Genomic DNA, 71,177 nt, shown 5'->3' with positions numbered 1-71,177 from the left:
CTTTGCAGCAGCATATTTTCGAAAATTTTGAAAGGGTGACATAAAAGAGAAATGGGACGATAGCTCCTCGGATCGTTGATATCTTTTCCGGGCTTTGGGATAGCCACAACACATCTTTAAAGTGAAATATCTCGACAACTGTTCGACGAATGTCTTAAATTTTTTTTTTTAAATTGGTCTAAATTTTCTGGACAACATAAACAAAAAATTCAAAATCGCATGCTTAGATTTCGAGATAAACTACAAAACGTGATTTTTAACCGGTTTAGAACCGGTTTTTCAAAAAACTAATAGCACAGAAATCGTCGTACGCGCGAGTAGATATATTTAAAAAAAAATTATGAAGATATCTCTTTCCAAACCAGAGATATTGCGTACTACGGACGGCCGGACGACAGTCGGACCAGAAATTGCCGGCTTATGATTTTCAGCATCAGGGATGTTCAAAACATATCGACGGTTCCATTCCATACTATTCTATCTCAGAATGACAACATTTCAGGAGAGCCATTTGAAGTTGGCGATTTCCTATGCTACCCGTGTAATTTTTTTTCGAAAAAATTAAATATCTCGTTACCCGAACACCGGATGACCACCAAATTTTCACCAGTTGTAGATCTCGGTCCCAGGAACAACATATCTCTCGGAGTAATATAATTCTAAGTCGACTTAGAATAGTATGGAATGGAGCCGTCGATATATCCTGTGAATTTCAGCTCGATTTGAGCACTTTGGGAAAATCCGAGGATTACAATAGGTGTGATTAGAAGGAATCACAGCTAATCAACAAAAAAGGTTCATCAGTAGCTGTAATAAAATTTTGCCTTACCGAAAGCATTGATCTTCTTCTTGGCTAGTTCGTTTATCAGTTCCTTGTTCTGCGCTGGATAGAGGAACGATATGAGCGTCGATTCAGGCTTCAGAAGTGGAACTTCCTCATTTGTAGGTTGACGGACTTTGAGCAAAATATCGGCATTGTAAATGCCTTTCGAGTCAACAATCTTAGCTCCTGCTTGAATGTAGTCTTCATCGCGGAATTTTGCTTCAAATCCCGCTCCAGACTCCACATTAACATTGAAGCCCTTCTTTATGAGAGTAGCTGCTACAGCTGGGGTCATGGCGACACTGACAATGGAAATCCAACAAATTAGAAATCTACCTGCCCTGAAAAGAAATATTTTTTTGGATATCTCACCGTCTCTCATTGTTCCATCGTTCCTTGGGACAACCAATTGTGAGATTTTTGTACGCAATCCCCTTGATAGCTTCCACAGGTTTCCCATCCTTTTGCAGGAGCTTCACAGACCCCGAGAACAGTCGCAGGGGATGAATTGGACGTGGGATGCGTAAAATGTGCTCACCACTCAAAGTGCACAGTCGAAGGACACCGAGAGTCATTTTTATTCTTTAATTTTGGGAAAAAAAATATAATCGCTGAAGCACAAAAAAAGCGTCTCTCACGACAAAGTCGAGAATCTGCAAGAGAGAGAGAAGGAATGAGAAGTTAGGAGAATTTAGTTCTATTGCTCAAATCAATGGGTGACCCATTTTCCGTCACACACACTGCACTTGATAAGGCATCATTCCCCCCTTCCAGAGAATCATCTTCTGGGTCACCGAGTGATGTCAATTCATCTTTTTCGCACTCAGCGGAGATAGGAAGTGTGAGATCCATTGAAATTTTATCAAATTTAGCAACAGCAAATTACCCACAGGAAAAGTGACCAGACTGATTGTGATAGGAAGGATTATTGCCCCAAAACAGTAAATCTTTGAAATGATTTTATGAACATGATTTATAGCCTCTACTTACACAGATGCCGATACAACCAATTGATGTTCTTGACCTCGATACGCCTCAGTTCCTTTTCATTAATTTTAAGGATCCGCCGCTGAATCACTGAATGATTTTATACACCTGAGGAATTTATTAACGCTCTTATTGGCTAAAATATTGCAAATTAATGATATATTACAGGACGAACTCAAAAAAGTACAGTATATCTGTTATTTAATATTACAGGATGTAATGTAAATAATGTAAGATGTGTAATATTACGGATGTTCATGCCTTCGAATAATGTGAATTTTCTTTTGGTTTTCCTAAAAGACTTATACATTTCCATTAAATATTAGTTAGCTTATTATCAATTATTGATAATAATTAATGTATGGACACTCAATGGGTCAAGTGGTAGAGCACTCGCTCTATGATGCAAGTGTCCCGGGTTCGAATCTTCTTTAGGCCACTAGGAATTTTTTGGCGTTAAAGGTGTTCGAATTGCATCCAGTGAGCTTTCACTACACTTGATTCCACGGGCATGGGACTGACAACCTCATCCCGTGAAAGAAAAAAAATAATAATGCATGTCTAGAAATCCCCTTGCGGGAAGGCTTTGTTCCTTCATGGAATGTTTTGCCAGCATTATTATTATTAATGTAAGTCTGTTAGGAAAAGTGAAAGAAATTCACATTGCTCGAAGGCATGAACATTCGAAGGGAGAGTACTTTCCCCTACAACTCTACAAGTTTACTTTGGATGGAACATCGTCAAAATTTTTCCCTTTTCCTATTTTTTTTATTTTCACTATAAAAAAAAGACAAAAATTAGGAAAAGGATTAAAAAGTTCAGATAAATTGAATTTCTATCTGTCTCACCCAAAGTGAAAGTGTGTCTAGAATTGTGCTCCTGTGATATCAAACGAGAAATATATTTCCTCATTTAAGGAAATTTACATCATTGACCCTTATTACGAGTAAGTTATTATTGATATAATTTTGTATATTAATAATGCATAGTCGAAAAAGTATAAAAATATTAACAACTTGGTTTTCTAAGATTGTTCCAAAAGAGTTGCAAAAGAACAAATTAACACGATTAAAATAAAATTATTTCAATCTTTTCAAACCAAAGATATAAACATTCTACGGCTAGAAAAATATGACTAAACTTTCTCAATATATAGATTATTTTATGGATCAGTGGTTTATTACTCTGAGGTCTCGGGTTCAAAGCTGGAACAGTTGCAGAAAAACATTTCTGATGCCACATTAACTTGGAATTCGTCCAGTGGATGAATGAATAGAAATGCTAATGGTGCGCATTAATAAAAAAGTGAACAGCTTAAACCTAGAGGGTGGTACGAGAACGAGTTTGAGAATGTAAGTTATTTTTCAGTGTATACGTAAATTCACTATCACTAATCCAAACATACACCGAGATGGGCTACTGTAACATAATAGTAGCAGTGGAAGCATACAGAAAAACTGGGGTATGGAGTGACTACCGGTATCTCGGAGGATAAGATAAAGTAAGTGTGAGAAAAAATAATGGGCCCAATTGTGGCCTGGATTCATCGGTAATCCGAAACGGAGAACTTAGGCATTGTAAAATCTTATCTGTATTCTCAAAATATGATTCTTTTACAATTCGATATCTCCAGAAATTGTGATATAACTTCTAGTTTTTTTCAGGGTAATTCATTAAGCATGTTTTGTTTTGATATTCTATAAAAACTGATTTTAAACCATTTTTCAAAAAAAAATGTAATTGTGAAAATTGACAAAATTTTGGTTGGTAATTTTTATTCTCATTATTTTAGAGTGGTTGATTTGATTTTTCCTTGGCAGATTTAGTATGTTTTTCAATTTTTGTACTCACGTGAGAAACTCCCGAATAGCAGAATTTGCCCCCTGGGGGCATATACTGCTATTCGGGAGTTTCTCACGTGAGTACCAAAATCGAGAAATACACTAAGTTTACTATGGAAAAATCACTAGGGAAAGCGCATTTCTCGTGTTTCAAACTTACGTGAGAAACTCCCGAACAGCAAAATTTTCTTCCTGTTATAGGTGAGAATTCGGACCAAAGAATCACATTAAATATTATAAATATGAAAGACTCATAACTGAAAACTTATTTTATAAGGACAAAATTCGCAATATATTAAGGAATACCTGCGAAAAGGTACAGTTTTGGTCAAGTAGAAACATATCTAGTAAAATGTGTTTTGTTAGAGATATAAATTTGATTTTGAGATTCTAAGATTAAGAAATGGCTGTGAATGTCATTACTGTTTTCATTCAACTGAAGCAAGTAATACATGACTCCCTTGTATCAATACGGCACTTTCATCTTTCTCAATGTTTTCCGAATAAGCTTTTTAAAGAAAATCCCAAAGCAGGGCTTTTGAATTAATTCGAAATTAATTTAAAAAAGTTTGTTGACATTTATCACGTTTCGTTATGAAGCAAATAATCATAAATTTGCTATTTTTTATAGTTATGTTGTAATTTTTCATTTTTTAAGGGTTTTTCATAGAATTTACATTAAATTAATAATACATTATTAATTGTTGGATTCTAATGCCCGAATGCAATTCATTAGCTTGGTTTAAAAACATTACAATATCTGTTGCTGACAAAACTTAAAGCCAAAATTTTGATTGTAAGTTCTTACTGGCATTTTTTTCATTTTAATAGAATTCAGAATTTTGTATTGAACAAATTTGCTTAGGTTTCTAAAAAGTCTCGTTTCTGAAGTGATTTTAATGTGGGATACGAATTGTTAATGATGAAATTTTAATTAACTCATGTTTAATGAATTTTCCAAACCTAAATGAAATGACTGTGTTAATGATTTAAAATGGCTGTTGATTGGGATCCAACAAATAGGGGTCTAAAATTTCTTTAAAAAAAATAACTCAACTTAATCTTTTTTTATGTGAATTGCTAGGAAAAATTCGAAATTGCAATTATAAATTTATGCAAAATTTTTAGATTACACAGGTCTCTCCGATATCCGGCTGACAGCTGTCAAACACTGACGGTTGATTAATTCAAACTTTTTTTTTTAAACTAAATATGCAGCTTGTTTAGCATGAATTAAAATGTTATTTTCACTTTATCAAAGCCTTTGACATTAATTGCGGTACAAAATGAAATATAAGTGTACCACAAAGAAAATTCTGTTGTTTTTCAATAGAAAATAAATTCACACAGCGCAAAATTAAAAAAAAGCGTTGATCAGATTCAAAAAACCGAAATTCCATTTGTGGTCCCCCCGTAAGTCGGATATCCGGGGAGAGCTGTGTACTATTAAAACTGTTCCAATTCCGGTTTAAATAATGAAATTGGATAAGGAAAAATGTCAAAATTGCAACTATCTTAACGGCGTTATCAAACTTGCACATTAAAATTTTAATGAGATTCACATTAATCGTCGCTTGTGAGCGTCCAAATATATTATTTGTGTCTTTGAGTCACTTTTTTGGGATTTGTCTATTTATTGATAAAGAAGTGGACTTGGCCTGCAAAAATAAGTTTAAATTTACCTAAAGCATGAATATTTTTCACATTAAAAAATTAAAGAGAAAATCGCATTAATTTTTAGCATTAATGCTATAAATCAATTTATATCAAATTTTGCGGGCCAAGTCTACCTTTTTATCAACAAATAGATCAAATTTTGAATATAAAATGATTCAAACACACAAATTACACATTTGTACTCTCACAAGCGACAATTAATGTGAATTACATTAAAATTTTAATGTGCAAGTGTGATAACGCCGTAAAGTTGTCCTGTATACATGAGTCTAGTCACTTTATGCCGGCTTCCCACGATTCCTCTCTCGTACCTCTTAAAACTCTCATGAGATACCCCAGAACCTTCCCCACTTTTACGAGCTTTTATCACTCTCTCCACTCTCACCGGTGGGAGTGGGGCTCACCAAGAGAGGCGCCAGAAGGGACAGCGCTTGCGTTCCAAGTCAATTCAGAGCTATTCGTGCTGAATAAGCCACCGAATGCTCCTCTCTGGCGAGTGTTTGAGATCAAAAAGACGAGATTTTTGTACTAAAATGGAAACATACGAAAGCACAAAAAAGATGAGCCCTTTCGTTGGACTTCTGTTCCTTTTCTGTTCGCCAAAAAAATCTAGTTAGTGCGCTTTAATGGCTTCTCTGGATGGCTTGGCTGGGAAAGAATTTTACGGAACCCGCAGCGGAAGTTTCTCACTCTTTTTCATTCGCCACACATGCGACAGCGTGGCTTTGTCTGACAATTTTGGCTTGTTTTTTCCGCGAAAATACAGAAAAAATATAAAATTAATAAAATCACCTCGATGGCTATTGAAGATTTGGGCAGCTGGATCACGATAAAATTATGAAATGCCACTTCACACACGAAATAACATGGAAACAAACTGCCGTCGAGCAACCTCTTCGAGTCTCCACTCACGACTGAAGAGCTGGTAGAGGAGAACTACTCAACGACTCTCTTGGTGGGGTAACTGCAGTGTTTATCCTCTCTTGAGCTCTCTTGCTTTTCCACAAACACATCCACAACCGCGTCATATGATACAAAGTCTCTCCTCTCTCTCCAGAGGACGACCTCCTTCGGTTCGGCAAATTTGTTGTCTGCTGCTCAGCTGACAGAGACAAGACTACTTCTTTCCCCCTTTTTTTTCAAGAAAAGATCTTCTAGTTTTGCCTTGAGAACCCCAGAGGGGATTCCTTTTGTGAGAAGCAGAAGAAATTTACCTGAAAGGCTTCTTGCAAAATCCTTGACCTGAGATTCCAAAATTTCTCAGTTCAGAAGAGGTACATGGTTTCTTTCTTTTTTTACCACCTGCCATACAGCCCTACACTTTAAGAAAACGTCTATCTTGGCATACCAAAAAAATCTGAAATCCAGAGGAGTATTCAAAATTAAAAGTTGCTGAAGATTATCAGAATTTTTATAAAATCTTAGATTTGCTATGTACAGTTCTAAGGGGGTAAAATGTCTGCTAATCACATTTCACTATGGCTGCCGATCAGCCGATCATGGAGACTGATCGGCGCCGATCAGAGTAATTCATCGTCATCAACCAGCCAATCTTCCACTCGCGGCTCACTTGCTAAGCCCTAAGCATAATTGAGACACTCAGAGCAAAACTGGACCGTTTTAATAGGGAAATGCATACAAAGGAGACCACTCTTGCTCTGAGCGTCTCAATTTTTCACCCCCAGTATAAAGAAACTAGTAATTTGTTACAAGAACAAGAATGATGATTGGTTTAAATTAAGATGATTGCATGACAATTTTTATCAAAATCGAGAATTAACGTTTTAATGGTTCCTCGACAGTATACCATAAACTTAAGCTCATAATTTTCGGATATCTAATACTGAGCTTGTGCTAGCTTTACCCAAATTTTTTTTTTAAAGTCGTTTCTTAATTTTTTGTAGTCTAAATGATTAGCTTTTTTATAAGTCATGTAGGGGAACCTAGTGCTTCCTCCGTGCTTAGTGCTTCTTCCGTTCCGAAAAAAGTAATACGTTTGCTAGTACATTTTGTATGAAAACATGTACGGTTTTTTTCGGAACAGACAGAGTATATGTTTATTTAATTTGTTCACATACAAAATTAGATTGAGCTAAATTTAATTTGGTATGATGTTAAAAAGGAGTAGAAGAGCGCAAATAGTGGTATAAACATTTGCAAATTTTTTAGAAGGTAAATATATATGTAAATTTTACTTTTTCATTGATCAACTTCTCAATTTTACGATATTACTATCTTTAAACATAAAATCTTTAAATCTGCTTTTAACGGTTGATTCATATTCTCTGATAAAACCTTTTTAATTTAAAATATAAAGTTTTTTTTAATCTTAACGCTAAAATGTAAAACACTGAATACCTGAAGTGTATATCTCATATCGTTTGGCTTCTAGACCTGTCGCAGATAAACTATCAGATAATAATCGTGACATAGAAAAAATTCAAATCTCAAAAGTATAAATTTTAGCCAAAAACTGATTCCTTGGCAGATTATGAATCGAATTATCATTTCCATGAGAGGGAAATCCTTTAAATAATTTTTTCTATTGATTTTCTTTTGTCTTTTTGTCTTCTTTGAATACATCTGAAGAAAAAAAATCATCATTAAAGTTATAAAAGAAATAATTATGTAATATTTATTTTCTCTTTAGAGATATTATACTTAGCCAAATTAGGGAATTACAGTAGACTCTCACTCAATCGGCTCTTTTTCAATCGGGCGTCAAATTTTGGTGACAATTTTCACGCTTAATTATGAAGCTAATTCGCTCAAATTCGCTGTAGTTCTTCCTATTTTATCGTGATTCTTTATAATTCAGCGCTTTTTGTGGAATTTACAAAGGCTTTGACGCTCAATTCTATCGATAAACTGGATGACATTTCGCCCCATATTCCCGATTGAGAGAGAGTCTACTGTAAAAGAACTATAACTTAAAAATTAAATTCAAATTAATTTTAGTCTAAATTTAATGGTTCCTTCTCTTAATTCAGTTTTAAGTATAATCCCATAATGCTTGGGGATTTTCCAATTCTCAGAAAATCAATATATGAGCAATTCCAAAAAATGATCTTATAATCACATGGTAAAACTCTGGAAAATATCGTTCTAAAATTGTACATATTTCATCCGTTTTGTGTTTCGTTATCACTGAGTAATACTTATAGTTATAAATTTCTACAGATTTAGCAAAGATTTGCACATGGATTAAAAATTAAATACTAACAACGTGGAGATGTTCATTCACGTTTTTTTGCACAGCATATCTCGCAAAAAATATTTATTTAAGGCTTTGTTTTTAGTAAAATAAATATTTTCCAGCGATATTTCAGTGGTAAATCCTATTCTTGGACAAATTTATGTTTTTTTCCAACATAATTTTAGGTGATGTGTCTTATCAGTGTCAAGGGTTCTATCAGAATAACAAATTATATGAATGCTTCTGGTTGAGTGAATAAAATTGTTAAATGTTTTGATATAAGGATGTGCCAATAGGCATTGAAAACGTATTTTGTTGGAGGGGCCTATATATTGATGCCATCTGATGCTTATCAATATCTTATCAGTTACGTAATTCATTTGATTAAACAAATTTGTACTTGAACTGACACTCAGTCTTACAATTGAAGTCATTTTGGGTCTCCTATTGCGGCTTATCTAGATTTTGACTCAAGTGGTTGAGGGTTATCTATAATTTCATCCATTTTTCGAGGGGTTAGCTGTATATATTGGAAAAATTTGAGCTAAACCCCATCGAAAGAGTCACATGAATTCCACACTTTTCTCATCAATTCGCGTTATCAGAGTAAATTCCCTCGTTTTGTTCACCTGATCAATCACTCTAATGTGGGCAAAAATTGAATAAATTTACTTTATTTCTTCTCTTATCATATCTCCATCAGGCAGTTTTTGGAGCCAATTCTCTGATTTATTGACACAAAAAATGATTTATACGAAGTGGATTCTCCACACAGTTCGAATTTTAAAATGTACAAAGAGGCGATCGAGGCAAGTATTGTGCTTGGTGAACAAAAAAATACCAATGGCAATTTATTTTTGTCAGAAATTCACGTCTTTTTGCCCCAAAAGACACGAAAAAGAATTTACGAAAAACCTGCCAGAGTTGAGAGATGAAGATTTTTTTGTCAGTCTGCTTACTTCTGTGTTTGATATTCAATACCATTTTGGTAGAATGATTCAAAAATTTCAACCTTCTTATATTTTAAAAGAATAAAACCAATAAAACGCTCAGAAAACTATTTTCGAAGAGAATTTTTAAGATGTACGATAGTACGATAGGTTATGTTGGTTATGTTCAATTAATTATATATTATTATTTTAGAACACAACCTAGAGAGTATAATTTGTAAATAAAAAAAAATTATTGAATCAACTGTAAGGCTAAGTAATCTCAGAACCTATAAATAAAAGGTTATGCATATAACTTAAAACACGCTAAAACATAACCTGAAAGTAATAGGTTATGTTTAATTGCGTGTACGATTAATTTATAATATAACCTGAAACATAACTCGTAAAAAAAAGTTATATTCAATTAAATGTAAGCATGCTTTAGTACATACCCTTAAACATAAACTCTCACTAAAAGGGTTTATTGTTCAATTGAATTTGAGATTAATTTCGGACTTAACCTGGAAACAAAACATCATGTTCAATTGACTCTAAAAATGCTTTATAAACATAATCTTAAACATAACAGTTTTTATGTTCAGTTGAGTGTGAGAATGATTTTAGGACAAATCTTCGAACATAACCTTTACACTGCTTTATTAAATTTTTTAAATTTTATTCTAAATTTAATTTTGTTATGGTCAACTTGCTGTTAAAAAAAGATGCATTGTTTTTAGAATTTTTTCTTCTCGAGTTTTTAAATTTATCATTTTTGGATCCATACATCCTAACCTCTAAAGATGTTTTTAAGAACAAAAAATTATGGCGAAGTAAGCACAAAAAGCATGGAAATTTTTAATTAAGCAAAAACTTGCAAAGCACGACAAAATCTTAACAAAGTTAATAACTTTTTCTGAGAAATTCAATGCAGAATTTTTGGGTTTGTTCCCCAAAATAGACGGTCATAAAACTTCTTATCAATGGTAATTTTCGATATGTTTTTCAAGTGTTAATTTCTTACAATGTCTCCATGAATCTGCAGTGCTATCACAAGGTTTTAATGATCGTTGGCATAAAGAGAAAAAAAACTGTAGCGGTATGTGAATGAAGAATATGCTAAAAAAGAAGAAGTTCTTGCCATGTTAATTGCTGATAGTAAATATTTACAAGACTGACGTTGTTTTACCAACAAACATTATGCAATACGATGGGGGAGGTAAAGTTTATATATTTGTGGTTTAGAAGAACTAAATGATGTGCGTGCAAAAAAAATTGACGCAAGGACGCAGTTTTCACAAAAGTGCCAGAATTATTTTTTGTGACCCTTGGTCTCTCTCTTGGGCTGTCCGCCCGCGAAATTTCATGGATCAGTGCGGAAGATTGTATAAATATTTTCAGAAGGCGAAATTTTCTAAATAAATTACCAGATACACGCTAATCGGGTGTTCAACATCCAAAAAAAAAGCGTAACTCCGCGATTCGTCAGCTATAGTTTTCCATGGAGTTATCAGTTTTACATAAAGAATAGCTCTCTGGAGAGTCTCTATATTTAAGCTTTTTTTCCTATTCACAGAAACTGCGTCAGGTTCTGAGTTATATAATAAAAAAATTCTCCGTTGATAAATAGATTATTTAATGTTTTTCTTTCTCTTCCACTTATATAATCGACATTTTAGCGTGCTGACGAATGAGGACAAAAAAGTTCTCGCGGGAAAATTTTTGCAAAAGACAGCAAAATCACATTTTTGTTTTGCGATCATCTTGGTTACTCGTGGGATTTGTGCTTCTCAAGGTAACCACCAGACAAATTGTTTTTCACCTAAACAGGACGATGAACTTAATAAAGTGGTTTTCGGTGCCTGAAATGAATATCATTATTCTCCAAATTTAAATTTTAATCACATTCATCGGAAAGAGAATAAACTCTTCAGCCAGAAAAATTGAGAATGGGGATGATTTTCTTGGAAATGCGTAGATGCGTAGCTACTTTTCCCATTGATGAAATTGATAAAGGGATTGGAGCGTCAATTTTCACTTTCATTGTGCGCAAAATCCTAAATTTCTCATATATTTTTTTTTCGTTTGGGGGGAAGAATCTGAAAGTGGACTCTACCCAAGCAAGGTATTGTGTTGTAAATATTTCATAGAGAAGGGAATTTTGGTGGATTTTTTGGGGGATTGGTACGGCTTCCCAAACCACATGATTTTCGCGCCATAGAGTGGCTTTTTCGAGGATTTGAGTATTGGTGAGAGAGCACGAGACTCAAATTGATGTATAGTAGCTCGATGAGCTCAAGAGGTAGCCTTTTAGCAAAACTTTGTACCCAAAAACTTAAGAGATTAGAAATACGAGCCTTCAAATGATTTTTTAAGACTCCAAATTATTGATGAAATTTTTTCAGGAAAGTTAACATTTTGATTGGAAGAGTCCTCAAATATTTCCCAATGATTAGCCCTTTCTGAACAGATTGCCGGCTGTTCGTTTTAGCTTTCCTTCTGTCTCTCATTTATTGACTCTCTCGCAGTGTCAAAGTGTGCGTTGAGAGAGTCAAATGTTCCCAGGCAGGGGAATCAATCTTTTTGGCCACTTCTCAGCAGTCTCTTTCCGACCGGCGAAGTGACTGTGTTCTGTGTGTGATAATTTTGTGGTGTTTCACGATCTGTCAAGCATCTCACGGCGGGATTTCCGTTAATATTGCATTTATTACCGCTCAACCACTTGTTCTTTTTGCATTTTCAATAAGCGTGCGTGCAAATTTTATAGCAATGGCACGAGCTCTAACGAAATTCACCAAGTTCCTCAATCCCAACGTGGCCGCTCTTCCCTGTGGAGTCACTTCGGCGTCTTCGAGGCGGAACTGTGAGTATTTTTTCGTCAAAGTGTCAATTTTTTCAATTCTGAGGGTTCTTTTTGGCGCCTTCTGCGTTCTGCCCAAAATACTCAATACATTTGATAGGATTTTAGGACCCTTTTGGCGCCAAAATGGGAAATTCTTTGGTTTTTTGCATTCTCAGGAAGCAAAGCCATATACATTTGCGGTGTTTATCGTCGTAACGCCCTTCAACGGCAATCCAGACACAATCACGTTTTTTGCACTAAATCACTCGTCCATTATCTCATTGAGCTATTTTTGCTGTACCCTCTTTGGCCCAAACTAGTGAAATACATTTCTTATCAGTTGCATTGCCACAACATACCACAGCGCAAATTCCCATTTAATATAAAATCCTAATGCAAATGTCGCAACATTTGAATTGTATCCTTGAACTCATTTGATAGAAGCCTAACAAGTGCATTAGCAGCTGGTGGCGGGAAAAAATAACTTCCAACATCTCCAAACATGCCTTCTCCCTCCGCGTTGAGAATGATAAATTGCCTTTTGTATGCGAAATGGAGAGATGCATTAATATGAGAGGTTGATCTGTCCTTCAGTTGCACATTTGGATGTCAAGATCGTGGTTCTTGTACCCATTTCGTGACGCAGATTCTCCGAGAGAGAATGCACTTTTGGAGGGAACCTGTTCTGTTCGCAAAAGACGAATTGTGCAAAAGAAATTGGACGAAAATGAAGAAAAAAAACTTGTTTCAGCCCAAAATTGCCCTTAAAATTTGCCCAAAGGCATCTTTTAGAATGTAACTCACGAATCAATTCACGTGATGGTCGTTTCTTTGCCGTTATGGATCAACAAAAGGGTTGTTAACCTCAACTTGGAAATCACGCTGCACTCAAATGCCCTCACCCAGATGATTCTCACAAAACCTTCAGTCGGAGCCCTATATTGCCCCTCCTTCTTCCGTGTGTGGAAAAGCGTCTTTGTTCTTGCACTGCAAGCATATTTTTTCCGTCAAGCATAGCGTCCCTTTGAGAGAGAAAAAGACTCTGCCGAAGTATTCAAGTTGTACTAAAACTGGGTAGCTAAGCTGATATCTTTTTCGTATTTTAATTAAGACGCCCACATTGTATCAGCTTTCATTATGATCATCACAAAATTTCTGCGATGATGCTGTCTAGAAATGCTTCAGAGATATTAGAGCTGAAAATCTTAGATAAATAAATCCTTGAAGAGCAAAACCCTTGTCTTAATTGCACGTATTTAGTTTTGCATTAACGTATTAAGACCACTTAAGATTAATCTGACTTAAATGAGATGTAAGATTTTAAGACTTTGTAAATTGTTTCTTTTTTATAATCCGAAGATTTGGTATACTATTTCAAATATGTCTATTAATGCAAATTCTCGTTTAAAAATCTTGGAACTGTGATTCAATTTTTATTTATTTTTTTGACGAAAAATAAAGGGGAAAGCGCGTGTACCTTCGGACGACTCAAGCTTCGATAATTCCATTTTTTCTCTATGTTCATTTTGGATTTCACCTATAGCTCTTTTCTGAAAATTTGAGGCATTGGACTATCTATTAAAATATAATATTATAATGGGGCAAATTCATTTACAAAGTGATATAATTTGGAATTAGTGCAAGTTGGACAATTCGCTGGTACAAGGAAGCACAAGGAACCAAATTATAAAATTAAAGCAATAAAAATATACAAATAAAAATGAGGTACTAAATTTATCAAGATAAAAATCCTTGTCAAAATTGTATCATTGCCCAACTTGTACCACTTTACCCTACATTGAAAAAATGATTTATGCGAAGCATAAGTCGTCCGAAGTAAGCAAAGCCTTCCCCTATTTATGTGTTTCTCTTTTATTATTGCTAATAGAATGAATCGTTGTAAGTTTGGAATTTCGAATGCAATTTATTTTTGAAAAAAAAAGAAAAAGACTTTAAAAATTAAAATATTGTGTCCCTGAATCATGAAATCGTTCAAATTTGGAGAATTTTGTAGTATAAAACTGAGAATTTTGAGGTTTGTTTCTATCGAAGTTTTATTGACATATTAAAGGGTATGTTATGGCCTCTACACACCAGAGAAATTTATGTCAATATTGAGGAGTTTTTCCTACACAAGTACAGGGATTTTGCTTCAATATGGACATGAATTTCTCTAGTGTATAGAGGCCATTAGGGCCTCTATACTCTAAATTAAAGAAATTTATGTCCATATTGAAGCAAATCCCTAAGCTTCTGGTCTCTACCTACACACTAGAGCAGTTTATGTTCATATTGAAGCAAACTCCCTGTACTTGTGTAGGAAAAACTCTTGAATATGGACATAATTTTCTCTAGTATGTAGAGGCCATTAGTCCTAACCTCACCACATTTATTAATAAATTTCTTATCTACTCATTAATAATTTTTTCTTCAGAATTCTTCTGCTTATGTGTTCAATCTTGGAACAACCTTATTAGTTTACAGTATGACGCAGACTGTTTTGTTATCTTAAGAAATGAATTTTTTTAGAATGGAATTTGATCAGTATTTCGTAAAATTTCACGACATTAAGCAATCGTATTTCGTCAGAAAAATAGAGAAAAAAATATTGATTTAAATCAATATATCAATCACGTCAATCATTTTAAAATCTGCCTATAAAAACATCGACGACATACAATTGATTTTTCGATAAAAATTCATTGAACGATTTTCACCGATTCATTTTGTAACTAATTCAGGTTTGTTAGCCATTCCAAAAAATCAAAATTCAGGAGAGATATTATGAACGTGAAAAACGTGTTTTATATTCGGTATCGGATAATGCAAGAGAAGCCCTATAGAAAAACTCGATTTATAAATGCCAACCATCAGGGATTGCCTCAGAGCGCTAAATATGTCTTCTAAGGTCTCAAATAAATCCAGTCTGATCCTCGAAATTTGACTGTAAAGAATTTGGCAATACAGTGCCCGCTTCGTTATCCGGATGATTGGGAGACAATATGGCAGATGTTCGTTTCGTTATCCGGATGGATTTTTTGAATTTGTTCAACGTCTCGAAAATATAATACAATGTTTTTTTGTAGAATTAGATTAAGACTTTTAAAGAAGCTTAAAAAAGACATAATTAGAGAATTCTATGCTATTATACTTCATTTACTAAACAAAAACATCACAGGATAATTCATTTTTATTGGTGAACACACATGCATACATGACTTCAAAATTATTTTAAATGTAACCGTCGATAACTCGTCCGGATTGCGACGATCCGGATTAGAGAGCGGGAGCTGTAGGTAATTTATGCAAATAAATTCCCATAAAACCGTTAGTGTGTGCCAATTTTACATAAATCTTTACTGCCAAATTTTACAGGCTATATACTCTCGAGGATCAGCCTAATGTCCTGGAGACACCTACGGCTTAAGCCGAGTGACGGCTTAACGCAATTATAATCGAAATTATAATTAGGCTATATTCCCATCAGTTTCACATTAAGTCATCTCTCGGCTTAAACCGTTAGTCTGTCTAGGGCGGAAGTCTATTTGGTCCCAGACAGATTTTAGCCTAAAGTCCTCTGCACATTGGGAGCAATTTTCACCTAAAGTAGCATTTTTGACAGAATTCTGACGTTTCCACCTACAGCGCACTGCAGGGGCAATTTCATTCAAAAAGCAATTTTTGATGAAAAGTGCTCTTAATGTGTGGAGGCCTTAATATTTACTATTTGTACGACAATGTAATATTTACACATGATCTTAATCATTAATCTATGAGAAATTTTTGATGTTCCAACTCTGATAAACACACAATAAAAGTAGTAGGATTTCCTTTTAATTTTTTCGTCCTCCAATTCAAATTTTATGTGGCTTCAGCACTCTTCCATAGTTTTTTTTCGTCTGTGTCTCGAAAATTAATTCTCTAATTGTTCTCTCACGTAAAACACTGTCCCCTCAACCACCAGTGGGTTTGTCTGTTAAAAAGCCGCTTTGAATATATTTTGCTTATTTATTCAACTGGATTTTTATCACAACTCTAAAAATGTAAAGTGAGGAGGAATTAAACGACAGATAGAAGTTTTTTGAGACCTCTTTGAGAGTGTTATTTAATTCCTTGAAAATTGTTAATATTTTTTGATGTTGGTGATGTGCAATTGAGATGCTGTGAAAATTAGAGCATACGATATTTTCACGATCAAATGATCTCAATTTGTATTTTGTTGGGATTTTTGGGCTCTTTCCCTAGAATTATTTTTAAGTGTGTATGTCATGTGAATGTGAGAATGAGGAAATTGGGGGAAAAACCTCGCAGAACAAAAAATTAAGTTTCAGTTTAAAATTAAATTTTTCGTTCTTTTGCTGGATTATTTTACATTATATAATGTTTGTGTTTCGAAGGTCATCTGCAAAAATGTAGTGCTGGCAAATTAGTTTCTTTTTTATCAATTGCTTGTATAGCTGGCTTTTATAATTACGTGCTGTGAGCTGATAGACGAGGGAAATTGCCTCTGAAATTCTGTGGGCAAAAGACTCTGAGGTGCGAGGCAAACACCACGCGAATACGTCACGATCACCTAATAAACGATCTAGTTGTAAAAGCATGTGATCCGATTTTAAACGTGGCATCGTCTACGATCTTGAATAAATTTTCATGATTGATTTCTCATTTTTCTAATGAAAAATCTTTAGAAGAGATTTTTTTTTAGTTTGCGACAAAGATAAAGGTTTTTTTTTGGAAAATTTTAATGAATTCTCTGGAAATTTCCCATATACTTGAAATGCGGAAAAATAACATATTTTTTACTTTAGGGAAGAGAGCGACAAATACTTTCTTACCAACTGATAAATGTTGCGCGAGACATCTAGAAAAAAACGCGTCATGATCAATTATCATGACCCCGCGTGAGTGGAGTGTCGTAAATTTGGAATTGTAGCAATTTTATCAACAAATGTATTCGCGCAATTGACAAATTGATAGGGGACCTTCATTGAAGATATATACCACATATAGTACTTCACTCAGCGGAAATTCTTACGCGTCTTTTAATGAGATTGTTTGAGCATCATCAGAAAAAAGAGATCTTTATTGCTTGCAATAAAAGAGCAAAAAACTTGGTATTTAATTCCACTAGAGACATGCTTAATAGTCTTATTAAATTATTTTGCATAAATATATTTGTGGATTTCTACACTGCAGAACACTGTGATCTTTGATGGACGTGCAATTTATTTTACTATTAAATTAAGAATTCAAGTTCACAGTTTTCATCTCTGTGAGAATTACTATTTAAATTTATGTTCCATTGAATTCTCATTCAAAGCGTCACATTATTCATTTGATTCACTGAGCGAAATTTTATAAAACTTAAGATTTTTTACTGGATTCAAGTAAAGCAAACCTCAAAGTAAGCTTTAAGGACATCTATTTTCATAAGAATAATAAATCTTTAATTAATCCTTTTAGGATTATAACCCATATGTGATCTTTTTTTCACACTAGAAGGACAGATAATACCGATAATACAATGAATATTACTATCAATAAAAACTCTCTGAATTTCTATTTAAATCTTGAAAAGAGTTTATAGAAAGATAACATAGTGCACTTTATATTCGTTAGATTTCAGTTTGTTTTTAAGATTATATTGTTCGTATAAGAATTACCTGAAAATGACCTGATATAAGAAATTTAGACTATCTACTAGAAATATCGGAGATTAAATTTTCATATTTTAAAATAAGAACCTTAAAGATTAATATAGAATAGGTGATCATTTCGACAAGAAAAAAATATTAATGGGCTGAAAAGGCTGAAAGAACACACCATCAAAAGTGCATGTTAACGGTCACTGAATTTCATTTACATTATTATTATTTTAATTAAACATCGCTTATTTATATAGTGCACCTATCTAAGACAAGAATTTGTCACCCAGAATTAAAATCAGGAAAGAGAATGAAGGAAAATTTTATAAAAAATGAAGTCAATGTCGAACGTTCCGCTCGCAACTTTGTGCACAAACTTGCGCAACTAATTGAGAAAGGGGCGTTAAAATATATTTCGACTTCAGTCAGACTAATTTTTCCATATTATTGAAGAACTAAAGTAACTAAAAGAATCCTTAACCACGTTCAAGAACAGTTTAACTCATCAGCTATAATAGGAAATATTTTGTTTTTTGACGTCAGATGAATATACTCTGGGAAATCTTGTCTTGAGTTTTCAAAAAAGGCTCCCGAAAATCAGGTCCCAACGGTTGAACATTTCAGAAAATGTTGCTTTTGTATGTTTAAGATGTTTAAGACGTTTGTTTAAGAACTTAAATAAAAATTTTAAAAAATGTGTTATGTTGAATAAAAACAAAGAAGGTGTTTTTCAATCTTTTTGATCCGCGTAACCCCTTAATTAACATTTACTCAGTTCACTCTGGCCTCCAGTTCGCCTTTTCTGACTTTAAACACTTTTTTTCTATCAACAAAAATTTGATTAGAAGTCTTCTAGATTTTCTGAGAACTCGAGAAAAAATGCATTTTATCACAATTTATCCGGGTTACCCTTTGACGTTCTTTTTCTTGTTTAGGGGGAAGTGGAGCACCTTTGAATGTAGGGCAGCTTTGAAATTGGCATTTGCCTCCCATTTTTAAATAAAATTGAGCGTTATCATAATTTTGCTCCACAAACAGATTGAGAAGCTAAATTACATAATGATATGGCTCAATTCCACTTAAAAAATAAGAGAAAAAATCCCAATTTCAATTCAAAGTGTGCCCCACTTCCCCATACATACTTTGGGAACCTTATATACCATAACTTTTGGAACGGAACGGCTTAGATTTATTTTCCAAATTGTAGAACTCTAAAGTAAATATTTGTGTAAAAAAGAAATATTTAAATCTAAAACGGGCTTCAGACTAGAGGTTTAGCCCAGTTTCTATATAACGAGCTATTTTATTTGTTTTTTCAGAATCTAGTGGATCATTCATCCCTAATGTCCAATTCTAAGGCAAAATTTTCTAAAAAACTTGATAGGAATTTAGATACGCCATATGACTAAGCTGGGCTCAAGACTTACGCCTTAGACAGACTAATATGGGCTTCAGGCCTAAGGCCGGCTTCAGATCTGAGACTTAGCCATATGGCTTAACTGCTCTAATTTCTTATCAATCAAAATTTTTTAGAAAAAAAATCATTTTAGGATTGAATTATTAAAGATAAATAACCTATTAGGTTTTCAAAAAGCAATAAAATTTCTCGCTATTTAGGATTTCGAGACCCTCGGGAACTAGGCTAAACCTCTAGTCTGAAGACAGTTTAAGGCTTAGCCAAATGGCTTAACTGCTCTAATTTCTTATCAATCACGATTATTTTGGAAAAATTTAACCTAGGATTGGATTATTAAAGATAAATGATTTATTAGGTTCTCAAAAAGCAATAAAATTTCTCGTAATTTAAGATTTTAAGACTTTCAGGAACTGGGTTAAACCTCTAGTCTGAAGATTGCTTAACGGTTCAAGCCGAGAGATGGCTTGATGTGAAACTGATGGGAATATACCCTAATAATTATTTTGATGATAATTATCTTAAGTCGTTTCTCGTCTTAAGCCGTAGATGTCTCCAGGACATTAGGCTGATCCTCGAGAATATTTTAGCCTGTAACATTTAGCAGTAAAGATTTATCCCCAACTGTCATACATTTGAGGGCTTTATGGGATCATCGATAAGAGATCCTTTTCCTTTGCATAAATTTCCTTTGCCTTTATTGTCAAGGAGTAGCCTGAGTCTATCAAGGCTTTGACCTGACCTGGGGTATCAAGCTCATACACACAGAAAAATGGAAAATTCTTAAACACAAACACCCAGGAATTTAATTTCAAATCCCATCCAATGAATGCCAATGCCCTAATCCTAAATCCTTGATCATTTAGTGCAAATCTCAAGACATTTTTCATTTTTCAGCTAATGTTGAACTTAAGTTCCCGATCTCTTAACTTGAAAGAGCTAGGGATTCTAGCCCATTTCTTTCGCTCAGAGCTTCTAAACTTAAACGCTTCGGGGATTCACGTCCAATTTAAGTTCCCGGAGTCTTATAATATTCTTAAATTTAGAGTCAAAATTTTTCTGTGTGTAAAAGTTTTGTATAATCGACTTGTTCTTCAAGGGTTAAGAGATTAGGCAAACAAGAAAAGATGTGTACTTTGTATTATTGGATACCTTGAATATTGTACCAACTAATTTAGTTAATTAATATTTGCATATTATAAAAATCATTAAAGAATATTATGCATAATTTCCATTTTTGGATATTTCCTAACTTCCCTAGGAGTAACGAAATAAATGAGCTCTAAAATCTCGTAGATTCTACCATATGTTTTCTTCGTGCTAAATCTGACCTATAACGCCCACATTTGTGAAAATCATGGAGAAACCTTGGAAAAATGTCTTACTTCGAACACGACTCTCTACTAATGATAAGAATACATTTTTTGACAAAATTGTGATGTAATTTGCAATTCAAAATCGAGTTAAAAATTCTTAGACTGAGATTTATAAGTTTTTTTAGTTGAAAGACATATTTTCTTAATTTTAAGGTCAATGTCAATGTTAATCTATATTTTCTAGAAATGTCTGATGTTTTCCTATTTTAGGAAATCCATAATCCAAATCATAATCCAAGAAAATTCATGAAATAAGTTTAAGATTGGTAACCGATTATTTTATCGCTGAAATTTAGCACAAATCAGAAAAAAATAGGTTTCATCCAAGAAGAAATTTTTAGGGCCTTGTATTTTTAACATCTTGGTTCTCCTTTTCTCTGAGTGATTGAATATAAATTTAATTCGATTTTATTAATTCATCTATTAGCCTCAAACGCTGTGCGTTTTGCAAAATAAATCAAGACTCATAATAAAATATTGAATAAATCAAGTGCAATTAGTCTATAAACCTTTTAATTAGCAATTCTTGTTTTAAAGTCTTTAAATCAACTTTTATGACATTGAAAATACATTTCTTTTTTAATAAAATTAAACATGATGAAAACTTTATAATCTTCTTTAAGTTCAGTTTGGGATAGTTTCAATTTTCCATCTGGTTCTTACTTATCTAATGGCAATGCCCCAAATAAATTTCAAAAATGCAAAATTCATTGAGAAACTCAGATCAGATGCTCTACCCAGAATCTTGAACCACTCTCACTCCAAGTCTTCTCGCGGAAAAATATAACTTCTCTGACGTCAAACGATACGGCAAACTCTCCTGCGAGATTTATCAACAGCGTGTCCAGAAGTAAATTTAGAATTCTTTTTATTTTTTTGGTTGAAATGAGGAACAAGTTTCTCGCATATACGCACATTTTTTTGGATTGGCAGAAGAGACAAATACAAATGAAAAGATTAAACATTTTCACGGTCGTTTCTGTTAGGAAATTGGTACATGCTTAAAATGCGTGTGGAAATAAAAATTAACCCTTCGTTACTGTCTTATCACACTTGCACATTAAAATTTTAATATAATTCACGTTAATTGTCGCTGGTGGTGAGAGTCCAAATGTGTAATTTGTGTCTTTGAGTCACTTAATATTTGGGGTTTTATTTATTGATAAAGAAATGGACTTGGCCTGCAAAAATAAGTTTAAATTTACCTAAAGCATAACTATTTTTCACATTAAAAAATTAAAGAGAAAATCGCATTAATTTTTCGCATTAATGCTATAAATCAATTTTTATCAACAAATAGATCAAATTTTGAATATAAAATGATTCAAACACACAAATTACACATTTGGACTATCACCAGCGACAATTAATGTGAATCATATTAAAATTTTAATGTGCAAGTGTGATAACACAGTTAGAAGTGTTAGCTGAGATTCTTTACAATCTCAGCTTTTGTGGTCACAGGTGAAATCCGACCTCGTCAGATCGGGCCCAAATTTTGGATATACACGTTTTGACAGTCATAGATCACGAAAATCATGTGCGCCAAAAATCGATTTTCATGGACGTCCCGTCTGTCCGTCCGTCCGTCCGTCGTATAACCACTTCTGGAGAGAGATATCGACAAGCGGTTTTCGGCAAAGGTTAAATGTCGATGGGCGGCTAGAAGTGGGTGATGTCAGATCCATCCCCCACCCCCCTTCCGCCATTTTGAATACCCCCATTTTTTTGTTTTTTTTTTCAATTACTCAGCCCCTGGCATCGATCGATCTCAAATTTTAGTATGATGTAGTTGGGCCTAAGAGCTTTCGATCAATACCAAACTTAACCCACTCCGACCCCCCTGACCCGAGCTAGAGGGGGTCAAAAATTCAATTTTTAAATGATCATATTTCCGGTTCTAATTATCGGAAATCGAACAATTTTGATGTTTTGGAAAGCTCTCGTTGAGTACTACAACCCTTATGACATCTCAATTTCATCAGATTAAATCGAAAGTTCGATTAACCCATTCCTTACCTTGGTCTTATACATCATACGCAAATTGAGTGATTTTAGATGATTTATTACAAGGCAATTGATATTCGAGTTTATGTCGGGAATGGATTTTTAGTTACTTTAGTCCTTCAATTACTTGGAAAAAATAGCCTGACAGAGATGGGAATACATTTTGTTGTTCTTTTTTCTCTTCACGTGAAGTCATGCAAAAATTTTGCTCAAAATGGCGGACGGAAAATGCGACATCCCGTCGAATTTGTTAAAATTGACCTTCATCCTCTTTCCTGATTTGAATTCTGGTTGCCAATTTGTTTTCTTGGATAGTTACTCTAACTAAAGTAATAGAGTTTGTAATGAATTAATGCACAGAATTTAAATTCAGTGACCGTTAAGACGTGTGTTTGAGGGCGAATCCCCGCGCCCCCATAATAGATAAAAAAAAATTTCTTTTCAAAAAATTCATCTATATTAATCTTTAGGAAACTAATCCCAAAATATGAACATTCTATCTCAAGTATTTCTGGTACATTGATTGAATGGGTTAATCGAAAAATCGATTTTCGATTAATCGATCACGAATATTTTGAAAACTAGACGATGCTTTTTCTTTAAATTTTAATATGTTGTAGCTGAGGTCGAGAGCTTTCCAATGGTGGGTCGCACTCTTCCCTCGATGTTCCCTGACCCGAGCTATAACCAAAAATGTCATGACCGGACTGCATTTTTGGTGTTTCTGAAGCGATTATGACAAAATTTTAGTTTATTTTATATCTGAGAGCACGATCTTTCTAATAATGGGTCTCATCCGTCTCTACCCCAACCCACTGTACCCCGACCCTTACTATATCCATATGGACCGGACTCTATCACTTATGTTTATTAACCGATTTCAATGAACTTTTTTTTGTTGATCTTCCCCACTCAGACTATTTAAAATAGTAAATGACCAGTGATAAGCCCAGATAAGCTTATGGTAGCTGAGATTCTTTACAGGTGACCTCGAAATGCGTGCAACTCGGGGTGCTTTCAATTCGGAATGCGTGAAAATTCGATTGTGAGTTGAATTTTGGGGGTAATCCGGCACACCTTTTAGATCAGGAAAATTTCATGAAGTCGAAATTCGAATCCTTTTCTTTCTAACATGTTTTCCATATGACTATCTCATTCTTTCGCACAGCAAATTCGATTGAGCTAAATTGAATTTGGAGTGATGTTTAAAAGAAGAAGAAGAGTACAATAGAATGAGATAATCATATGCAAAACATGTGAGAAAGAAAGGGATGCGAATTTCAACTTCATGAAATTTTCCTGGTCTAAAAGGTGTGCCGAAGCCATAAAGAATCGCGTCGAGCCAATTTCATCCATTTCGACTGCCGAGAACAGTTTACTCGACGCGATTCTTTATGGCTCCGGCACACCTTTTAGATCAGGAAAATTTCATAAAGTCGAAATTCGAAACCCATTCTTTCTCACGTGTTTTACATATGACTATCTCATTTTTTCGCATACCAAATTCGATTGAGCTAAATTGAATTTGAAGTGATGTTTAAGAGAAGAAGAAGAGTGCGAGAGAATGAGATAGACATTATGCAAAACATGTGAGGAAGAAAGGGATCCGAAATTCGACTTCATAAAATTTTCTTGATCTAAAAGGTGTGCCCGAGCCATTACCCCCAAAATTCAACTCACAATCGAATTTTCACGCATTCCGAGTTGCAAGCACCCCGAGTTGCACGCATTTCGAGGTCACCTGTAAAGAATCTCAGCTACCATAAGCTTATCTGGGCTTATCACTGGTTTTTTTTCTGATATGTACTGATGTTCTTTACCTTCAAAAACAGATGCTTCCGGTGCGAGAATTCAGGCCTCGAAGCCTGTTGTGGAGATGGATGGTGATGAAATGACAAGGATCATTTGGCACTTCATCAAGGAGAAGCTGATCTTTCCGTATGTGAAGATTGAATGCTTGTACTATGATCTGGGACTGCCCTATCGTGATCAGACCAATGATCAGGTCACCATTGATGCTGCCAATGCCATTCTCAAGCACAATGTTGGCATCAAATGCGCCACAATCACGCCAGATGAGCAGAGAGTTGAGGAATTCAAGCTGAAGAAGATGTGGCTGAGTCCCAATGGAACTATCAGGAATATCCTTGGTGGAACTGTGTTCCGTGAGCCTATTCTCTGCAAGAACATTCCACGATTGGTACCGGGCTGGACCCAACCCATCGTCATTGGTCGTCATGCCCATGGTGACCAATACAAGGCTAAGGATCTCGTGATCACAGAACCTGGACGTCTGGAACTGGTCTTCACCTCAGCCAGTGGCAAAGTGACCACTGAGGAAGTGTTCAATTTCAAGGCTGGCGGAGTAGCCTTGGGAATGTACAATACTGATGAGAGTATTCGCTCTTTCGCACACTCATCCTTCCAGGTGGCTCTGCAGAAGAAGTGGCCCCTGTACATGAGCACAAAGAACACCATCCTCAAGCGCTACGATGGACGCTTCAAGGACATCTTCCAAGAGATCTTTGACAAGTAAGGACACTCTTGATCTGATTTATTTACCCTCAACTAATTACTTTGCTTTTCCCAGGGAATACAAGAAACAGTTCGATGATGCCAAAATCTGGTATGAACATCGTCTCATCGATGACATGGTAGCTCAGGGACTCAAGTCTTCAGGAGGCTTTGTTTGGGCATGCAAGAACTACGACGGTGATGTTCAGTCTGATGTTGTGGCTCAGGGATATGGATCACTGGGCATGATGACTTCCGTGCTCATGTGTCCAGATGGAAAGGTAAAAGAGAGTCCTTGGAGAGAACTAAAAATATGTGTTTTTGTATTAAATCATCTGAATATTTGATTTCCTTTTCAGACAATTGAATCTGAGGCTGCTCATGGAACAGTAACACGTCACTATCGCCAGCACCAGAAGGGACAGCCCACATCCACCAATCCCGTGGCTTCAATCTTCGCCTGGACACGTGGACTTGAGCACCGTGCCAAATTGGATGGTACCCCAGACCTGGCTAAGTTTGCTCAGTCCCTTGAGCAGGCCTGTGTGGATTGCATTGAGTCTGGCAAGATGACCAAAGATTTGGCTGGATGTATTCACGGTCTGCCCAATGTCAAGGAAGGCATGTACTTAAACACCGAGGACTTCCTCGCTGCCATCGCCGAGCAGCTCGAGAGGACACTGAAAAAATAGCTCATATTCACCCGCTGTAATTGAATTTTACACTAAAATTCACCTCGAGATTAATGTAAATTTATTGAAAATACATTTTTAATTTCATCTCCACGTTTTGGTGTTCGTTGGGTTATTTGAATTTTGAGCGCAATATCGGGATATATCGTTGGAATATCGATAAAATATCGAGTGGGGAATTGGGAATTTGAGGTTATGTTGGTAAGTGGTGAATTTAGATTCAAGCAGCATGGCCAAATCTAAGGAAAACAAATTGAAAAAGGTAAAAATAGAGGAAGAGAAGGTTAAGAAAGTGAAAAAAGTTAAGAAATCTGATCCAGAGGAATCAGTAGAAACAGAAGAGCAGGAAGTAGTGAAAGAATTCTTAGCAGATACCGAAGAATTCGTGTCTGAAGAGTCTGAGGATGACGAGCCACAGAAGAAAGGTTAGAGTTGTTTACATTGCATTTTCTCCTGAAATCTTTGATACAAATGGACAATTTTTACCAGATACTCCAGCATATGATCCCGCTGAGGCCAGTAGGACAGTCTTTGTGGGCAATATTCCTGTAAATACTAAGAAGAGTCACTTGAAAACATTCTTCGGGACTTTTGGCACAGTCAAAACTGTCAGGTTGAGAACTTTTCATGGGCAGAAAATTCAGAATTGCCGACAAATAAAAAATCATCCCTGTGTCACAGCCTACTTGGTGTTCGATACGGATGAAGCGGCTATTGGGGCACAGGAGGCCAGTGGGAAGGTCTTCCGGAATGCTCATATCAGGGTGATGATGGCTGATGGCAAGAAAAAGTACTTCGATGGGAAGAGAACGGTTTTTGTGGGGAACCTAACTTATGCCGTGACTGATGACGATCTCTACGAGGTGTTCCAATCGTGTGGGGAGATTAAGTATGTCAGGACACTGAGGAATCCCTTGGGATGCAAGGGAACAGCCTATGTGTGCTTTAAGAATCCGGAATCTGTAGGCTTGGCACTTGAGCTCAATCAGACCATGATGAATGATCGACCAATTCGTGTGGAGAGGTACAAAGCGAAGCTTAAAGTGAAAAATGAGGTTCCGGAAAAGGGAAGGCCCGGGAAGAAATTCCCCAAGAAAAAAGGAGGAAAACCCGAAGGATTCCGGGCGAAGAAAGACGTGAAGCGTTTGCAGGATGGAAAGAAGCCCTTTACAAAGAAACTAAAGACAGAAGAAAAATCTAAGAAGCCTCAGACAAAAGCTCCGGCAGCGAAGAATAAAGCCAAGGTAAGTTTTTCTGAGCCCAAATGAATTTGTATTTTTCTAACTAATTCATCTTCCAGAAAAACAAGAAACATCGCAGCTCGGTGAACATGAAGCTGGCCAAAAAGCTCAATCCACAATTTAAGAAAAAATCCCAATTGAATAAAGAATAAATAAAATCTAGGTTGCCTGTAGTTGTTTGCGAATTTTTGTTTGCACTTCCAGTGGGAATTCTTTGAGTCTCTTCCGGACGCATTCTGTGCAGAATGTGGCTGTATAGAAGAAACTGCATTCACTTCCGCGACAGACGACTCTCTTACAGTCGCAGCAGTCTGCACCTAGAATCAGGAAGCGCTCCGCAGATTTGCCACGAGAATCCAGAACGGGCGGTGAGAAGGGATCTACCATGACGTAGGAATCCTCGGTAAGTTGAATCTTTCGAGCAAAGGGAGGATTTTTCCCAACATAGTCGCATTTCTCGGACATTGAACAAACGGAGCAGGTAAAGGGTATTCGTGGCTTCTCTTCCGGTCGTTTCCTTTCCTTCGCAGCCTTGTCTACATTCTCCTCTTCCATGAATCCACTGCAAAAAGACAAACGAACAACTGATAATCAGAAAACAGCCCTTTAATTTACAAAAACAAAATCTCTAACAATTTTTCTTCTACTGAGAGGGTTTCTCTTTTGGCACTTCCTGTGGCCACCAGGAAGGCTTCTTTGTGGTCACTTCTTTCCCTCTGATAAGAATTTTCTTAGCAGACAATGCAGGATCAATCCGAAGGAGAGCCAGAGCATTTTTTCCCGCGACTCCTCGGAGTTTTCCAAGATTTTTCCCTTCATCACTTTCCACTGTTACATCCGGTTTATCTGGAATTTCTCCTCCTGTGCTCACTGGCATCAGTCTCTTTCTCACTACACCAGTGTGATAAGTCCTAGCTGTGAATTCCTGACCCAAATAGCATCCCTTATGAACACTCAATCCATGAAGATAATCACAATTTGCCTCCAGAGGAAAACATTTAGTCGGTGGAAGGTCAATAATCCCCTCTCCGACACCCAAACCATACCTATGACTTCTATAAGTATCCTCCACGACACTACATTGCCCCAGAGACTGACAAATTTGACCAGAATCAAGAGATTTAGAAGCAAGGATTCTACATCCTAAATCTCGAAGTCGAGGATCTTGGCAAATAATCACTTCCCCCGGACTTTTCTCCATACCAATCTCTCCGGTTGGTCCATTTGCCTTGAAAACAACCCAAACATTCATTTCTGAATCCAGAGAATCAATGGAAATCTTCTTCCGGACACGAAATATCAGCAAGTGCTTCCGCAGTTCAGGCAAAATATCCCTATCACATTCTACCAGGAAAGTTTCGGGGGTTGAGCGATAGATAAGGGTGTCGTAGAGGATTCTACCAGCCTTGTTGAGTACCATTGCAAACATCCCTGGACCTCCATGGTCTAAATGTCGAATATCATTCGTGATGAGTCCCTGCAGAAAGGTACTGCTCTCGGTTCCGGAGACGCGAATTACAGCTCTGTTTTTTAGATTTTCCAGTAGGAAATTGGTACTATGGGTGCCAGAGAAGTATCTCCGCGTGATTCTGGTAAATTTAACCAGAGACATTGGATGTAAATACCGTAAAATTACCTTTTCTGGGAGCCCCACACAAAATTACAGGAAATCAAAACAAAGGTGATTGTCAACCATTTTCACAACAGATGGCACTTTATCGTATAACAATTTCTATCCCAGCAAACCTGTAATTAAGTACTTTACATGAAAAGGATAGTGATTTCTAAGTTATTACTAAAAGCTTTATAGTATACATACGCTCAGTCCCGACATTAAGTATTCTGCAAGTTTGCCTACCATTGGGAGTTAATTTATGAAATAATTTTTGAAATACGTCTGAATATATACTACTTTGCGACGCCGGTAAATTTGAAAACGATTTTTGCTACTTTTTACAAATACAGTAGAGTCTCTCAAATCTGAATCTCTCAAATTCGAACGCCGTTTGGATTCAAAATGTCAATTGTGAGGTTATGTTAAAAAGTTCGTATTCTAGGTGAATGAAAATCATATTTTTGTGCTTCTTCCTGAATGTTTACATACATTATGGTCGTGTAAAATGAAAAGGACGTATGTTACCACTAAAACTTTTGAGAAAGTACGAGAATTTGATTCAAAATACAATTTAATCTCACACAAATTTCGTTAGTTTTGAAAAAATCGTTCGAATTTGGGAGGTGAGAAATGTCAAAAATACCCCCCGAGCGTTCGAATTTAGAAGACTCTACTGTAAAACTTTAATTACTTTTATTAACCCATTCACTCAATGTACCAGAAATACTTGAGATAGAATGTTCATATTGTTGTGGATGGGACTTCCGGGAAGGCAGCTGATCGCGGAAAAGGGGCTCGACGATGAATTCTGGAGGGAATCTGTCCCCTTTGACAGATGAACCAATGACAACACAACCTTTTGTTTACTCCTGGGTTTTATTAAATTTCCACTAGGGGCGCTATCAGCGCAAATGTACAAAGTCGGTAATGCAGGCAAAATACAAGGTTATGTCTTCAAGAGGCAAATGTCAAGAGTTGTTTTGGTTTTGTGGTGATGTGGTAGTGATCGTGACGGCGGACTTTCCTGGACTTTCAGAGGGTTTTGGTGAGTATTTCCTTTTCCGCCTGCTTCACCCAGGCCTGATCTCCTTTGTCTAACAACAGCTGGAGGGTATACAGCGGTGACAAAGCCAACAGCTGGAGCAAGAAGATCCTCCTTGGCGTAGAGGACAGGGTGGTTAGGCAACTCTCTCAAGGGCCCCCGTGGGGGTGGGTTTATCCCAGCACAGCCAATGCCTTCTGTCTCAAGGCCAGAGGCTTCTACGAGCTGCTTCCGGTGATGGTGTCGCGGCTTAGCTCGTGTCAACAGCCTACTTGGGGCCGAGGTTACTCCCGGACGAAATGAGGGTGGCCAAAATGCAGGTGAACACCAGTATAGGGTGTCTTGGGTGCAACACAACCTCTACGTGGCAACAGACTTCACGGAGATGCTGCCCCAGACCAGAGGGTTCACCAGGGCACGTAATCCCTCACGCAACGTCTGCAGGGAGATCAGGCTTCTGGCTTTTCCAGACTACACTCTCAGGGAGTCCGGATCTTTCACCGCACGGGGTCGCCCGAGAAAAGGGAAATCACTGCTGGAGTTCGATCCTCGAGCACCGCAAAACCCACAAGGGAAGGAAAGGTAAGTAGAGTGTGTGAGAGGGAGGGAAATTTTAGCGCACTAGGAGCTATTTAGAACGCTGGTGTCATCAGCGATTCTAGATGCTCTCATCCAGTGCAAAAGTAAGGGTTATAGTGCCACCGGAAGCTATTTAGTGCGCTAGACTCAGCCCGCGCTTCTAAATGCTTCTGACCAGGGCAATACAGAGGGGCTCTCAAGTGCTACCGGGAGCTATTTAGAGCGCTAGATTAACCCGCGCCTCTGAATGCTCTATCCAGCAACAGTAGAGGTGACAGGAATGGCCACTGAGAGCTATAAGGAGCGTGGCTTTTATGCTACGCTGCGGTATGCTACCTGATCAGTGGAAGAGTGGGAAGGAGACGACTTACTTATTTCTCTCTCGCTCTCTCTCTTTAGGTCACACATACACTAAATTCACCAGTCTTGGCCTTTAGAGTGTGACAATGGAATTGATTACATTGTCAAAACCAACAACTAGGTCATTGCCCGATATTTCTGGTGTACGCCTGAAGTATACGGGGATTTTACAAAAAGGCATTTTTCGCCCCTAAAACACTCATAGGGTGCCGAATCCCACCCCAAAAGGATTCGACACAACAATATTTTGGGTAAGTTTCTTACAGATTAATAGATGAACTTTCTGAAATTTTTTTAATCTATTATGGGGTCGCGGGGAGCCGCTGTCAAACACACGCCTTAACAGTCATTGAATTTAAATTCATTACAATACATATAAGCACAAATGTACCAATTTTCATGTGACTTTACTACAAAATTCAAGATTTTTCTTTACTTTTCAAATCAACAAATTCTCATTGATCTGATTTGTTTCACTTTTATTTAAAAAAAATCGGGATCGTCCCTATTTGAATTTCGCTCAAAAATCACCTAAAAATTTGATATTTGGCTGGCGTTCACGCACGAATGCAATTGCGCGTGGGTCACTACCATAAAAAGTCTTGTTGGATAGGCCTATATTATACAAAAAAAATATTAGGTCGATCCGACTTACAGACCACCCACACCACACACTTATAAGTCCGTCCCTATTTGAATTTCGCTCACTGTAGAATCGTCATTACATTGATAGGATTTCAGGAGAGATCCTTGAGGTTGAGAAGTTTGTAAGTTTTGCAGTAAAATTATTCTAAGCATTTAATTGAACCTAATAATTTTCTATGAGCTTTGTGTAGATCAAATACTACAATACCCAACAACTTAATGCAAGAAATATTTGGTCGGTAAGCAGTTAAATTTATAAAAAAGAAAAAGTTATAGTTATAAAAAAAGATCTTTTAATTAATTTCATTAGCATGAAAAAAAAAGTTACAAAGAAAGCGAAAAACTCTGTTTATCCAATGCCAACACTTAAATAATAATTTAATTGCGTTTAAAGTTCCAAATTCTTCCCATACACAGCTGGAATTCAATTTTCCAATAGTGTATTGGAATTGGTGGAATTGTGCAAAAAATCGTTGTTGTTTGAAGAATTTAAATGTACAAAAATAATTTGTAGGTCTACTTCTCTACTTCACTTTACAAAGGTTAGGGGAAATGAAAGATAAAACAAAAAAAAATTGAAAGTAACGAAATTCCGACTTTATCTCTACCTGAAACGTGAGTTTGAATTAAACTAGGACAAAAAAGGGTTTAAATCAGGAGATCTGTAAGCTTCATAAAATTCAATGTTTTCCTGAGCGCATTTTCACTTTCTCCGAGTAACTCTGATTTTGAGAGCCCACTAATTCCGCAGGTTTGACGGAAATACTTCAAGAACGGAAGAACTAGAACGGAGGCAACAGTTTTTTGGGTTCCAGAGTGATCGCACAAAGGAGGAGCTGTTCTGTTGATGAGGTGAATATGAGAAAAGTATCAATGGCCAATTCGTAGGCGAGTCAATTTGATATTCTCGGATCTCTGATATTCTCGGATTTCTCGGAAGGGGAGGTTTTTTCTGGGAGAACCTCCGAGATTTTTCAGTTTATTACTAGAGATGTGATCCCATTTAATTTGTTCTACCCCAATAGGTACATCCTTAGTCCAGTTATTTAAATATTTCAGTAGTACTTTATGAAACTGAAAATCATTCTTGGAACATGCATTTTTTACAAAAGTGAAGGCAGTTTTGCTCCCTATTAAAACCCACGGGACCCAGATCAGTCTAATTTTGTTCGGATATTTCGCAATTATTAGGCTCCTAGTTTCTAAATTGAAACAGTTATTTTGGGATAAGGAGAAAATTGCTTGAAGAGCATTTAAACTTTGAAATTATAGCTGCTTTTGGAAAAACAAGTCCAGTTTTGATTGCTTCCAGGGTGGCTTCTCCTTCAATTGTAGAAATTGAGGATACGTTAGGAAGCTTTTTCTCAATTATGGCTTCACAAGGTGGGATCCATATTCTGCAACCCATTCTGTCTCTTATCTGTCCCCCAAAAACATATATGAAAATCCAATCTTCAAGGGAGCTGAGAGAAGAGTATTATTAAGGCGATTTACGATGGCAGATGAGGCCCTTCTCCTGTTGTGACGGGTTAGACCCTCCACAGAAGTGTCGATTTTTTCTGTAGACCTAACATCCCAAAAAGGATAAGGATTGGCAAATGTTACAGAGTGGGGGAAGTGTTGTTTTTCCACTGCTACAGATTGACTGAATCCGTCCAAGATCAAAGTCTATTTCCCGGGTTGACTCCGATTCTTAACATAGAGCAATTAGGGTTATCTTTAACTCTATTTCAAAATTTGACTACCAGGATTTCCCTTCTGACTGAGAGTGAAAGAACCCCGGCCTCGTCGAGAACACCTATAGTTGGAGAAGTCCTAAGGCTCCAGTGGAAGTTCTAACACCTGCGTTGTGGATTGGGTCTAGTTTATTTAGAGAAGACTTAGATGCCGCGCCGTAAGCAACAACTCCGTACTCGAACTTTCAACAGATCAACGCGTGGTGAATTTTTAAGATTTGGGAACGATCTGAACCCCAATTTGTATTAGATAGAGTAGATTATATTTAACCGGTTTTGGCAACTTTTCTTAATTTCAACAATGTGCTGATCAAAGCTAAGATTTTTTATCAAAAACGACTCTAATAATTTATGGTGAGAAATGTTAAGCGTAAAACTGGGGGCACCACAACTCATTTTTTCTACAAAAATGTATACTTTTGGTCTTGGAAGTACGGAAAGAGAAACAGAATTCCAGAGCCCAGTGTTCAAGTTCCCTTATAGCCATTTGAAGTTTTTCTTCCAAGTCACTTGCAAACGAAATTTGATACAGTCTTACTTTTAATTAACCAAAAAGACACAGCTATATATTATATCAAAATATCTACAAAAAAATATTCTTTATAGGGTAAAATGAGGTAATTTGGAACCATTTAGAATTTGAAACATTTGAGATTTTCTCACTGTTTCAGAGATGCAAAAGGAAGAAAAGCTGTTCCTTTTCTTCTTAATCGTATTTTTCTTCTATTTCGCGGTCTTTGGTTTTTCTTTGCTCATCTGAAACAATGAGGAAATCTCAAATGTTCCAAATTATAAATGGTTCCAAATTACCTCATTTTACTCTATTGGTAATATCGGTGATATTTTTATACATTACGCCTAAGTCTTAGGTGCTGAATAAAATAGTGATATGGTAAGAATTACATTCTTCATGTGACCAGATATTACGTAAGCATAACGTGAGTAATGTATTCACCACTGGGTTGTGGGGAGATGTGACAGCGGATTTGACAGTCTGTGTGAAATTTTTGTCTGTGCATAGACTTTTTTAATGGCTAATTTAAATTTAGTGAATTTCTGGAGATATTTGAGCGGTGTGTAGTGCGTGTTTGGGTCAATTGTGCACAATGCCTCGTGGTCCTGCATGCAAGGAAGCCTAGTGGGAATGTCCCGAGGTGCTAAGAAGGCGTAAATAGTGCGAGAGAAGAAAAACAGGGAGAGAGATTTTTCTAAGTGTTGCGTGTGTGTCAACTTGTGCGAATCCCTTCTCCCCATATTTCTTTTTCTTCTTTCTCCCGTGGAAAAAGTCCATTTTTTCCACAAGAAAAACTTGTGAGATATTCCTTGGGTGTTTTCTGGGGTGGAAAATCTTGATGTATTGGTGTGGTGAAGTGGGGAGCATTGTGTCGAAATGGCTGTGCAATTGGATCAGAATGGGAAGGATGATCTAAAGACTCAATTTGTCACACGGGAAGGCACATACCGTTTGATGCTTGGAGAGTACTCCCGGCCAAATCGTGTGGGATACACCAGCAATCAGAGTTCACCGCAGGTCCGGGTGTCCATTGTGGCATTGCCCACACACCTGGCTCTGCCACAATCTACTCCGACGCCCCAGCCAACCGCCCAGGCCACCAATTTAGCTACCACCAATGGACAGGAGGCGTCCGGGTATGCACTAGCTGCCGCCGGCGGTGACCGGATATGCTATAACTTTGGGAAGGAACTCTTCGTCTACGCCTATCGTGGCGTCAAGAAGGTATTAAAACATTAACACTAGCCCTCTCTGTCTCTTTCCTCCACTTGAGTCACACGGACACATTACATAACCCCGGAGGCCGCGTCTCTCACCAGATTTGTGGTGATATGTTTATTGGCACATCCGGATCATCAATTGAGTCACAATGCAGCGCTAATGTGTGCACTGTCCGTGAGGTTGACACTTCCCCTTCCCCTTTCTATTGCGCACACCTTAGGTGCCCCAAGTTCTACAAATCACTTCTCCTGGGGACTCAAAAAGGCCCCCACAAAAAATATTGCTAGAGTCTGACTGAATTTTTTTCTCTGCTCTATCAATCTCTTATCAGTAATTTGCAATTCAGTGATTTCATTATTTATTGCAGACTTTCACATAAAATAAATTGAATATATTATTTGTTTACAAATTCTTTATGAGGTGCTACTGTTTATAAATATTATTGTGGGTGGTTTTAGGGAATAAACACAGACTCAGCAGGGATTCTGTGGAGTAATCTCTGTCAATAAGACTTCTAGGGATGGGAAGTTTAATTTTTATTAGATTAATAACAAATATTTACCTGTTATTTATTTAATGACATTGATTTTTTTTTGGGATTAAAGAAAATATGTTGTACGGCCAAGAGTTAATTAAAAGGTTAAGTTTACAAGGTTTAAAATAAATTACGTCTAAAAAATATGCCTAAAAATTTTCTAATAAGGGAAGTCTTTCAGGCTTCGCACACACTCTCCTCTGGCCTCGAATACATTATATTTATTCCATATTTCTTTAATGAATCCAGCTGAAAAAAAAGGTCAAAGTCAGTAAAGGAATATGTGATCGGGAAAGGCTCATAATTTTGTGCAGTTTCTTATTTTGGACACTTTGAGGATAAAATTGGACACTAAAAAGAAATTTATTAAAATAATGATGGATTTTTATTCCAATATTTGATGAATAATAAATTCTATCTAAATATTTGTTCTTTTTGGAAGATTTTAACACTAAATACGTTAAATTTTGAATATAATTTGAACTGAAATTGCTTTGTTGAAAATTCAGTGTGAGCAATTGCTTACAAGAAATATGACAGAACTTCGTGTTTATACTTCAGTCTTATTTAGCTGTGGTGAAGTATGTACTAACAATGTTTATTCGCTTCGTGATATTAAAAATATTCATTGAATATTTTGTTGATTCACGTTAGTGGTGATTTGTACATTTGACCTGAAGTGAGATTTGCCTTGTGAATTAAATTTTTCGTGTAAAAAATGGAAAATTTTCTAAGACATTCACCAGTGATGTGATACTCCTTATTTTGGACAAGTGTTTTTCTCACGAAATTTCGTGAAATTTTAGCTTTTGTGATGACTAAGATTGACAAATGTCTGGGGAAACAAAGGAGCATCATCTCTACGAAAGAGATGTAGCGAGAAAAGCCTTGAAAGGCTTCGGGAAAGGGCAGGGAACGAGCGAATTCGCGAGTACTTGGAGTACCGAAGTCAACTCAATTTAATGAATAATATGGAAAGTTTCCGGGCTTCTTCTGACATTCTACGTTTCCCTTACATGAACAGGAAGAGAACTTGGTAAGATTGGTTCATCAAATGAAGAACAATGGGCATCCTGTTGAGGCGGATTATCTGTCCAAATTTACAGACAAGTTGTAAAAATTAATAACCAAGTTGTCCAAAATAAGAGTCAAATTCACCTCTACATATCAATTCATTTTTAAACGTATTAAAACTAATTTTAGTAAAAATGAGATGATAAATAGCTTGCCAAGTTTCTAAACAATCCTTCTGAAAAGAGAGTAACAAAAAAAGTCAATTAGTATTGAAAATATCGCACTTCAAACTTGGGATATCGATGCTTATATGCAGACTGTCCAAAATTATGAGCACTTCCCCTACTTCTCCTACAATTTTTATAGGGTACACGAGGATAAGAATTATGAGATGGTGAGTTTATGACGTGATAAATTCACAGGTTTGAGATCTGCTTTTATAAGTGTTTCAAGAAATTTTCACAAAAATTATTATGTTAATCCTAAGATATCGTAGGTATTTTACATGATACTTTGTGTGAAAACTTCACGAAATACTTACAAAAGGTGATCTAAAAGCTGTGACTTTCTCACGTGAATAACTCGCGAATTTCAGAATTCACCCTTTAATGGTGTCTACACACTAGAAGCTGTTTTCGTCAAAAATTATCTTTTTAAAGAAATTCTGACGTTTCTGCCTACAAGGATACGGGAAATTTAGCTAACTAAATTTAGCTAATTTAGTCAGAATTAGCTAACAAATGAAGTTTTTATTTCTATTTAATTATGATAAAAATGTTTGAATAATGGCCTCTCCATACACTAGATAAATTTATGTTTATATTAAAGCAAATTACTCATGGTAGCTTGAAAAAGTTCTCAAAAATGGGCATAAATTGCTCTAGTGTGTAGAGGCCATAGACTGCTAAATACTTCAATGAATATAAAAAGAAGTCTTTAATATGAATAAATAAGGGAAAGTCCTCTCCCTTCGAACTTTTATGCCTTCGAATAATGTGAATTTTCTTTTATTTTTCCTAAGAGATTTACACATTTCTATTAACTATTACTTAGCTTATGATCAATTATTGATAATTATGTGATAATTACTTGCAAGCCTCTTAGGAAAAATAACGGAATTTCACATTATTCGAAGGCGTGAACGTTCGAAGGGAGAGCACTTTCCCTTAGTGGTTTGCTATAAATTGCATGTAAAGTAAACTATTAGGCGAAAGTACTCTCCCTACGAACGTTCGTGCTTTCGAATAATGCGCATTTTCTTTTATTTTTCGCAAGAGACTTACACATTTCAATTAAATATTTAGCTTATTATTAATTATTGATTATGTGAAAGTCTTTTAGGAAAAGCAAAAGAAATTCACATTATTTGAAGGCATGAATGTTCGAAGGGAGAGTAAATTTCCTCTTCAAACTTCTGTCTAATGCCCTAGACACACTTAGGATTTAAGCTGAGCGAGATACGGCTTAAAGTAATTAAAATCAAAATAATGATCTATCAGTTTCTGACTAATCCGTCTCTCGGCTTAGTTAGGAGGAAACTGATGAGAATTTAGTTATATCGTTAACCATTTAGGAACGGTTGGATCATCGGTGACCCAAAAACGAAATTTTTCTACGCAATTTCAAGTCGTATCTTGCTTCAAAAAGTCAGAAAAAATGATATTTTCTGACCCCAAATGTTTGACCCTCTCGTGCTTGAAGGTTTAAGCTGCCTCTCGGCTTAAGTCAGTGTGTCTAGGGTTAATTCTACCCCTAGCTTATCTGCCGCGAGTTCCCCTATACCACTTTTGAGCATATCTGCCCCTTGAGCTAATTATATTATTTGGTAAGGGGGTTATTATATGGATTGTGGTTATGTTGCACATAACTTAAAACCCTTTCTTCGATATGTCTTTTGTACACCAAGAACGCCAAAATGTCTGTCTTTTTCTAGCTTAGGCATTTTCAAACCAAGAATGATTTGGCATACTTTTACAGCAATAAAAAATGTTTTCCCTAATTTAAAACCATATTCAGTTTTAATCTCAAAGTTATTTTTTTGGAGGATGAGATTTTTTATATTTCATTTTGACGCATTTTAGAGTGAAAGTCCTCATGCTGCAATTCTTAATTTATATTTCACATTGTCAAAGTCAGTCAATTGAAGTGAACAAAGCAATTGGTTAAGGTCGATGGTCGTTCTATAATTCAGCGTTAGATCATTCGTCTAGATATCGAGAGATCTTCAGTTTTATTCTGGGTGAAAGCAAGGATTATTCCCAATTCTCGGTATATGAAAAGTACAATCAATATTGAACTAGAAAGTTCTAAAATTTTTACATAATGTAAAAGTTAAATTCAAGAACAAATCCAAGATTTTTTTTTGAAAATATTGCTTAATTTTGAGGTTCATATAATAAGCCATTCGTATCCTTCGTACCTATTGTATATTAATTATAAACTAGACTATTTTGAATAATTTATTTCTGTGAAATTAATGGATAAATTGCTGTCGAGATCGAGATTGGATTTTTGGGAACTTTAGTCTTTTATCTAAATTAATAATATAAATACTTATAAAAGCTTCATTCTGATGTAAATTTCTACAAATGTTTAGTTTAGAGGCTTATCTTGCATTTCATGAACAAATTCAATTAGCTTGAAAAGATTTGATTAATAAATTCTCTAGAACCATTTTTTCTCATAAATTGTTTCTTGTATCAGCTTCCATCATATTAGTATTTTGTCAATTTTTTATATAACTATTTCAGAAAGCAACGTAATCTACATAATTTTTTTTAAATGAGCTATTTAGAAAAGGATAAGAATTAATTCAAAAGCAATATGTTAAGTTTGAAAATTAAAAAAAAAACAGTCAACCAAATTTTTGAGGGAGATAGGGGCAGATGAGCCACCAAATGAATTTTTCATTAACAAAAAACAGTGATAAGCCTGATTGGACTTATGGTAGGTGCATTGCAAATAATCCATAAGTATTAAGTATGGTTAAGTACTGATTAAGTATGGTCGAGTTTGCAAATTCGGATTGGGAGCAAACTCGAAGTCCAGTAGGGGAATTGTAATTTTCGTGGCATTGTCACGCGTGAGTTCGAAACCTGACAATGCCATTCGAGCTTTTTTTGTCATATCATATGAGTTCGAAAATGCAATTCATTGAATTTTTAATGAAATCCTTTACTTGATGAATTTATGAAAATATAGCACGTTTTGGTTAGTTTGTTTAAAAAAATTCATTTGAATAGCCAGAAATCTCAAATATGTGACTTTTGACAATGCTACGTCTGCTGAAATAGCAATGTCACGGCTTCAGAATCGCATTTTCGAAAAAGCTCTACTAAGATTCGAACCCAATTTGTCATATGGCATTGCCAGAGCGTTACAGAATTCCCCTCCAGATAAGCTTATGGTAGTTAATATTTATTACAGGCAACCTCAAAGTGCGTGCAACTCGAGATAGAGAGATAGAGACCTCAAACTTGACATACATTTAGAGATTTCTTTAAGCTTGAAATATGCGAAGTTTCACTTGAAAATGTCGAAAATTGTAAGAGAGATGCACAAAAATATCTGTAAAGCTGTCAAGCCGAATATCTCTGAATAGATTTCGAGAAAAATTGAAAAATCCGTTAAATTCTTAAAAAAATCACTTTTCACCAGAACTGAAATATCCCGAGGACTAATATACTGTCGTTTACGTTTTATTTTTTTTTAAACTCATCTACACAGAAAGATCTTCGAAATGAACCTAAAAGGAGTGAAAAAGCATAATACATACCAGTTATTTATGGAAAACTCTGCATTCTATTCTTTGGAAGTTTTTCCTATAATTATCGGCTTTAACTCTTTCACGTCATTAGGTTCATATATGACCCGGGGAAATTTTTTTTTTGACTATTTACATTAATTGAAATCTATCGGTTTGTGCACGACATCATAATAGAAGGATGTAAGATTCTTGGCTAATTTTCTCAAGACTCCAGATATTCAGGAAAAGAAAATATTTGAGATCAAAAATCACTAATTTCGAACTTTGTGAAATGACTTTCCTTTTTCAATTTTTTTTATATTCATTAATTTTTTTCAGCAAAAAGTTCTTTAGAAACACAAAATAGAATATCCAAAGATTGTATATTGCATATTTTGATATAATAAACTACTCTTAATTTTCCAGAAAAGCACGTAGAATTTTCCGGGTCATATATGACCCTATTGTCGGCAAGGGAAAAGTTTATGAAAGTGTTTTCGTGCAAACAATGTAGTTGGGACAGTTGGGACATTGTTTTTCTTTGTAAAATCCAGAAGGAAAATATCTTGCTCCTGGACATTTCATCTTATATCTGATAAATTATAACTGAAATATTACTAACTAAATATTATATTTGATGTATTGTGTGTGAATAAATATGTAGATAAGTTTATTTCTGCCAAAAACCACTCAAAATATTGTGACAGAGACTGTTCAAGGGATTACCAGGAAGATTCCTTGAACACAAGGAGTACAGCGTTCATCAAAACAATCCAGTTTGCCACGGTTTTGGCCAAATTAATAACTTCAAGCAAAAAACTCTTAAAAAGCCCATGATATAGATTTTTAAAATGGTATGAATACTTCCCTTGCCGACCGACAATAAGGTCATATATGACCCGGAGTTTTTCCGAGTTTTCACGCATTGAATTTTTTTTTCCTTTCAGAACTATTATATTTGATCATAAAGCATTAGGAAAAACTCAATTTTACATGAATTCAGTTGCTGAATAAAAGTGTGACGCGAAAGAGTTAACAGACGGGGCTTTTAATATAGTTAATTGTCTTATATTGATTTATTGATAACCCTTTCTAAGGGGATGCAAAGTCTAAATTTTTGTATAGGTTATAATTGCTAAGAAAAAATAAAATCAATTAACTAAATGCCTGAGCTGTTAAAATTGAAAATTAGAAGCATAAGAAATATTTAAGAGAAATATTTTAAGCGATGATTAGTTATCTTTTGAGAGAAAACAAAGTGAGATTAGGGAAAAGTGTGATAATCCTCCTCAATATTTGCTTCAGAGATAATGAAAGTATTTCCATATTTCTTGTTCACTTCTAGACCTATTAAAATGATTCTTTTTTTTCTATGGACTCTTGAGAAATTTGAGGTATTATAGGTTTTGTGTGAAAACTTTGTCACCACTTTGAACAGTAACACAAATATCTGACATTGAAAATTCATGCTTGTGCAGGACAGACTATATTACTGAGGGTATTTTTGTTCGCGGCTCATTAAAAATTCTTACGTTTCCGTGGGAAAGCCTTTTTCCTGGCTTGATGAATGAACCACAAGAAAATATTCATGAGACTTCAAGACAGAATTACATTTCACACACAATTATCAATGCTGATCATTTCATTTTCTTCCATTTTATTATTATTCTATTTATTCTATTGACCACATTTATTGCAAAAATACAACTTTGATTACGAGAAAAATTGCATAAATTCTGGTTTTTCTCAATGGCATTCATTGAGGTACAATTTATTGGACATGTTGGATGTATTAATAAAAAGAAAAAAAAAAGATATATATGGCTTATGGGCTTGTTTAACAGTTGTCGCATAATTCTTTAAGAATTGCTATGAAAGAATCTCATGGATTAACCACAATCTTTTTTATTAAATATAGAATTTTGTTAGATGGAAATAATTCAGGCCATTTAGTAACAAGAACGATAATTACTGAAAAAGACGTAAGATTCTTCATTGACCATGATTTGTATGTTATCATTTGCAGCAAACGGCAGATCTGAGTAAGCCGATTGATAAGAAACTGTACAAGGGAACCAATCCCAGTTGCCATGATTTTAATGCAACAAATGCTACAATGGAAGGCGCTCCTCTTCTTGTTGGATTCACCACGGGACAAATACAGCTGGTTCAGCCGGGTCGTCGTGAACCTGGGAAATTGTACAATGAGGAGGTAAAAATCCCATTAGAAATGTTTGCATTTTTGCTTCCCAAATGTTGTGTTTTTTTTTCAATTCTATTTTTTCTGTGTGTGTAGTCAGTGATTGGAAGAAACAAAAAAAAAAAAACAGAGAAGTTAGAGAAGAAGACTTAAAGCAAAAGACATATCGATTAGAGGGAGGCCTAATGTGTGGGAATTGAGGGGGGTTGTGGCATTGATTGAAATTTAGGGAATTTACAGAGGGAGAAATTTAGCAAAAGAAAAAAAAAATTAATAATAACTGCAAATATATTCCTCAGTTTCTGCAAAGAAAAGAACTTCACCATAGAATTTTGCTATTGTAATATTGATGATCTTGAGTGGGTCATTTTAGAGACCGTTAAAGACTGTAATCAAAATGTTTGGAATATATTCCACCTTCAGACAACTTTAGACGTAGTCGAGATCCTTAATTTTACTCAATTAAGAAGAAAAATAAATGGTTAAGAAAAACTCGCTGAGTGTTCGAAATTGAACGTGTTATTGGTAAAATAGTTATCTTTATTTTACTTTTAAAATGTAAAGAGACTTTGAATTTTCTCTTATTAATATTTTTTTTCAGACGAAAGAGTCCGAATTTGGTCAGATTGATTGAATAATATACGTTTAAAAATGGGGTTACAAAGCGTTCGAAGCTTTGCGAAATGCTCGAACCCGTGACTTAGATGCTGTATCTCAAAAGTACTTTTTCGGATCATTTACCGTTTACCGGCTCTCAACCGATTTAAACTGATTAATCCTTCGAAATAGTTTTTAAGTTTCCAGAGTAATAGAACTGATTTTTTTCGAACAAAAGTTGCTTATCGGTTCATTACCGATTCACAATCGATTTAAACTGATTCATAAATCACTCAAAACACTGCCCTAAAATAACTTAGAAGTAATATAGGGTAAATGTTCTAATTCAAAACCATTTTCAGACGCTTTAACTTTGACAGAAGATTCAACACATTAATATTTTTTCTGAAGAGAATTACATAAATTTGCTCCTTGATTCTTCTAGAATGTTACTGTTCAGTGAAAATTCTTTAAATATAATTTGAAAACTTCTTAAATACAAGAAAAATACGCGAGCGTAAAATGCTTCTATTGGAAACATATTAATCCAAATGGAGACAACGGAAAGTTTCTAATTGGAGACAAACAGTATAACTGAAACCGCAACGAAAGGCTTCCAAAACCTTGTTAAGTTGCTCTTGAGTGCAGAATTTGTTCTTATTCCTGGTCTTTTCTCTTTTCCCATCTAAAACAATAAGAAAATCTCTCCAAAAAATAATATTTCCGGGGTTTCCTATTGAAGTATTTGCAGACACTTCAGAAAAACCCTTTTTGTTCACGAAATAGGTAATTATTTCATCTGAAAACTTCACGTACCGTTAACAATAAACTTAATTTAACTAAAATTAGCCAGAAATATGACATAAATGTTAAACAAAACGAATAAAAAACAGTCACCTTATTGTGTTTTTCATTGAAAATCATGGTCGATCGATGAAAAATTCTATGATGAAAAGGTACACTTTTAATTTTTCTGAGAAATGAACAAATTAAAATTTGTGAATATGAATGGATTTTTGCGTTATTTGGAGCAAAATTAACTAAATAATGAAACTGTGGTATAGAAAATATAGAAATATAATAATTTAGTACTGTATTTATCATGAAAACAGTGACGTTTCCATTTGGAGTAGCAAAAAAATTCCATTTGAAGCAGGTTTTGAATTAGCTTAATTTACCCTAATTGAATTTTAGATAAAAATTAATTATCAGTTATGAACCGATTCTTTACTGGTTTATAACCGTTTGGAATCTGTTTAGGCTTGTCAGGAATTCCAAAACCTTTCCAACGAGTTCAAACGTCAACCGCTTCGGTTGAGAAATACGCTTTTTAGAGCCTTTTTAACCCTTAACCTTGAAAACTCGTTATTAGGAATGATTCTACGCGATTTTCGTATAAGCACGAAATGTTTGCCTGGATAATCTCCAAAACATATCCAAAAATGAAGAAAGAAACGCACGACGGGTTTTCAAGCAATCCAAAAAAAAAAAAGGTTTTTGAGGGGCATGTTAATGATCCCAGGGTCGACTTATGGCGGAGATCCCCCGAAGATCCCAAGTCTCTTACTCCAACCGTTTATGCTTCAATATAGTTTTTCGAAAAACATTATAAAATAGATTAAAAAAAAACAAAATTAAACAAAGCGTCGAGTTTAGGACATTTCAAGAAACTAAGAAGAAACCTGTAAGATTAAAAAATATTCTTATCACCAAGTTATATTAAGTGTTTTGGGTTTAAGAATATACTTTAGTCAAGATAATTTTCATTTGGCAAGTTCATATCACTGAGAGAAATCCGAAAAAGTTAAAATAACCTTCCGGAAATGTTAATTTTACCCTGCAGTATTGATCCAAAATCGGTGTAAATATTATGCTTTTTAGGTGTATTGGGGGTTAAAGTTACCTTTTTTCATGCTAATTTTACCCTTAAAAAGGTGTAAAATTAACATTAAAAAATGTTGATATATTTTTACACCTAAAAAGTGTTAAAGTTATAAGGAAAAAAAGATAATCGCATCCTCTTTTTTTTCTCAGTGATGGAACGTCAAATAGAAATCTGACTAATGGTCTCTACAGACTAGAGAAATTTATGTCCGTATTGAAGCAAATTCCATACGCATGTTTAGGAAAAGCTCTTCAATCACAGCGAACAGACTGGGTTTTTCTACATGGTCGTTGCTTTTTTACGCCTTCATTGCTTTTTTACACGTGGAAAAAATATTAAAAAATTGCTGCACTAAACCAATTTTTGCACCAATTTGATGTTTTTCCGTTCTCTGAGGCAATATTCTTTAATAAGAAAATGATTTATTAGTAAAATTTGCCAAATCTAAAAACCACGAATGAAGAGCAAAAAGCAATTGACCGGTTAATTGCTTTTTGCTATTTGCTCAAGGTACTTATAATCAGAAAATTTTACTAATATATCATTTTCTTTTCAAAGAATATTGTATCATAAGGCGTAAAAAATATCAAATTAGTGTAAAAATTGGTTTGGTGCCGCAATTTTTTGATTATTTTTTCCACGTGTAAAAAAGCAATGAAGGCGTAAAAAAGCAATGACCATGTAGAAAAGCCCAGTCTGTTCGCTGTGAATACGGACATAAACTTCTCTAGTGTGTAATGGCCTCTACACATTAGAGAAATTTATGTCCATATTGAAGAGTTTTTCCTGCAAAAGTGTAGGTAAATTGCTTCAATATGGACATAAATTTCTCTAGTGTATAGAGGCCATAAGAGGCCTTAAGGAATTTGCTTCAATATGGACATAAACTTCTTTAGTGTGTAGAGAGACCATAACACACATCCGTTAACATATGATGGAAGAAAAGTCAAGTTCTCCCGTTAAGAAAAATTATTGCGGTTTGAATTTCCCCAGTCTCTTGAATGGGAATACCAAAAAGCGATTTAAGATGATGATTCATTCTATGTTCCGCTCATGAAGTATACCACTAGTGAGAAAATTCATAATTACATGTGCACTGAAAATAGTTTTTTTTTTATGAGCGAATATACTACATATCGCTCCTTGGAAATTACAAGGGGCCAACTCATTTTTGGCGATTTTGAGGTTTTAAGGCACTCAGACAGAGAATTTAATAAAATTTCAGATGATATGAGTCAATAAATTTCGTTATTTGAAAATTTTTTTCAAAATTTTACTCTTTATGATTGCTTGCACGGTTTTGTTTGAAGTCAAGGGGCACAAAATAGATTTATCGTTCAAATTTTTGTGAAATAAGGGACTAACTCAAGCAAGTTGAGTTTCATTCTAATTTTATGAAAATTTGCGCATCATTTAGAATAACAAAGAGCTAACTCATAAAAAAACATATTTTGAAAGGTGAAAATATGTATGTTTCGATGTTTATAATAATGCTCATACAAATAGAAAAGAATTAAATTATTTTTATTAACATACTTAGGGTGGAATCACCACTTCTCGCCAGTGCCCCACTTCTCGCCACGTATATTGAAATCGCTATTTTTCACGATTTATGAAATAAATGAGCCGCAAAGTTACTTGTATTTTTATTGCTGCTACGTATAGAATCGAAAAACACTAATTTTTTGTTTTGAATTTAAATTTTTGAGCATTTTTTAGAGGAATATTTTAAGCAAGTGCATCGAATCCAATATTTCTTACCAAATATAGTAAGTGTCATTAAACTTTTATCGAACAAAATTTAATTTTTGAATAAGTAATTTGCTTATTGAACATTTAATTACGTTCGGCAAATACATAAAATTTGTATTTAGTTAGTTAATATTTCATTTTATATAATTTTTATGTAAAAATGAGCCATGGCGAAAAGTGGTAATATTCTAAAATTGATTCACCACCTGTCGCCATAGATTTTCAATAGGCGACGCTAACTTCACTTCATATATTCTCAGTTGTCAAATCTACTTTGTTTACTTTCTGCTATAGTCTAATAATTTGATTTCTCAAATAAAAGTGAAGGAAAATCATTTAATAAGAATAATAATAAGGTGAATATGAGGAAAAAGAAATGCTGAATGTATTCTTTGTATAATATTGCTCAAAATAATCGAATTTGAACTTTTCCAAGTGGGTGGCGAGAAGTGATTACAGAACTGGCGAGAAGTGGTAAAAAGTGGCGACGAAGTGGTTATTTTTGCATTGTTAATAAAAATCAGGTTTTTAGGTACTCCCGCGATAAATTGTAGGACAATTGTTTTGACGAATCTAGAGCCAATATATCTAAGTAGCTTTGTCTCAAATTTGAGTTATCTGATAATAAGGGGTCGAAAGTTATAATACAATTAATTTAAATTTTTCCTAAAAGTGGCGATAAGTGGTTACTCCACCCTAATTGAGATAATTATTTATACAAAGTTGAATCTTTCATGCTGTCTCCTGAAAAATGGCTCAGATTGAGTTGGCCCCTTGTAATTTCCAAGGAGCGATATGCAACCACACATTCGGTTTCGTCATAGATATTAAAAATTTCTCACTGAATTTAGTTGAAAATTGTGATTTGCAAGAGGTGCTAAATTCATAACTATCATCATGTTGTAGCTAAAATTTATATGACAATTAAAAGTGCAATGAGCATTGTGACTCAATTGTTGGAATAGTTCATAAAAGCAGAAATTATATATTCATTTTTTCTTAATAAAATAAATAATCATGTGTATCGAATGGGAGATACTTGTGAACTTTCCTCCTGATTTAATTTCCGTGTCATTTTAAATAAGAATGGCGAATGTGGATGAATAATAAAAAAAATATTATTTCCCTGGTAGATTCATGGTGTGTTCAGAAGCTCGAAAAGCCTTTTTATGTAACACTATATACCTTTTTTGTTCATTGCAATTTTTTCCTTCACCTTCTAATGCATACACAAACACCTTGTGGAAAAAAAATGAGATTGTAAAAGAATCTCTCAGCTAAAAATGTTGTTCTAAAATGATATCTTCATTAGATACTACAGGGTGTTTTACAATCTTTTTGTTGGATTTTTTTTTGTTCCTTTTTAGGTGATTTAGGTAGTCTCAAATATTCCTTTAATTTTAGATTTGGCATCTTGTATTTTGTGTAAATCCTAAAATAAAGAAAATAACATAAAAGTGAATAGAATTCGAATATGATAGATGTTAACCACAATTTTTTTTTCTATTATGCTCTCAGAATAGAATTGAAGCATTCAATCAAATATAATGGGTACAAATTCTAATTGGTTTTAATTAAAAACAAACAACAAACTTCCTATTTCAACATGAAATGCGACAAAATTGTGCGATGAGTCCAGTTTTCCAAGCTGAAAATGCATTTTGACATGAAATTGAACTGAAAGTCATATTAAGATTTAAAAAATAGAAAAATATTGTTGTGCACAGTGAATGGGGAAAAAATTGCAATTTTCTACTTGTTACACCGATTAATTGAGATTAGAGAGGATACCATTTCTTTCCACACCTTTATCTTATTTTTCTTGTTTCCTTCCCGAAAAATATTTTCAGAGGATTGTTCTTGAATTCCTATTTACTTTGTTCTGTCATATAGGGTGAAATACTTAACAATATCACTTTATTTGTCATACACTGAGAGAAATCCGAAAAAGTTTAAATTACATTTCGGAAATGTTAATTTTACCCTGCATTACTGAAAATATTTACCGAAATCGGTGTAAATATTATGCTTTTTAGGTGTATTATGGGTTAAAGTTACCCTTTTTCATGTTAATTTTACACTTAAAAAGATGTAAAATTAACATTAAAAAATGTTAATATATTTTTACACCTAAAAGTGTTAAAGTTACGAGGAAAAGAAGTTAATCGCACCCTCTTTTTTTCTCAGTGTAGAAGAGAGAGAATGAAATTTTTAAAATTTATTTACACAATTTCTGATTTAATTAGGTACTTTTGCTTAATATATTTTATTAATTTCTTTTTCTACGATATTTAATGATTAATAAAAATGTTTTAAGAAGATTCTAATGCATTTATAAATAGATTTCATAAGAGTATCAAAATAGATTTTATTTTCAAAACACAAGTCATAAGCTCCAAATATTAAATTTGCATTTTTTTTTTTTGTAATAAATTACCAATTATTATCAATCATCGCAATTCATGATTGTTGAATTGCATTTTATAGAAATTAATTATGTTATAACTAGATTATTTTCACAGCAATTTTTTATGAGTGGAAAATATTTTGTCCAGGAAGATTAATAAATATCAATTGGCAAGTCTTTAGAAATAATTTTAGAGAGATGCATTCATTTGATCGAATGTCATCGTTATCGAGTTCAATTCATTTAATTCACCACTCTATCGACAGTTAAAAGTACATTTACACTATTTTCAATAGCATATCACTTGTTGGTGATAAACACATTGCAACTAATAGGTTGAACATGCATAATTGAATAATATTCGAATTAATTCTGATCCATTTGCTGTATTGAGAGGGTAAAAAGTTACGATGCATTGATTAAATATCAATTATTCCTTTACTACACATGGGTTGTGGTTTTACTTTTTTTTACGATTGTAGCATTTATAATTCGGAAAATATTTTCTATAAGACCACAAAATGGTTTTTTATCATAACAACATGAATTTTCAATGCTAAATTCATATAACTAGGACTTTTCGGTTTTAGCTGAGATTTTTTGCAATCCCTTGCTTCGTTGAGGCCTCCAGCATACCTTTTATGAAATAGAAATATTTATCCCTTTCTTTTTCAAACGTATCGCATACTGGTCACCAAACCCGATCCAATTTATAGTTGAGTGTGAATAAAGATTGGAACAGAAAGCTAGTGATAAGCCTAGATCAGCTTATTGTAGGTAAGATTCTTAAGATGAGAGATTTTATACAGTAATTTGGAATCAAATTTCTGAAAAATTGCAAACTTTTTATTTAAATCAAAATATCTAGGATATAAATGAACTTACAAGAATCTCCTCTAAAACTTTGCCCCAAAATGTGATCTTATCGGTTGCTCTGTAGCCGAGATATAATTCAATTTATTTGTTTTGAAACACATTTTTTGACCACAGCGGGCTTTTTGTCTATGTGACGAACTACGACAGTATCAGAGAATGCTTGAATTTTGTAAAGATTTTCTTTTAAACATTATTTTAAAGGAACAGATTATCTTAGCTGGCTTATGTAGGTGAGATTCTTAATGTGAGCTAACTCGGAATGTATGCAAATTCGATTTAGAGCTGAAGTTGGGGGACGCCATTCAAGTATTTTTGAATCAAATTCGCGAAACTAAATAAATAATGTATTGAAACCAAAATATCAAGGATTTGGATGGAGTGACAGAAAAGTGATATATGGGTGAAATGTAGACCAGAATGTTCTCTATAATTTTGTCGTCTAGATCTCATTGATTAATCAGAAGCCAAGATAATCGAGGTTGTTTGTTTCTGAACTCGTTTTTTCGACCAGAGCGCCTTAAGTATTCATTTGATGAACTTCAACTATATGAAAGAATTGTTGTATTTTGCGAGACTTTCCATTTAAAACCCTATTTTAAGTATCTTGGTCGAGTAGAAGCAGTCAAATTGGCATCTGTGTGGTTTCAAAGCATAATTATGAGAAAAAAAAAATAAATTTTTCACACTAAAACGACAAAATCGGACAGATCGCATCGTCTAATCGAAAAATGATGTACAGTAGACTCTCTCTCAATAGGGCATATGGGGCAAAATGTCATCCGGTTTATCGATAGATTTGGGGGTAAAAGCCATTGTAAATTCCACAAAAAACGCTCAATTATAAAGAATCACGATAAAATAAGAGAAACTACAGCGAATTTGAGTAAATTTACTTTAAAATCAAGGGCGAAAATAACTAACAAAATTTTTCGCCCGATTGAAAAAGAGCCGATTGAGCGAGAGTCTACTGTATGTATGGACGAAATGTAGATATAAATGCCCACTACAATTATGTTGAAGTAATCATCAAAATCGGTTCAGCGACAGTCGAGATAATTGAGGTTATTATTATTATTAATCGTATCGGAATACTTTGTTACAATGTAATCATGTTATATTGGTGTTGCATTCCGTGGTGGAAAAATCCGCTAAGTCCATGTGTAGACCGCCAAGGATCGCGTTCCTCGTAGTGCTCCCAGAGTTTTTGTGGACAGAGGCGGTGCATTATATTACGTTTTATCACAGAAAAAATATCTTTTTGACATTCAGTTACTTGCACCGGGTGGGACTCGAACTCACAACTTTGAGGGTCGAGTTAGAGATCTCGTCCGACCAAGACCAGCGGTCTGGCCTATTGTGCCACTGAGATCCCCCACTGAGATTGAGGTTATGTGATATTGAAATTGGTTTTTCGACTGTGGCGCCCCGGGTGTTGGTTTCATGAAGTTCAAATGTTTTAGAAAGCTGTAGCGTTTTATAGGGTCTTTCATTTGCGCCCTCACTTATCAAAATCGGTCAAATAGAACTGGAGATATGATTTTTTGAATTTCGTGAACTTTGACCCATCATATCTCCGGTTCTATTATAACCACATCGAACCGACGTCACTTTTTGGAAACTTTATAGCCTACACTCTAAAATTTGATTAACGTGCACAATGGCGTTTTTGAGAAAAATTAGTTTGAATTTTGACGCTATCGCAGCACCACCTGTATTGACCTTTTGAACTTCCATCTGAAAGTGCTCATAGAGACGAAACCAAAAACTTAAAATTTAGATCAAAATATTAAGTAGAACCGCAGATAGAGGCCGGTCAATTTTCTAGATCGAAAAATATTGACTAGTGACTAGTGAACTATTGACTAGATCTTAGGTGTCTTTCTAAATTACTGACATCTCCAGTTTATATATCGACTTTTTTCTGACTTCAAGCACTCAGTGTATTTTCTTTCGTAATTAGTTTTCATTTTCCAATTCAAATTTTGTTTTACAGAAACTGAAAATAGAAAAACTTGTAAAAAAAAATTTTATCGGAAATATATTTATAAAAATCAAATAACACTATGCAACAAATTGACAACTTTTTTTGACACATGGACCTCACATGGTACGTTTGGTAGAGTCGAGTCCCCTGACTGAGATTGTTACCATGTGGGGGGGAAGGAAAGGTGGGACGTCTTTGGAATGTATGGATGAAATGTCCGCTAGGATGGTCTCTAAAACATATTCAAAAATGAAATCCATCGATGGTCTGGTTCTTGAGATATTCCTAAAAGAGTGGTTTCTGGAGGGGAAGGATACACGTTGGGATGAAATTGAAGTGACATTTGGATTCCTTGGATCAACTTATGGGGGGGTACTCAGAACATTCCAAGTCGATATCATCATCAGTTTGTTGAGAAAATAAGTTTTTTGGCAAAAATTTGTAAGATTTCATGTGTTCTGAAAATGACAAAAATCAAAAAATAAGGCATTTAGAGGTATCGGAGCTGAATATCTTCTATGGCAAAAATGTAGTCCTAAGTGGAATCTATTGTGTGCTGAAGAGAATACATTAATATTTAGTTTAGTTTAGTTTATATGATTTTTCAAAATTGCTTTCATAGGTCATTTTTGAGAAATTTTAGTTTGATTTTGTTTTTTCGCCCCCAAGGATTTTTTGAAAAAATATCACATAATTTTCAAGTTGAAGCACAACTACTTACCTTTCCAATGGATGCCCATTTATTAAGTTCTGTACACTAGAACCGGAGGAATAATTGATAATATGAGACAAAACAGCAAAAACAAAAAAAAAATAATAAAAGAAAATTGTGACGTATAGGAGAAAATCCAAGAACAGATTCTTGATCAGGAGACTCGACTCTACCAAACGTACCATATGAGATCCGTGTGCCAAAAATCGTGTTGCATAGTGTAATAGGGTAAGTGTGCCAAATTTCGGCATAGTTGCATACAAGTGCCAAAAATCTCAAGTTATAAATGTAATATTTTTGATACAAATTGATTTTTTCTATTACTTCTTTTTAAGGAGTGTTGCTTGGAACCTTTATACAGTTTTTTGTTTTTATTTTTATCTAAAATCATTCTTAAGACATTTTAAAATGAATAAAAATGTAGACATAGCTTTGGTGCTCTATTCCGGCCACCTTCATTCTCATAGTTCCGTGTCCTTCTGGAATTCTTCCAATGTCTTTTTCGCATCGTTTCGTTTGTCGAAACCACAGTTTTTTTTTTTTAAATTTTTTGCAGTATATAATTTCTAAAACAATATGCAAAAACTCAAAAGTCATGCAAATTCGAGTAACAAAAAAAGTGGCCGGAATTGCAAGCTGGCCGGAATTTGATACACTTACCCTATTCCCTTTTTCATTTAATTTGTTTTGGAGGAATTTTAATATGAAATATTATCTATATATAATGTCTTTTCAGCGCTTAATTGATAAGACAAAAGTGACGTGCCTCAAGTGGCTACCATCATCTCCAAATCTGTTCCTGGCCGCCCATGCATCTGGGCATTTGTATTTGTACAACGAGGAGTTGCCCTGTACACCAACAGCTCCCAACTATCAGCAATTTAAGTTGGGGGAGGGTTTTGTCATCTACACTTGCAAATCCAAGTCGACGCGCAATCCCCTGTATAAGTGGTCCTTTGGCACAGACAATGGCAGCATCAATGAGTTTAGTTTTTCACCGTGTGGCAGCAATTTGGCCATTGTGTCTCAGGATGGTTTCCTGCGGGTCTTCCACTATGACACAATGGAATTGTTGGGTATTGCTAGGTCGTACTTTGGTGGATTCCTTTGTGTCTGCTGGAGTCCCGATGGGAAGTACATTGTTGTGGGTGGGGAGGATGATCTCGTGACGGTGTGGTCGATGCAGGAGAGAAGAGTAGTGGCACGGGGTCAGGGACATCGATCGTGGGTGTCTGTTGTGGCTTTTGATCCCTACACCACGTCTTATTCGCATTGGGACGGACCTGATTTCTCGGACGATGAGAATCCAATCAATGATGGAGGCTTCAGGAACTTCAGTGGAAGTGAGGGGGTGCATGAGGGTGAGAGTGGACGTAGACCACCTTCGAGTACAATGAGAGATGGTCTGAGTGCAGACAAAATGGCCACGAGCTATAGGTTGGGATCTGTGAGTCAGGATACGCAACTGTGTCTGTGGGACATCACTGAGGATGTCTTGAGGCAGCCGGTGGGTATTAGACATCGATTGAGTTCGCATGATCCACAGCAGAATCTCGTGAATGGTGAGGTGGAGCGAAAGGGTGGTGCCTCATCATCAGCTTCCGGATCATCAGTATCATCAACCAGTGCTGCCCTGTCGACAGTTTCGAGTGGAGCATCGCGGGATGTGGACAATTCGCGGTCATCGGGAGGTAGGAATGTCAACAATTGTGTGACAAGTGAAGGGGGTGCCCCTGTGGGGCCAACGAACAGTGATAGTAAACATTGGAACAGTGTGAGTGGTGGGAAGACTGGGAAGGGTGTAAGTGTGATTGGGAATTGTGTGGGCAATAGTGTTAAGTCAGTGGATTCACCAGATGCCAAGAATGGTAGTGGGAAGTCTTCAGATGGCATTTCGGCATTCAATACCCTCACGCAGAGACTCAGCCATTTGGGTTTTGGCGGTGACAAAGGCAAATCATCACCCAATGATCATTCAACGGGTGGTGGTCATCATCACAGCAAGAAAACCTTTAGTCTGTCCAAGTCCAGTGGAAATCATCATTTTTTGCACAATAACAATAGCGCCAGCAATCCCGGAGACTCAGCTACAATAGCCACGAGCGGGAAGAATCGCAGTGGCACGACGAATGTTCAGACAGTGGCCACAAATGGCAATGGAACGGCTGATGGGGATGGTAGCAGCGGTGGCAGTAGTGTTGTGGCCACGTATGATCCCATGAAGTTGATTGGGACGTCAGCGTGTCCGAGATTCGATGAGTGCCCTGTGCTAGAGCCACTCGTGTGCAAGAAAATCGCCCATGAAAGACTGACGGCGCTCGTTTTCCGGGAGGACTGCTTCCTCACTGCGTGCCAGGATGGAATTATCTATACGTGGGCCAGACCGGGATTTTCGGTGAGTTCATATCTATTGTTTTTTTTTAGTTATTTGGTAGTTTTTTTACTTGATTAATTCGATCGCTCAGAATAAGAAACGAATAACTCGTAGTAGGCAAATTTTACAAGAGAGCGACTTGAAGCTGAGATTTTACATGCAGAGTAGGAAAGACTGGGGCAAAAAGTAACAAATCGAAAAATTCAAAATTCAGTATCTTCCAAGGTAAAAAAGATAGCGGCTCAAATTTTTTACTATAGATAGCCTCCATAGACCTTCTTCAATGTCGTAAGTTTCTTAGAATTCGAACAAGGAATTTAGAAAATAAAAAATATCGAAATTTTTAGCCCTATTTTTGAAATATTTTCCTTGCAGAAGATAACAATTATTACCTACTTATTTTCCAAAATTGATGCACTGGTGAATATTTTCTAAATAATTTGGGTTTTTTTTTGAATACGAATCCGCTATCTGTTTTAGAATTTCACAAAAGTTCTTTTCTCCAGAAATCCTTTTGTTAAAAATAGTCACTTGGGGTAAAAAGTAACAAAAGGTATAGAGCAAAAAGTAACAAAAAACGAAGTAATTTCTGATGTCTCACGGCGAAAAGAAACGTCATTATCATGTCTCGCCGTTTGTTGTTTGCATTGGTCAAACGATTTGCAGTCTTTTGTGTGTTTTTTTCTAAAATATCTTGAAAATCGTATTCCTCGTTTTCTCACTTTTCTCGCAGAGAAAACGGTGTTTTATAAAGGTGCAGATGAATAAATTTTCTATGAAAATATGTCCTCTCGGTACTTTTTTTAAATTTACGGAAGCCCGTCATGAAGCGAATCAAAATATGATAATACGCAATGTCTGGTACTATTTGCCCCAGCATTTTTGAGAATGGTCACAAAATTACATTTTAGAAATCGGCTCGATAAACGTATTTCCTTACAAAATACAGGAAAATTACTTTCACAAAGTTGTAGAGCGGTAAATTTCCTATAAAACTGCGCTAATTAGAAATTTTTGAAACGCTCGAGTAGCTTGTAAAAAAAATAAAACAACCGTTTTGAGACTTTTTGCCCCAGTCTCCCCTATAGAATTTTTCAGATTTAAAATCTCTATAACTTTGAAAATAATTAATTTTCAAGTATAATATTCACAGGGAAGGTAGAGGGTATAAAGAAGTATCCAAAAAGCGAATAAAACGATTTTTGTTAAAAATCGTCATCTTCGACTTATATCTGGACAAGTCGAATTATCAAAAATACTTTTAAATATAAAAAGGGGTGGTAAAGCGTCCCAGGTTTTGCGGAGTGGTCGAACTCGTTACTTAGATGCTATACCTCAAAAGCCCTTCCCATCATTTACCGTTTACCGGTTCTCAACCGATTTAAACCGATTTGTAAATCACTCGAAAGATCCCACAAAATAATTTTAAGAGTAATAGAATGGATTTTCGGACAAAAATTACTTATCAGTTCATTACCGGTTCATTATCGGTTCACAACCAATTTCGATGGATGTATAAATCACTCAAAATATTGCCCGAAATAACTTAGGACTAATATAATTGAAAATTAGTTATCGGTTATGAACCGGTTCAAAAGAAATTGGAACCGGTTCAGTTTTGTCGGAAATTCTAGGACCTGTTCAAAGAGCCCAAACATGACCCCATTCACCTGATAAATGCGCTCTCTCTCTAGAGCCTTTTTTAACCTTTGACCTTGAAAAACCGTTAATAGAAATGATTCAAAGGTATTTTTACACATGGTCAATTGTTCGCCTCGGTAATCTCTAAAACATATCCAAAAATGAGAAAAAAAATCGCACGGCACGTTTTCGAGCAATCCCAAAAAAAACATGGTTTTGGTGGGGTAGGGGAGAGGTGGGGGGGATGAAGGGCGTGTTAACGAGGCTTGGGTCGACTTATGGGGGGGGGGTCCCTTTTAGGTCCCAAGTCGCTATCTCTAACCGTTTAGGCTCTAGAGCTGGCGACAGCCAGACGGACAAACACCGTGACGATATTTCATGTGAATACACAGTACACAGTATAAGGCTGACAAAGAAGCTTCAATGAAGCCTTGTAGAGTGATTAAGATGCCAAGAAAGCAGGAGAATCCTCATCAAAAACATCTGCCAATCCGTGGCTCACCCCTCTTGGAACACTTGATTAAGTCCCTTCCGATCCGCGGAACACATTGCATCCTTACCATGGTGTCACATATAAGATTAATACTAAGAGTAAGAAAAGGCGGAAAGAGAGGTGTATAGTATGCAAAATTTTAAATGGAAAATCACGTGTGTAAGAAAGAGTACACTCTAGTGGAGTAAGACGATTAGTAAGATATTGCTGTTCGTATTAATTGTTTTCTGAATCGTATTACAAGCAATTCGGGCAATCTTCCATGCGTGGCAACTGTGATTCAGTCAGTTTTCGAACGATTGTATTGCTGTCAACTTTGTACACAGAGGGGAAATGGGAGAGAGAGGCAAGATAAAACACTTGCTATCTTTTTTTTTGGCATTCTCGCAGTTCAGAAAGTATTAATCTTAATAATTAATCTTATATGTGACATGATCATTACAATTACACCAATATATTATTAATTTCCGTAATTAGCAAAAGTGTCAATACACGAAAATGATTGAATGGATCACTAATATTGGAAGAGCACCCCGGATCGGAATGTTAAGAGATATGCTCGATATTTAGTTGAAAATATAAGTCTCAAAATACTACTTGGTATTTTTGTGCATGCTAATTGGTATATTAGTGATCCATTTAAGTATATCTGCGCATTTGAATTTTTAATTTTTACAATAAATTTATAAAAATTAGGTGTAATTGCAAACTTGCAATCTGTACCTCGGATCGTCACGAATTCAATCAGGTGTCTCACGGAAATTTGATTTTATAAATTAAATCAGACCTAATGCAATGCATTCTTGTAAGAGTTAATTGGTAAAAAGTAGCTAATAATTTTTAAAAATTCATTTGATTTGGAGCAACAATACGGTAATAACCTGACGATCCGAAGAACATTGCCTATCGCTGGTACTCTTCCCTTATATCAATTGGCATATAAAAAAATACCAAATAGTGTTTTGGAACTCATATATTCAACTAAATATGGAACACGTCTCTTAACATTCCGATCCGTGGTACACTTCCCTTAATTGTTATCTTCTGTAAGGAAAACATTTTAAAAATAGGGCTAAAAATTTCGATATTTTTTATTTTCTAAATTCCTTGTTCGAATTCTAAGAAACTTACGACATTGAAGAAGGTCTATAGAGGCTATCTATAGAAAAAAATTGAGCCACTATCTTTTTTACCTTGGAAGATACTGAATTTTGAATTTTTCGTTTTGTGACTTTTTGCCCCAGTCTCCTCTACCAATGAAAAGGATAACCAGACCTTTTCCTCTCCCTATAAGCCCTATCACGATCATGTAATGCTTTCAAAATATGTATTGTGTACGCATCCAAGGGGTCCGGGGATTATGCAACAGAATCCTTCGGTAAGGGACGTGTGATTCAAAAAGAAAGCACGGAAAATCATTAAGTATTTCCGCAAGTACATAAACCGTTTTCTCTAAATTGATCGACTGCTAATTCATAGCAGCAGCCGTTTGAAGAAGGGAATCCACGTAAAATAAATAATAAAAATAAGTAAAAGTCGCATAAAAAATAAACATAGATATGAAATAAGGTAAAGTGCCCTGTGGTCGGCCGGTTCCTTAACTCGGTCAGTAGGGTTATTTATTCATTTTTCTTAGATTAGCATGTAATAATGTCTAACCGGTATAACATTATAGGGTCTATTATATTCTGCATAATGCAATTGAAATTGAATTTTTTGTTTTCAATTGCATTTTCAGAACGTTCCACAACATGCGACTTCGAGTCCGACTGCACCTCCTGGAGGGACAGTAGTTTAATAGTTTCACAGAATCTGGATAATCTCTGGACGGAGTGTTCAAATAAAATGGGCCTATGAATAAAATTCTCATGCAATTGGAATGCAAGTAGTGGATGGAAACGTTTAACTTAAAAAAAAAAAGAATGGTGAAGCAGGAAAAATTCTGTGTCTTCTGGAGGATGAGCAAAAAAAAAATAAGGTAAAGGTGAAAGAGCAGTAAAATTAAAATATAAGATTTGTCAAGTGAAACTGATTTATTTATAGGAAAATATGAATGAAAAAGAAAAAAATCTTTTAAAAGTATAATGAAAAAAAAATCATGAAAAAAATTAGTAGCAAAAATTTTACACACCAAAGATAACAAATCTTGTAATTAACTAATTGAAAAGAAAGTTTTAAGAGAAAGAGAGAGAGAATTGTATGTAAAGTGCGTGCATGAAAACATATTTAATTTTACAAATAATTTATATTTTTAAGAAATCTTATTTCCTTTTAAGTGTACATTATTTTTTCTCATGTTAGTTTAGGGTGAAAAAAAAGAGAGAGAAAAAATGGTAAGAACTTTTTCGAGAAAGAATTGTGAATATTTCTTAAGCTTCATTTATTTTTAGTTTGTTTTTCTTTTTTTTTTAAGGAATATATCACAGAATATTCTTAAGGAGTATATATTCCTTAACATTTCCACATAGAGGCGTTCTAGATTATTATAATTATTTTTCAATAGCCACAAACTTGCGATCAAATTCTCTTGACTTGATAAATTATTTTATTGAGACATTTATTATTAAGAAATTAACTTTTATTTAACTGTGATTTATTCTTACTTGCTGTTTTTTTTTTGCAAAGTGCACTCTTCTATTCCTTTTTTTCTTCGAGCTGAATCTTCAAAGTTGCGTAGTTTTTTTTTCCAAAAATAAAAAAAAAACTAGAAAACAAAAATCTGTCCATCAATGAATAAAAATTCTGTACAATTAATGAAGAGTTCTTTCTTGTAACATTCCGAAACACTAAAATATAGAATGAAAAAAATAATTGAAATAATAGAATGAAATAATAATAAAAAAGAAAACTAAGAAAAAACACAAGTCTTCTCTCACCAGAAAAAAAAGATGAAGAATATTTTTTAGGGAAAAATAAGCAAAATGTGGAGTGCGGAGAAACTGAACTATATTTTGAATAAATTAGCAATTTTAATGTTGTTACGTAACTGTTGATTAAGACAATTTATTTGAATGAGCCTCATTGTCTTATTTTAACATGTTTATGATGATTATTTTAATATGTGAGGTTGTGTTGATTCTAACCTTAAAAAATATCACCAACTTCAGTGAGATTTCTTTTTTATGTTTTTTTTTAACGAATATTATGACTTTTAGAAAGAAACAATTGAAAAATTTTAAGATTTTACCGATATTTTTTTAAACAATTATATTTTTCACAATTAAAAATGCGTCTTTTCCATGTTTACATTCATTCTAACCTCTGGAGCCAACAGATTATTTTGCTAAATAAATTTATTAATGACATGGCAAAGAAATAAATAAGATAAAGCTTTTTGGGGGTTCAGGTAATCACTTCACTTCGCCTTTACATTTACCGGATCACAATCAATCTCAACCGATTCGGATTTATCCGGGATTCCAAAACCTTTTATTATCACGAGGGAAAACCTCGTTCTTATGAGTGCTAGTTTTTCGTGAATATTTTTCTCTTTATGTTTCCTCTGATTCACAACTGATTTGTATCATTTAAGATGTTTTCCGATAAAAATTATCGTTCCATAATCGGTAAATAAAGTCATCAAGTTTATAGTAGAGTAACCGATTAGAACCGATTTCTAAAAAGTTGAAGAGATCACTTAGCATAGGAGGATACAATTGAATTTCTGTTAAAATTTTTTATTGGTATATAACCCATTTGTTTCCAGTGGATAATCCATTGAAATCCGTTCAGAACGATAAAGAATTCCAAGACCTTTCAAATAAGCCCAAATTTGACGCATTTGGTTGCAAAATACGCTTTCTAGAGTCTTTTTATCTCTTGACCTTAAAAAAAACCTTATTGGGAATAATTCAAGGACATTTTTTCATATATGATTGAAATGTTTTTTTGTAAGATTACTCAAAAAGCATGCTTTTAGAGGGGAAAATGGGAGAAATTTCGAACGTTATTCTTTATAGATCCGGCACTTATTTTAGACCGCCAAAATTTCAAGAAATCAAAATCCACGTTCCTTTATTTTTTAAGAGATTTGCACAAGTCTATTCCACTCTTTTGAACTCAAAATTGGACTGAACCATATTTAATTTGGTGTGATGTTCACAAGAAAAACGAGAATGCAGACAACTAAGAACGAGATATCTTCAAAGCTTTTAAGATAGAGTGGGATGTGAATTTTGATTTAATGAAATTTTCCTGATCTAAAAGGTGTGCTGCGGTCATTACCTCCAAAATTTAACTCCTAGTCGAATTTTCAAGTATTTTGAGTAGAAAGCATCCCGAGTTACAAGCACTTCGAGGTACCTTATAAAGATTCACAGCTACCATAAGCTAATCTGGGCTTATCACTGAGATAATATTTAAAATTTTATAATCCTGTTTCAGCTTGTAGGAGATGTGATTCTTTCGTTAGAAATTTTATTTATGAATCAGTTTTGAGTGAAGTGATAGTTCTGTCTTGTACAATACAGTAGAGTTCCTCAAATTTGAACATTTGGGGGGTATAGATGACATTTCTCACTCCTCAAATTTGAACAATATTTTCAAAAACGTAACGGAATTCATCTAAAATTCACTTTTCGTAAATTTAGGAAAATAACTTTAGCGAATTTTATTAATTGAATTTGTTGTTAAATAGGTGGAATTTGTTGAGGAAATTAATATAATACGACAATATTGAGGAAACACCAGAGAAAAATAGTTCTAAATCAGACTCCATGCAAAATTACTTTTACATAACCTTGTATTTTACATTTTGAATGCAACTGTCGTTCAATTTAGAGGAGTTCAAATTTGAGGAACTCGACTGTATTATGTAGATATTCGAGTATTAACCTCTGAAAAATGTTTGCTAGCAAGAATTATAGCTTAAACTAGAAAGACGTATAACGTACTATTTAAAAATCTCTGAAAATTTTTACCATTTCTTCAAAAGAAATTTCTCTAATGTGTTAACACCATAAGATTAATAGGTGATTATCGTGACAAGAAAAAATCTATTGAGAGCGGAGGGAGAGGCTATCAAAGACCAATTTTTATCGCTCACTTAATTTAAAGTATTTACAGTGAATTATTTAAAAATCTTATTTCCATTGTGTTTAAATCTAAGAAAAGAATTTGTCACTCTGAATTAAAATCAGGAATGAAAATAAAGGAAAATTTTGTCAAAATAAATGTGATGTCAAACTTTTAGTGCGTTGATTTCTAGACATCCTGGGAATAAATTTTTTATTACATGGAGCTCAGATAAGCCTTTGCCATCGACATATTTTCAAGTTTGGTGGAGGTCTCAAGTAAACTTACAATAAACTCAAAGATAAAAATACAAATAAAATACAAATGTGTTCATTTCTAGAACACATTAATACAAAGATGAAAAATGCTCAGATTCCAATTTTGTTTTAAAAGGCTTCCAATTATTTAAATTCAAAGATTTACAAATGTGTTCTATTCAAACATTTTGGGGCTAGAAATTAATGCATTTTAAAAGGGCAAAAAAACAAACGAGCAGTAAAAAATTCAAAAGGGTCAGTAAAAAAATTAAAAATGAGCAGTAAAATATTTAATTATGGTCAGTAAAAAATTTAAATCTTTACAAAAATGGGTCAAATTCTAATTTATATATTTAACGTTTAAAATTGTTGCAGATAGAATGAAAAGCTCTTTATTTTCCCTTTGCCAAAATTTGGCAAAGGGACACTGTTTCAAATTTTTTTGTTACTGCTCAATTTTAACTTTTTACTGCTAATTTATACAATGCCTTTTAAAAGTACAAAAACTTAATTTGAATTATTATGTGGACGTGTGGACGTGTATCTCTAAACACGTTTGGTCAGAGGTTCTGGTCCTGGGAAGGAGACTATTGTCTCGAAAGAGCGGGAATTTTGCCAAAGCAGAGCCTTTGTTGCTTATGGCGGGTTTTATTGCTTCTACAGGTGTATTAAAATAATCGTTTTACCTTAGACGGCTATATAACACAAATTTGATCTTCGGCAAAATCTTCAGGATTTTTTGTCCAAAATATGTTTTGATTTATAGGTTAATCTCAACATAACCTCATATTTTAGATTAACCATTTCGCCAAATAAGAGAATGAGCGCAAAAAATGAACAATCTGAGAGATGAAACAGAAAGCAAAAATAAACTTAAAAGTAACACAAATTAATAATTAATAAAAAATTTGATTTTCCATTTATACAAAAGCCAATGTAAAAGGAAACAACAGTCGAAGATTTTTTTTAGGTGGAAGAAATGATTAATGAAGAAAAAACAGAAATTTAAAAAAATAATAAAAAATAGATAAAAATATAAACTGTAAAACTTATAGTAATAACACATTAAATAGAATATTTGAAAGTTTTTTAATTTTAATAGATTTATTGATGAAATATTGAGAACAAGGGGCAGATTAAAATGAAAGTTAAAAAAAAATACACAAAAAACAAGAAGTAAACTATTGGAGGAAGTATCTATTTCAAGTGAAATTCTAACAATACAAAAAAAAATGAAATAACTCGTCTGGAGAGAGAGATAAGTAATTAACATAGCAAAAGAGAATCAAAAAGATAAGTGGCAGATGATAAAGTTGAAGAAAGATTGTTATGGAAAATAAGCATATTTCTGTTAATTTTCCTGCAATAGTGTCGTATATTGGAGGATGTTGAATAATTTTCTAGTGCACATTTTTTGCTGACAAACTAAATTATATATATAAAAAAAGATTTTTAATAAATACATATCCATTGTAAGAACAAGAATAAAAAAATCTCTAAATTTAATTAATTTATTGTGTATACAGAAAATTGGAGACTTCAGAATTTTTTTTTTTATTTTCAAGAACGGGAGAGAATTATAGTAAAAATGTTTGCCATTTTTGTATATAGAACAAAAAAAATGTAATATTGAGAAAATTAAAACAAAAAAAAAACAAAACATGAAGAAAATTTTGAGATAGTATCAAGATAGAAATGATGAAAATTTTCTGTATATAAAGTGCATGTAAATAAATAATACGGTACACATTTAAAAATTATCTCTTGGTATTTCCTTATAAATTGCAATAGCTGTGAATTTAATGAGCAAGCGCGAGCAAGTTGGTGAAGAAAACCGTTGAAATTTGAAAATAACTAAAAAATTTGAGAAGCTCTGGCGTGAAGTTAGTTAATTCAGTGACGTTGGATCGGTGATTTGGCGATGAAAAGTTTTTGATCATTTTTCCGTGGAAAATCTCAGTAAAACTGTGCAGTGAAGTGATCCAGGATGAATTACAATGCCAACGCCAATGCCCGGCAGCGTAAGTTTGAAAATTGTAAGGAAAACTGGCAAGTAAATTGTGTGTGACCAAATCCTGTTTTTGCTTCCCATTGGGATTGGGTTTCTGTGTGTTTTCCCGGGTTTTCCGGACATTTGGAGGCATCTTTGGGAGTGTGATGTAGTTTCTTTGTGTTATTGGCGATGCTATTGCACATTTCCTTGCTGGTTTTTGGAAGAATTTTGCTTCACAGAAAACTCTAACCTAACTTTATTTTATGGGATGGATGTCTCTGCAGCCAGTGGAGTCCGGAAGCCCAAGAGGGTGAGTGACACAAATGCCATTGGTCCTACCGCCCCTGCAGCAGGCCCCCAGTTCATGTCAACACCCCAGCAGCAGCCATTTGGAGTGGCACCAGGAGGTGGAAATATGTCTAATTACGGTCCAGCCCAGGGAATGCCTCAAAATCCCTCGCCACAGCAATATCCCATCCCACAGAATTACGGATTCGATCCCAACGTAACGCCAAGCAGTGAGTTTTCTTTTTAAAAGTCTGAAAAAAATCAAAACTAAAAATTTCTCTCTGCATCTGGTAGATTTTTCTCAGTATCCTGGGAATTATGTGCAGAATCAGCAGATGCCTCAGCCTCAGCAGGCTCAATTTGCTGGAGGTGCACCTCAAGGAGGCCCACCGGGAGGTTTCCCAGGGCAGTTTTCTGTGCTGCAGCAGCCAATTGTCCAGGACATGGCTATGCAATATGGCCAGAGATTGGCGGATCAGGGTAAGGAGCTGGTCAATAGGGAATTCGAGAAGTACATTCCCGTGACTCGGCTAAAGTATTACTTTGCCGTGGACAACAAGTACGTCATCAACAAGATGAGGCTACTCTTCTTCCCTTTCACTCATACTGACTGGTCCCTGAAGTACGATCAGGATAATCCTGTTCAGCCCAGATATGACATCAATGCTCCAGACCTCTATATCCCAACAATGGCGTACATCACGTACGTGGTCTTAGCTGGACTTGTCCTCGGTGAGTCTCTTTCAAAAACTTATTAATTTTTCTTTCGTAAACCGATTTAATAGTGATTTTGTTTAAATCAAAGAATCGTTTCACAAAATCTCATTTTAAATAAAGGGATTTTTGGAACGGTTTTGGAGAATATTTTAAACAACTTTAAAGCTACAATATGGTTTCAAAAGGGTTTTCAAGGAATTGTTTAAGCTTCGCACATCTGCTAAAAATACTCAAAATCGGATTAGCATTGAATATTTGGCATTTTTTTTTTTTGTAAAATGCAGAAAAGTTTTTGAGAGCCGCGAAAAGCTTTTTTTTCTATTAATGTTTTGATCAATTTCTCGGAACTTTTTTGATGGAAATGCCTTTTTGGTTGTTTTTAGCAAATTTTCAGTTTACGAAATCCACCAGATTCATGAAGATGGTACCGGTCAAAATCCCGAAAACCCAAATCTTATAAAAAAAAAATCCCGAAGAGACAAAATTCAGAAGAGGCCAAGATTCCGAATGGTCAAAATTCTGAAAGGAATAATATATACGGAGGATAATGTGTGGAATAATTTCCTGGAATACAAAAAAAAATCTCTTTGCCTTCAACAAATACAATCGTGACTTTTAAGAGACAATGACACTTTTAAGAATTTGGGATATTGGCTTTCAGGTTTTTGGCGTTCGGATTTTGGTATTTTTGGGCTTTTGACCTATTCAGGATTTATCTTTTCTGGATTTTAACTTTCAGGATTTTTGATTTCGAGATTTCGGCGTTCTCGATTTTGGCTTTCGAAATTTCGGCTTTCAGGATATTGGCTTTCGGGATTTTGGCGATCAGGATATTTTCATACTGGGTTTTGGTTTTCAAAATATTGGCTTACAGGTTTTGGCTCTTTAGGGATTTTGCTTTTCAGGATTTTGACCTATTCTTTCCGTACAGAAGTAGATCTTGAAAAATTCGAAAATCTATTTGAAGATCCAAAAAAGAGACTTTCTTACTTCTTGATAATAGCGCAAGGTGGCTGAGGTACATCCCGTTCGAATTTCGAAGTGCTCAAGTGTCAAAATATGACGGTATTCACATTGTTGTGAGGAAAAAAACTGAACAACGACGTTTATTGTTCTCGCCCCAGTATTTAATCACTCCATAATCACTGAGTAACTCTTTTGCGAGGTTTTTAGTGTGATATTTGATAAATTTTCCCCACCTTGTTCGAAAATTTAGTATGAAAATTCGAAATTGAATTTGAATTCTTCGAACATCAACGACTTTTTGTGCAAGAGTTCTATTTACCTTTCATCCAAGACACTATTGGAGAATCAAAATCTACTTGTGATCGGGCTCATTAGAGATTTCTGTATTTTCGAGATTTCGACTTTCAGGATTTTGACTTTGAGATTTTGCCATTCAGGATGTTGACGTTGCCGATTTTGGCTTTTCGGGATTTTGGCTTTTCGGGATTTTGACTTTCGTTGTTGTGGCACATTCAGAATTTTGACTTATTCTGGGTTTTGGGATTTTTGCTTTAGGGATTTTGGCTTTCGGGATTTTGGCGCTCGGGATTTTGACCCATTCGACATTTTTACCCTTTTTACCTAATCGGGAATTTGGTGTTCGGCATTTTGGCTTTCGGAATATTGGCTTTCAGGATTTTGGCGTTCGGGATTTTGACGCATTCGAAATTTTTACTTATTCGGGAATTTGGCTCTCGGAATTTTGGCGTTCAGGATATTGGCTTTCACGATTTTGGCATTTGGCATTTTGACCGGAACCCGATCAGGATTGTGTTTAAGTTAGATTATTAAATACATCAGAATATTTCTACTGGAATGTTATTCTCAAGCCTTAACACAATTTCCTTCAAGAAAAACCGCCGCAAAGACTCATGGTAAACGTTTTTGTATCTTTGTTTCAAATACGTCAAAATTGTTAAAATCGGTGCAGATATGAATCAAAGAAGAAATTTTGCGATTTTTCGAGGAAATTATTCTTTACGTTCAAAAGGCATTTCTTTGGGGTATAATTCTCCAAATACAGTTTTCTAATACCCAGTTGATATGATGTCACATCTGGCCCTGTATAACTGCATAAGGGGGTGCCCTTGATCTTTGCTTAAAAAAAAAACGATTTTTTTGGTAGAATTAATGGTCATTGGTGTCTGCGTCTGCGGACGAAGTGTTTATTTGGGCGACTGTGAAATATCCTTCGGAATCTTTTTTGTTAAAGATTCGAAGGCTTTTTGGTTAAAGGTTAAAGACCTCAAAACTATATTCCTAACCCATTGGACTGTAGATCGAAGGGGATGAATGTAATTTTCGTTGAAAATTTCAGAAATTAGGAGACGGAAATTTATAAAATTTGAGTACATATATATTAAAATTTTGAATTTAATATACATTTTAAATTTAAGTTTTACAGTGGTTGATTTTGTTTCTCTGCATTCGAAATGGCTTACAATCAAGGTATTTTGACCTTATCATTTCACACAACAAATCATAACATTGCTCTATCAGGTACAACCAAGCGCCTGGCAAGTTGGCCTTTTTATATGGAACTATTTGAAGCCAATTCCTAAATTGATCTCGGACTCAGCTCACAGTGCTCCGAGGAAAAAAATTATTTAAACAAAAATTTAGTACATTTATCCCTCCATACGGAAAGGTATCTTATAATGCAGAAAAACTTCTCACTTTTTAAATATTTAGCATAACGGTAACGAGTGCAAAAAAAATTCCCATATAAATTTAAATCGAAGTATGAGAAAGTGACTTCAAATTTCAGGCAACTTGCCAGGGGGTTGGGTACAACGCATCGGGAGGGGAAGTGATTTGGTGACGTCAGTGTAAATCGAGCGAATCGAGAATTTACAGTGTAGCAATTGTTCCATTTGTCGTCAGTTGACTTGCTAAGCTATTTTTTTTCTCTGTTCGTGAATAAAATGTGAAAATTAGTGGAAATTTTGTGCAGGAATGGCTACCATCAGGATATTAAACGATAAAGGTGAGTTGTAAAGAGTGGAAAAGACCAAAACCATCAAGTGATAATGTTTTTTTGTTCAGGAAATCCAGAGAAAAGTGGCTAAAGGAGTGTTTGTGTTGCGACTGTGATTCTTCACAATCAACAGCCAATCCAGCAAGCAAGTCGAGGATCATGAGGAAGCAGGGAATACATCTCTAAATTTGTCCATTAACTCTTTCCGGACCGCAGCATATGCTGCAAGCCAATTTCACAATTTTTTAATCAAAAATATCTAAGCTCAAGAATTAATTGAGGTCCTACAAAAAATATCTTACATTTGGACATCCTTATAGTTTGTAATCATCCACAAGAATAGGATTTTTATCACTTCTAAATAATTAAAAAACATTGTTTTTCATAGAAAATGCATATGCTTCTTTGGGTACTACAGTCCCAAAAGAGACGAAAGAGTTAAGGAGATCCATGAGGTGAAAGTATTATAGCTGTACATTCTGTGGGATAAAAGCACAAATATCTCCTGGCTTGACCTCAAAGGAAGAATTTGAATCACTTGCAGCATATGCTGCAAGCCAATTTCACAAACAGGGCAGAGAAGCGAAGACGGCAAAAGGAATCCCATCATGCAGCGAAAATTCGCAAACTTACTACATAATAAAAAATAATCTTTATCTTATTTATTAAAATTCGTTCAATTTTCAAATATTTAATAAAATTCCTTATTAAACATATTGTTTAGAAATTGTCTTGGTCAATCTCATTTATATTCATTTTTTTTCAGGAATTCCAAAAGTTCTTTCTTAGGTTTCATTTATGGTGTCTTGTTGGAGGCGAAGAAATCTGCAAAGACAGAGAGATAAAAAATAAAAATCAATTAAAATTTATCTTTTTTATTATCTGCAATTTTCTGCAAATATTTTGTTATGATCGTGAGAAATTAGTAGAATTAGTATTAAAAGAACATACTATCTTTCTTTAGTGTTAAATTAAATTCCGCTTCTCCACAAAATGCCTTCAAATGCATTAACTCTTTCGTCTCTTTTGGGACGAGAGTACCCAAAGCAGCATATGAATGTTCTGTGAAAAACAATGTTTTTTAATTATTTAGAACTGATAAAAATCCTATTCTTGTGGATGATTACAAACTATAAGGATGTCCAAATGTAAGATATTTTTTGTAGGACCTCAATTAATTCCTGAGCTTAGATATTTTTGATTAAAAAATTTTGAAATTGGCTTGCAGCATATGCTGCGGTCCGGAAAGAGTTAATGGACAAATTTAGAGATGTATTCCCTGCTTCCTCATGATCCTCGACTTGCTGGATTGGCTGTTGATTGTGAAGAATCACAGTCGCAACACAAACACTCCTTTAGCCACTTTTCTCTGGATTTCCTGAACAAAAAAAACATTATCACTTGATGGTTTTGATCTTTTCCACTCTTTACAACTCACCTTTATCGTTTAATATCCTGATGGTAGCCATTCCTGCACAAAATTTCCACTAATTTTCACATTTTATTCACGAACAGAGAAAAAAAATAGCTTAGCAAGTCAACTGACGACAAATGGAACAATTGCTACACTGTAAATTCTCGATTCGCTCGATTTACACTGACGTCACCAAATCACTTCCCCTCCCGATGCGTCGTACCTGATAGAGAAATGTTATGATTTGTTGTGTGAAATGATAAGGTCAAAATACCTTGGCTTACAATAAGAATCCCCATTATTATAAGATTAGCTAAGTTTATTGTAGGTTTGACTGATGGCTTTGCCTTTCAGGGATGCAGGACCGCTTCTCACCTGAACAATTGGGGATCTTAGCGTCGAGTGCACTAGCCTACAGTCTCTTTGAGCTAATCATCTATTCTGTGACTCTCTACGTGGCCAATATCTCAACATCTCTCAAGACACTCGACTTGCTGGCATTTTCCGGTTACAAATACAGCATTATCAATTTCTGCTTGCTCGTGAGCATCATCTTCAGCAAGTCAGGATACTACGTGGCTCTGGCCTATAGCAGTTTTTCATTAGCCTTCTTCTTGGTGAGTTGATCTTCTTCTGACACATTGATGAGGATGGAAATGTTACTTTTGAGTTTTTGCAGTTGCGCAATATCAAGGCCAAGGTGCTGTCCAACACACAGACTGCTCCAGTGACTGGGGGCTATGATCCGTATGGGAATCAGCAGCAATTCGACCAGACCATGGGCCACAAAAGGAAACTCTATTTTCTTCTTCTGATTGCTGCTCTTCAGCCACTTTTATCTTTCTGGCTGTCGTGGCATCTCATACCAAGCTCCAGTACAGTTGTATAGGAGTAAAAGGGTCAAATCAAGAGAGATCATGCATGGGATTCACTACTTATCGGATGATAACCCCTTTTTCACTCACACACATCTTGTGTCTTTTTATTACCCCTTCATTCTAACATTCAGTTGAGGAAATATAACTATAAAATAGTGAGAAGTTTACCTTTTATTACATTGTGATGGTTTTTTCTTTAAGTACCTTGCGTTTATGGAAGTCTTGAGGAGTTCGAAAGAAAAGTGTCGTGTTGAATTCCGTAGACAAATGAAGGTGTTGCTTTTCAAATTCAGGATTGTTCATCTAATCTATTTTTTTTTAACTATTTGAACTTAATGAGCTCCCGGTTAGAACCATTTAGTATGGCTCATCCTGTCCCTCGATGCTCTATCACTTCAGGAAGGATTTTGAATTCTATTCTGAGACATTCCCAGGTAAAATTTCTGAATTCCTTTTTAATGCTTGTTAGGCTTTTCTGGATAATCTCTCATCCCAAAAACTTTCTCAGTAAACATTTGTCACT

The 71,177-nt window shown here is 34.9% G+C and overlaps 7 protein-coding genes across 9 annotated transcripts in view; 4 read left to right on the top strand and 3 right to left on the bottom strand.

Annotated features, from left to right (window-relative positions):
• LOC129799723 (NAD(P) transhydrogenase, mitochondrial-like) overlaps positions 1 to 6,267 on the bottom strand; it is a 13,264-nt gene extending 6,997 nt beyond the window's left edge. Inside the window, exons 1-4 of one of the 2 annotated variants that reach the window (XM_055843886.1) lie at positions 6,121 to 6,267; positions 1,814 to 1,918; positions 1,196 to 1,476; positions 830 to 1,125 (exon numbers count right to left, since the gene is read on the bottom strand). In XM_055843886.1, coding sequence (XP_055699861.1) covers positions 830 to 1,125; positions 1,196 to 1,398 — 499 coding nt within the window. In that variant the 5' untranslated portion in view covers positions 1,399 to 1,476; positions 1,814 to 1,918; positions 6,121 to 6,267. The remainder of the gene's footprint in view (positions 1 to 829; positions 1,126 to 1,195; positions 1,477 to 1,813; positions 1,919 to 6,120) is intronic. The other variant, XM_055843887.1, reaches the window with a different exon arrangement.
• A 5,716-nt stretch (positions 6,268 to 11,983) lies between these two features.
• On the top strand, positions 11,984 to 26,036 carry LOC129799720 (isocitrate dehydrogenase [NADP], mitochondrial-like). Its single transcript, XM_055843883.1, has 4 exons — positions 11,984 to 12,316; positions 24,570 to 25,269; positions 25,328 to 25,532; positions 25,611 to 26,036. The coding sequence occupies exons 1-4, from the start codon at positions 12,223 to 12,225 to the stop codon at positions 25,941 to 25,943; spliced, it is 1,332 nt and encodes a 443-aa protein (XP_055699858.1). The 5' UTR covers positions 11,984 to 12,222; the 3' UTR covers positions 25,944 to 26,036.
• Positions 26,037 to 26,140: 104 nt separating this feature from the next.
• LOC129799721 (RNA-binding protein 34) lies at positions 26,141 to 27,357 on the top strand. The gene is made up of 3 exons (XM_055843884.1): positions 26,141 to 26,368; positions 26,433 to 27,187; positions 27,244 to 27,357. The coding sequence occupies exons 1-3, from the start codon at positions 26,173 to 26,175 to the stop codon at positions 27,334 to 27,336; spliced, it is 1,044 nt and encodes a 347-aa protein (XP_055699859.1). The 5' UTR covers positions 26,141 to 26,172; the 3' UTR covers positions 27,337 to 27,357.
• Positions 27,193 to 29,056, bottom strand: LOC129799722 (putative transferase CAF17 homolog, mitochondrial). The gene is made up of 2 exons (XM_055843885.1): positions 27,818 to 29,056; positions 27,193 to 27,746 (listed from the first exon to the last, which is right to left on the bottom strand). The coding sequence occupies exon 1, from the start codon at positions 28,794 to 28,796 to the stop codon at positions 27,828 to 27,830; it is 969 nt and encodes a 322-aa protein (XP_055699860.1). The 5' UTR covers positions 28,797 to 29,056; the 3' UTR covers positions 27,193 to 27,746; positions 27,818 to 27,827.
• On the bottom strand, positions 27,344 to 27,739 carry LOC129810057 (cysteine-rich DPF motif domain-containing protein 1). Its single transcript, XM_055860337.1, has one exon. The coding sequence runs from the start codon at positions 27,737 to 27,739 to the stop codon at positions 27,344 to 27,346; it is 396 nt and encodes a 131-aa protein (XP_055716312.1).
• Positions 29,057 to 34,110: 5,054 nt separating the features above from the next.
• LOC129799713 (WD repeat-containing protein 20) lies at positions 34,111 to 63,551 on the top strand. Its single transcript, XM_055843875.1, has 4 exons — positions 34,111 to 34,899; positions 42,217 to 42,402; positions 53,340 to 54,998; positions 58,850 to 63,551. Exons 1-4 carry the CDS (start codon positions 34,552 to 34,554, stop codon positions 58,907 to 58,909), a joined length of 2,253 nt encoding a protein of 750 aa, XP_055699850.1. The 5' UTR covers positions 34,111 to 34,551; the 3' UTR covers positions 58,910 to 63,551.
• Positions 63,552 to 64,242: 691 nt separating this feature from the next.
• LOC129799719 (protein YIF1B) lies at positions 64,243 to 70,816 on the top strand. Of its 2 annotated transcripts, none has more exons than XM_055843881.1 (5): positions 64,243 to 64,417; positions 64,659 to 64,892; positions 64,957 to 65,394; positions 70,131 to 70,393; positions 70,456 to 70,816. In XM_055843881.1, the coding sequence occupies exons 1-5, from the start codon at positions 64,369 to 64,371 to the stop codon at positions 70,663 to 70,665; spliced, it is 1,194 nt and encodes a 397-aa protein (XP_055699856.1). In that variant the 5' UTR covers positions 64,243 to 64,368; the 3' UTR covers positions 70,666 to 70,816. The 2 variants fall into 2 exon arrangements, with proteins under 2 accessions (XP_055699856.1, XP_055699857.1); XM_055843882.1 differs by having other exon boundaries at positions 64,244 to 64,402.
• Positions 70,817 to 71,177: the final 361 nt, after the last annotated feature.

This window comes from Phlebotomus papatasi, chromosome 1 (assembly GCF_024763615.1).
Source record: "Phlebotomus papatasi isolate M1 chromosome 1, Ppap_2.1, whole genome shotgun sequence".
Classification (NCBI taxonomy): Eukaryota; Metazoa; Arthropoda; class Insecta; order Diptera; family Psychodidae; genus Phlebotomus; species Phlebotomus papatasi.
Note: the sequence above shows the minus strand (reverse complement) of the source record. Positions and strands in the feature narration are given on the sequence as shown.

Bases quoted from the DNA above. Each gene is read 5' to 3' on its own strand.
- LOC129799720 (XM_055843883.1), top strand. From the start codon at position 12,223: ATGGCACGAGCTCTAACGAAATTCACCAAGTTCCTCAATCCCAACGTG. The intron at 12,317-24,569 runs GTGAGTATTTTT...CTTCAAAAACAG, and splicing joins GGCGTCTTCGAGGCGGAACT to ATGCTTCCGGTGCGAGAATT. The intron at 25,270-25,327 runs GTAAGGACACTC...TGCTTTTCCCAG, and splicing joins TTCCAAGAGATCTTTGACAA to GGAATACAAGAAACAGTTCG.
- LOC129799721 (XM_055843884.1), top strand. From the start codon at position 26,173: ATGGCCAAATCTAAGGAAAACAAATTGAAAAAGGTAAAAATAGAGGAA. The intron at 26,369-26,432 runs GTTAGAGTTGTT...AATTTTTACCAG, and splicing joins TGACGAGCCACAGAAGAAAG to ATACTCCAGCATATGATCCC. The intron at 27,188-27,243 runs GTAAGTTTTTCT...TTCATCTTCCAG, and splicing joins CAGCGAAGAATAAAGCCAAG to AAAAACAAGAAACATCGCAG.
- LOC129810057 (XM_055860337.1), bottom strand. From the start codon at position 27,739: ATGGAAGAGGAGAATGTAGACAAGGCTGCGAAGGAAAGGAAACGACCG.
- LOC129799722 (XM_055843885.1), bottom strand. From the start codon at position 28,796: ATGTCTCTGGTTAAATTTACCAGAATCACGCGGAGATACTTCTCTGGC.
- LOC129799713 (XM_055843875.1), top strand. From the start codon at position 34,552: ATGGCTGTGCAATTGGATCAGAATGGGAAGGATGATCTAAAGACTCAA. The intron at 34,900-42,216 runs GTATTAAAACAT...TATCATTTGCAG, and splicing joins CCTATCGTGGCGTCAAGAAG to CAAACGGCAGATCTGAGTAA. The intron at 54,999-58,849 runs GTGAGTTCATAT...TTGCATTTTCAG, and splicing joins GGGCCAGACCGGGATTTTCG to AACGTTCCACAACATGCGAC.
- LOC129799719 (XM_055843881.1), top strand. From the start codon at position 64,369: ATGAATTACAATGCCAACGCCAATGCCCGGCAGCGTAAGTTTGAAAAT. The intron at 64,893-64,956 runs GTGAGTTTTCTT...TGCATCTGGTAG, and splicing joins TCCCAACGTAACGCCAAGCA to ATTTTTCTCAGTATCCTGGG. The intron at 70,394-70,455 runs GTGAGTTGATCT...GAGTTTTTGCAG, and splicing joins TTTCATTAGCCTTCTTCTTG to TTGCGCAATATCAAGGCCAA.